This window comes from Ictidomys tridecemlineatus, chromosome 9, assembly GCF_052094955.1.
Source record: "Ictidomys tridecemlineatus isolate mIctTri1 chromosome 9, mIctTri1.hap1, whole genome shotgun sequence".
In the NCBI taxonomy this organism is placed as follows: domain Eukaryota; kingdom Metazoa; phylum Chordata; class Mammalia; order Rodentia; family Sciuridae; genus Ictidomys; species Ictidomys tridecemlineatus.
The window spans coordinates 73,126,519-73,198,607 of NC_135485.1; the positions used below are offsets into that span (position 1 = coordinate 73,126,519).

Genomic DNA, 72,089 nt, shown 5'->3' on the forward strand with positions numbered 1-72,089 from the left:
GAGTCTAGCCCCTGAAGAGGGGAGTGCACTCCACCCTGGCTGGGGCAGCATAATAACCTCCCTCAGGCACCCAGGGTGAAGGGTTCTAGCCCCTGTATGAGGGAATCCCCTCGTGCCTGGCTGCAGCAGCATGTGGAGCTCTCCCTGGCACCCAGGTTGGAGGGTTATCTCACCTGGAGGGGGGAGTCCCCTTGACCCTGGCTACTGCAGCATGTGGAGCTCCTTCCTGCACCTAGGGTGGAGGGGACCCCCCGTGAAGAGAGGAGTACCCTGGATCCTGGCTTCTGTGGCTTGTGGACCTCCTCCTGGGACCCAGGTTGAGGGGGTCTCGCCCCTGGAGAAGGGAGTGCCCTCCACTTGACCCTGGCTTCAGCAGAGTCCTGAACTCTCTCTGTCACCCAGGTAGAGGAGCCCCGCCCCTGGAGAAGGGCGTCCCCTGGAGTCTGGCTGCAGCAGCATGTAGAGCTTCCCCCAGAACCCAAGATCAAGAGGTTTCACCCATGGAGGGGGGAGTCCAGTGGAACCTGGGTGCAGCGGCTTGCAGAGATCCCCCTGGCACCCAGGGTGAAGGGTTCTGGCTCCTGGAGTGGGAAGTGCCCTCAAGACTGGCTGCTGTGGCGTGCAGGGCTCCCCCACCACCTAGGGTAGAGGGGTCTCGCCCCTGGAGGGGGGAGTCCTCTGGATCCTGGCTGAGCTGAGTGCAGATCACCCCCTACACCCAGTGTGGGGGTGTCTCCCCCTAGAGGGGAAAGTGCATTCAACCAGGACTGCAGTGGCGTGTGGAGATCCCCTGTCACCTAGGCTTTAGGGGTCTCCCCCCCGCCCCGGGTGGGGGAATGCCCTAGATCCTGGCTGCAGGAGCGTGTTGTAGAGCTCCTTCTGGCAGAGTGGCAGGATCCCACCCCTTGAGAAGGGAGTCCCCTGGTGTCTGGCTGCTGCAGCAGCATACAGAGCTCCTCCCTGCACCTAGGGTGGAGGGGTCCCACCCCTTGATGGAGAAGTTCCCTAGACCAGGACTGCAGCAGCATGTAGAGGTCTGCCCCTGGAGGAAAAAGTCCCCTGGAGCCTGTCTGCAGCAGCATGCGGAGCTCACCCTGGCATCCAGGGTATAGGGGCCTCACCCCTGGAGTAGGGAAGTCTCCTGGAGGCTGGGTGCAGTGTCCTAGGAAGCTCCCCCACTTACCCAGGGTGGAAGAGTTCTGCCCCTGGAGAAGGGAGTCTCCTCCAGTCTGGCTAGGGCATCATGCACAGATTCCCTGGACACTTAGGTTGAAGGGGTACCACGCTTGGAGGGTGAAGTCCCCTCACCCGTGGCTGCAGTGGCATGTGGAGCTCCCCCTGGCACCCAGGTTGGAGGGGTCTCGCCTCTGGAGGCAGGAGTCCACTCAACCCTGGATGCACAGGAGTTTGGAGCTTCCCCTGACACCCAGGGTGAAGGGATCTCACCCCTTGAGGGAGGTATCTCCTAGAGCCTGTGTGCCATGGCCTGAGGAGCTCCCCCTGGCACCCAGGGTGGAGAAGTCCCGCCCCTGTAGAAGGGAATCTCCTGGAGTCTGGCTGCAGCAGCATTCAGAGCTCCCGCTGGCATCTAGGATGAAAGGATCCCGCCCCTTGAGGGGGAAGTTCCTTTGGCCCTGGCTGCAGCAGAGTGCTGAGCTACCCCTGGCACCCAGGGTCGAGGGGTCTCGCCCCTTGAGGTGGGGAGTGCCCTCGACCCTGGGTGTAGCAGCCTGCAGTCCTCACCTGGTATTCAGGGTGGAGGGGTCTTGCCCCTTGAGGGAGGAAGTGCCATCCACCCTGGTTACAACATGCAGAGCTCCCAGGGTGAAGGGGTCTTGCCCCTGGAGGGGAGAGTGCACTCCACCCTGGCGGGGCAGTTTAAGAAGCTCCCTCAGGCACACAGGGTGGAGGGGTCTAGCCCCTGGAAGAGGGAGTCCCCTTGAGCCTGGGGGCAGTGGCATGTGGAGCTCTCCCAGACACCCAGGTTGGAGGGGTATCTCACCTGGAGTGGGGAGTCCCTTGACCCTGGATGCTGCAGCCAGTGGAGCTCTTCGCTGCACCCAGGCTGGAGGGGACGCCCCTGGAGAGAGGAGTACCCTGGAACCTGGCTTCTGTGGCTTGTGGATCTCCCCCTGGGACCCAGGTTGGAGGGGTCTTGCCCCTGGAGAAGGGAGTGCCCTCGACTCTGGCTTCAGCAGCATGCAGAGCTCCCCCCAGCACCCAGGAAGGAGAGGTTTGGCCCATGGAGGGGGGGAGTCCCCTCGAGCCTGGGTGCAGCGGAGTGCAGAGCTCCCCCTGGCACCCAGGGTTAAGGGGTCTTGGCCTTGGAGAAGGAAGTCTTGTGGAGTCTGGCTAAAGCAGCATATATTGCTCCCTCCTTCACCTAGGGTGGAGGGGTCCCACCCTTGGATGGAAGAGTACCCTAAACTCTGGTTGCAGCAGAGTTCAGAGCTCTGCCTGGCACTCAGGGTGAAGGGGTCTCACCCCTGGAGTGAGGAATGTCCTAGACACTGGGTGCAGCGGTTTAGGAGCTCCCCCAGGCACCCAGGTTAGAGGGGTCTCTTCCCTGGAGGGCAAAGTGCACTCAACGCTGACTGCAGCAGAGTGTGCAGCTCCTTCTGGCACCCAGGGTGGAAGGGTCCTGCCCCTGGAAAAGGGAGTCTTCTGGAGACTGGCTGCAGCAGCATGCTGAGCTCCCCCCTGCCCCTAGGGTGTAGGGATTCTGCCCCTGGCTGGGGATGGAGTGCTGTTGACCCTGGCTGCAGCATGCAGAGCTCCCACAGCAGAGGGATCTCATCCTTGGAGAGGTAAGTACCCTCTACCCTGGCTGCAGTGTCATGCTAAGCTACCCCAGGCACCTAGGGTGGAAAGGTCTCGCCCCTGGAGCAAGGCGTGCCCTTGACCCTGGCTAAAGCAGTGTGTTGAGCTCCCCCTGGCTCCCAGGGTAGAGGTGTTTGGCCCCTAAAGTGGGGATTGCCCTCGACCCTGGCTGCAGCAGCATGCAGAGCTCCTGCAGGCTCCCAGCGAGAAGGGTCTAGTCCCTAGAGGGGTAGTGCCCTCGGTCCTGTCTGGGGCGGCATATGGAGCTCCCCCTGGCACCCAGGGTGCAGGGTTCTTGCCCCTGGAGGAAGGAGTCAGCTGGACTCTGGCTACAGCGGCATGAGGGGCTCTCCTGGGACCCAGAGTGGAGAAGTCTCACCTCTGGAGGGGTGGTCCTCTGAAGCCTGGGTGCATTGTCCTGTGGAGCACCCCCCCATCCAGGTTGAAGGGGTCTCCTACTTGGAGTGGGGAATGCCCTCAAGCCTGGCTGCTGCAGCGTTTGGAGCTCTCTCTGGCACCCAGGTTGAAGGGGTCTCGCTTCTGGAGGGGGATGTGCCCTCGACCCTGGCTTGGGAGCTTGTGGAGCTGCTTCTGTCACCTAGATTGGAGGGGTCTTGCCCATGGAGAAGGGAGTGCACTGGACCCTTGCTGCCTTAGTGTGCATAGCTCCCTCAGGCACAAAAAGGGAGGAGTCTTGCCCCTGGAGGGGGGAGTCCCCTCCAGCCTGGCTGCAGCAGCATGGAGATCTCTCCCCACCCGGGCTTCCAGGTTAGACAGGTCTCCCTTCTGGAAAGGGGACTGCTCTGGACCCTGGCTGCAGTGGCTTGTAGAGCTTTCCCAGCACCCATAGTGGAGGGGTCTCCAGCCTGGAGGTGAAAGTCTCCTCAACCCTGGCTGTGGCTGCTTGCTGAGCTCCCTCAGACACCAAGGGTGGAGGGGTCTTGCCCCTTGAGGGCTGAGTCCAGTATACCCTGGCTGCAGTGGTTTGTGGAGCTCCCACAGGAAACCAGGTTGGAGTTCTCTCTCCTCTGGAGGAGGGGAGTACCCTCAACCCTGGTTGCAGCAGCAGGGTTGAGCTCCTCCTGGCTCCCATGATGGAGGGGTCTCGTCCTTGGAGGAGGTAGTGCCCTTGACCTTGCCTGCAGCAGCGTGTTGAGCTCCTCCTGTCTCCCTGGGTGGAGGGGTCTCGCCCCTGGAGAGGGGAGTGCTGTCCAACCTGGCTGGGGCGGCATATGGAGCTCCCTCTGGAACCCAGGGTTGAAGTGTCATGCTCCTAGAATGTGGAGTACCCTTGGCCCTGGCTGTAATGGCGTGTGGAGCTCCCCCTGGCACCAAGGGTGGAGGGGTCCCGCCCCTGGAGAAGGGAGTTCCCTGGAGTCTGGCTGCAGCAGCCTGCAGAGCTTTCCCAGGCACCTAGTGTGGAGGGGTCCTGTCATTGGTGGGAGAATCCCCACGGCCCTGGCTGCAGCAGTATGAGGAGCTCCCTCTGGCAAGCAGGGTGGAGGAGTCTTGCCCCTGGAGAGGGGAGTGCCCTCGACCCTGGCTAGGGCAGAATAAGGAGCCCCTCCTGGCACCCAGGGTGGAGAGGTATCACCCCTGGAGGCCGGAGTCCCCTCGACCCTGGCTTCAGGGTTGTGCGGAGTTACTCACAGAACCCAGGGTGGAGGGATCTTGCCCATGGAGGGGGAAGTCCCATGGACCCTGGCTGTGAAGGCTTGCGGAGTTCCCCTCCCTCCTGCACCCAGGGTGAAGAGGTCCCGCCCCTGGAGATGGGAATCCCCTCAAGTCTGGCTGAAACTTCCTGAAGAGCTCCCCCCTCCCCCTGTGCACCTAGGGTGGAGGGGTCTTGCACCTGGATGGGGGAGTCCCCTCGAAACTGGCTGCAGCCGGGATGCAGCTCCCCTGGACCTAGGGTGGAGGGGTCTTGTCCCTGTAGGGAGGAGTCTCTTCAAGCCTGCCTGCAGCAGCATGCGGAGCTCGCCCTAGCACCCAAGGTATAGGGGCCTCATCCTGGAGTGAGGAAGTCTCCTGGAGCATGGGTATTGCATCCTGAGGAGCTTCCCCAGTCACCCAGTGTGGAGGGGTCACGTTCCTGGAGGGTGGAGTCCACTTGAGCCTGGGTGCAGCATCTTGAGTAGCTCCTCCCTGCAGCCAGGGTGGAGGGGTCCTGCCCGTGGAGAAAGGATTCTCCTCCAGTCTGGCTGTAGCAGCATGCAGAGCTCCCTTGGGCACCTAGGGTTGAAGGGTCTTGCCCCTGGAGGGGGAGTACCCTCCACCCTGACTGCAGTAGCGTGCTGACCTCCCCCTGGCACCCAGGTTGGAGGGATCCTGCCATTGAAGGATAGAGACCCCTAGATCCTGGCTGTGTCTGCGTGTAGAGCTTACCTCGCCGCCAGCACCCAGGGTGGAGGGATTTCGCACCTTGAGAGGGGAGTCTCATAGAGCCTGGGTGCTGCAGCCTGCGGAGCACACCCCCCCCTCACCACTCAAGGTGAAGTGGTCCCGCCCCTTGAGATGGGAGTGCCCTTGAACCTGGCTTCAGCATTGTGCAGAGCTTCCCTCCACACCTAGGGTGAAGGGGTCCCGCCCTGGAGGGAGCTATCCCTAAAACCCAGGGTGGAGGGGTCTCGCACCTGGAGGAGAAAGTGCCTTCCATTCTGGCTGGGGCGGCATAAGGAGCTACCCCTGGCACTCAGGGTCGAGGGGTCTCACCTCTGGAGGCAGGAGTTTCCTAAAGCCTGGCTGCAGTGTCATGCGGAGATCACCCTGACACCCAAGATGGAGGGGACTCGGCCCTTGAGGGGGGAGTCTCCTCAAGCCTGGGAGCAGCAGCCTGTGGATCTCCCCTCTGGCACCCAGGGTGGAGGGGTCCCGCACCTGTAAAAGGGAGTCTGGCTGCAGCAGCATACAGAGCTCCCCAGGGCACCTAGGGTGAAGGGATCCCACCCCTGGCTGAAGCGATGGCAGAGCTACCCCAGGCACTCAGGGTTAAGGGGATCCCACCCCAGGAGAAGGGAGTCCCCTGGAGTCTGAATGCAGCAGGTTGAAGAGCTTCCCCCTGCACCTAGGGTGTTGGGGTCCCGCTGCTGGGGGGAGGAGTCCCATCAACCCTGGATGCTGCAGTGTGCAGAGCTTCCCCTGGCACACAGGGTATAGGAGCCTCGCCCCTGGAATAGGGAAGTCTCCTGGAGCCTGGGTGTGGTTGTCTGCAGAGCTACCCCAGTCACCCAGGGTGCAGAGGTCTCGTCCTTGGAGGGGTAGTCCACTTGAGCCTGGGTGCAGAATCGTGCAGAGCTCCCCACTGGCACCCAGGGCGGAGGGGTCCCGCCCCTGAAGAAGGGAGTCTTCTACAGTATGGCTGCGGCAGCATGCAGAGCTCCCTCAGGACCTAGGTGGCATGGGTCTTGCCCCTGTATGAGCAGCATGGAGAGATTCCCCAGGCACCTAGGGTGGAGGGGTTCTGCCCCTGGAGGGAGGATTCCCCTGGACTCTGGCTGCAGCTCCCCGGGGCATTAAGGGTGGAGCGATCAACACCCTGGAGGGTAAAATGCCCTCAACCCTGGCTGAAGTGGCATGCAGAGCTCCCCCTGGGACGCAAGTTGGAAGCGTTTCCCCGGAGTGCCCTAGATCCTGGCTGCAGAAGCCAGCGGAGCTCCTTCTGGCACCCAGGGTGGAAGAGTCCCGCTCCTGGAGAAGGGAGTCCCCGTGAGTCTGGCTGCACCAATGTGAAAAGCTCGCCCCTGCACCTAGGGTGGAGGGGTCCCACCCCTGGAGGGAGGAGTCCCCTGGACTCTGGCTGCATGTGGAGCTACCCCAAGCAACCAGGGTGGAGGAGTCTCGCATCTGAAGCGGGGAATCCGATTGACCCTGGCTGCTGTGGCGTTCGGGCTCCCCGGAACCCAGGGTGGAAGGGTCTTGCCCCGAAGGGAGGAGTCCCCTCAACTCTGGCTGCAGCTGGGGGAGTCTCTTCCAGCCTGGGTGCCACCATGGCCTGCTGAGCTCCACCCTGGCATCCAGAGTGGAGAAGTCCTGCCCCTGTAGAAGGGAATCCCCTCAAGTCTGACTGCGGCATCATGCAGAACTCTCCCAGGCACCCAGGGTGGAGGGGTCTTGTCCCTGGAGGGGGGGATTCTCCTTAAACCTCGATGCAGTGGCATAGGGAGCTCCCCACAGAACCCAGGGTGGAGGCATATCGTGCCTGAGGGGGGCTTCCCCTCTAGCCTGGGTGCAGAGGCGAGCAGAGCTGGCCCCTGGAGGAAGTAGTGACCTGGACCCTGGACCTCTGCAGCAGCATGCAGAGCTCTCCCTGGCACCCATTGTGGAGTGCTCTCGCCCCTGGAGGGGGAGTGCCCTCCATCTGGTTGAAGGTGTTCTGAGCTCCCAAGGAACCCAGGTTGGAGTAGTCTCACTCCTGGAGGGAGGAATCCCCTTCAGCCTGGCTGCCTTGGTGTGCGGAGCTCCCCCAGGCACCCAAATTGTAGGGGTCATGCCCCAGGATTTGGGAGTCCAGCAGCTTGTGGCGCTCCCACTGGTCCCCAGGGTGGAGGAGTCAGGCCCCTTTGGGGCAGGAGTCTCCTGGAGCCTGGGTGCAGTGGCCTGAGGAGTTCACCCCAGCACCCAGGGTGGAGGGGTCTCGCCCCTGGAGGGAGGAGTCCACTGGAGTCTAGCTGCAGGGGCATGCTGAGCTCCCCTCTCCCTGGTGCCCAAGGTGGAGGGGTCTCGCACCTGGAGGGGGTAGTTTCCTTGAGCCTGGGTGCTGCATCATGCGGAGCTCCCCCTGACACCCAGGATGACAGAGTCCCCTTACCGGAGAAAGGAGTCTCCTGGAGTCAGGCTGAAGCGCCATGCAGAGCTCCCCCTGGTATCAAGGGTGGAGGGGTCATGCCCCTGGAGAGGGGAGTCCTCTGTAATTTGGGTGAAGCATCCTGAGGGGCTCCCTCTGGTACCCAGGGTGGCAGGGTTCCTTTCTTGGAGAAAGGAGTCCCCTGGAACCTGGATATACCATCCTGAGACCCCTCCACAGTGGTAGCTCTCCCTAGCACACAGGGTGATGGGATCTCCCCCATATAAGGGGGATTGCCCTGGACCCTGGCTTGGTCGGAGTAAGGAGCTCCTCCCTGCACCCAGGGTGGAGGAGTCTCGCACCCGGAGGAGGGAGTCCCCTGGACCCTGGTTGGTGTGAAGTATGGAGCTCCTCCTGGCACCCAGTGTGGAGGCGTCTCGCCCCTAGAGGGGGCAGTCCCTTTGACCCTGGCTTCAGTGATGTGTGGAGCTCCCCCAAGCACCCAGGGTGGAGGGGTCTTGCCGCTGGAGGGGGGAGTGCCCTCGACTTTGGCTGTGGAGATGTGTGGAGCTCCCCCCTCCACCCAGGGTGGAGGGGTTTCCTTCTTGGAGGAGAAAGTGCCCTTAATCCTGGCAGGGCAGTGTAGGAAGCTCCCCCTGGCACCCAGGGTGAAGGGGCCTTGCCCCAGGAGAGGGAATGCCCTCAACCCTGGCTGGGGCAGCATGCGGAGGTCCCCCTGACACCCAGGGTGGAGGGATCTCGCCCGTTGAGGGGGAATCTCCTGGAGCCTGGGATCTGCAGCCTGCGGAGCTCCCACCCTGCACCCAGGGTGGAGGGGTCCCGCACTTGTAGAGGGAGTCCCCTTGAGTCTGGCTGTAGCACTATGCAGAGCTCTCCAAGGTGCCTAGGGTGAAGAGGTTTCGCCCCCAGATGGGGGAGTCCACTGGATCCTGCTGAAGCGGCTGTGGAGCGACCCCAGGTATCCAGGATGGAGGGGTCTCGCCCTAGTAAGAGAGAGTCCCCTGAAGCCTTGGTGAAGCGGCCTGTGGAGCTCCCCACTTCACCCAGGGTGAAGGGGGTCTCTAACCTGGAGCGGGGAGTCCCCTGGAGCCTGGTTGCAGCTGCGTGGGGAGCTCTTCCAGGCACCTAGGGTAGAGAGGTCCCTCCCTGGAAGGGGGATTCCCCTGGACCCTGGGTGCAGAGGCACCCAGGGTGGAGGGGTCTACCCTCTGGAGGGGAAAGTGCCCTCAACCCTGGCTGCAGTGATTTGTGGAGCTCCCCCTTGCACCCAGATTGGAGGGGTCTTCCCCCTGGAAGGGGAGTGCCCTGGATCTTTACTGCAGCAGTGTGCTAAGCTCCTTCAGGCACTCAGGGTGGAAGGGTGCAGCCACTGGAGAAGAGAGTCCCCTGGAATTTTGCTGCAGCAGTGTGCAGAGCTCCCCCTGTCCTTAGAGTGGAGGGGTACCACCCTTGGAGGAGAAAGTGTCCTGTACCCTGGATGGGGCAGCAAACGGGTGGAGGGGTTTTGCACCTTGAGGGGGGAGTCTCAGAGCCTGGGTACCTGGACCCCCACACCCAGGGTGGAGGTGTCTCTCCTTTGGAAGAGGGAGTCCCCTTGAGCCTGGGTGCAACTTCATTCGGAGCTCTCCCCAGCACCCAGGTTGGAGGGGTATCTCACCTAGATGGAGGATTCCTTGACCCTGGCTGCTGCAGCATGTGGAGCTCCTTCCTGCATCCAGGGTGGAGGGGCCCCGCCCCTGGATGGAGGAGTACCCTCAATCCTGGCTTCTGTGGCATGTGGACCTCCACCTGGGACCCAGGTTGGAAGGGTGTCATCCCTGGAGAAGGGAGTGCCCTTGACCCTGTCTTCAGCAGCATGCAAAGCACCCCCTGGTCCCCAAGGGTGGAGGAGTCCTGCCCCTGGAGAAGGGCATCCCCTGGATTCTGTCTGCAGCAGCATGCAGAGCTCCCCCCAGCAACCAGGGTGGAGAGGTTTCACCTGTGGAGGGGGGAGTTTCCTCAAAACTGGATGCAGCGGCATGCAGAGCTTGCTCTGGCACCCAGGGTGAAGGGGTCTCGCCCCTGGAGGGGGGAGTCCCCTTGACCCTGGCTGCAGTGGCCTGCGGAGGGAGCACAGGCACCCTGGGTGGAGAGGTCTCACTACTGGAGAAGGGAGTCCACTCAACCCTGGCTGCAGCTGGCTGTGGAGCACCCCCAGACACCCAGGGTGGGGGTGTCTTCCCTTGGAGGGGAAAGTGCCCTCAACCCTGCCTGCAGTGGCATGTCGAGCTCTCCCTGGCACCCAGGTTTGAGGGGTCTCCCCTCTGGATGGGGGAATGTCCTAGATCCTAGTTACAGCATCATGGTACAGAACTCTTTCTGGCACCCAAGGTGGCGGGGTCCCGCCCCTGGAGAAGGAAATGCCCTGGAGTCTGGCTGCACCTAGGGTGGAGGGGTTCCACCCCTGGACGGAGGAGTCCCCTAGTCACTAGCTGCAGCATTGAGCAGAGCTCCACCTGGCACCCAGGGTTTAGAAGCCTCACCCCTGAAGTGAAGAAGTTTCCTAGAGGCTGGGTGCAGTGGCCTGCGGAGCTCCCTCAGTCACCCAGGGTCAAGAGTTCTCGTCCTTGGAGGGGGGAGTCCCCTGAGCCTGGTGCAGAATCAAGCGGAACTGGCACTCAGGATGGAGGGGTCCCGCCCCTGGAGAAGGGAGTCTCCCCCAACCTGGCCAGGGCATCATGAATAGATTCCCTGGGCACCTAGGTTGGAGGGGTCCCGCTCCTGGAGGGTCAAATCCCCTCGACCCTGGCTTCAGAGGCCTCCAGATCTTCCCCCTATCACCCAAGTTGGAGGAGTCTCGCCCCTGGAGGAAGACGTCCCCTCTACCCTGGCTGCAGAGGCATTTGGAGCTTCCCCTGACATCCAGGGTGAAGGGATCTCGCCCCTTGAGGGAGGAGTCTCTTTGAGCCTGTGTGCCACAGCCTGCAGAGCCTCCCACCCACCCCTGGCACCCAAGGTGGAGGAATCCTGCCCCTGGAGATGGAAGTCTCCTGGAGTCTGGCTGCAGCAGCAAGCAGAGCTCCCCCAGGTACCTAGGGTGAAGAGGTCCTGCCCCTGGAGGGGGAAGTCCTTTGACCCTGGCTGTGGCAGCATGCTGAGTTCCCCTTGCACCCTGGAAGTGGAAGTGCCATGGACCCTGGCTGCAGCGTGCAGAGCTCCCCTGTCTCCCCTGGCTCCTGGATGGGGAAGTGCACTCCACCCTGGCTGGGGCTGCATAAGAAGCTCCCTCAGGCACCCAGGGTGGAGGGGTCTCGCCCCTGGAAGAGGGAGTCCCCTGGAACCTGGGTGCAGCAGCATGTGGAGCTCTCCTCAGCACCCAGGATGGAGGGGTGTCTCACCTGGAGGGGGAATTCCCCTTGTTCCTGGCTTCTACAGTGTGTGGCACTCCCTCCTACACCCAGGGTGGAATGGACACACCCCTGGTGAAAGGAGTACCCTGGACCCTGGCTTCTGTGACTTGTGGCCTCCTATGGGGACCCAGGTTGGAGTGGTCTAGCTCCTGGAGAAGGGAGTGCTCTTGACCCTGGCTGTAGCAGCCTCTCGAGCTCCCCCTGGCACCCAGGGTGAAGGGATATCGCCTCTTGAGAGAGAAGTCTCCTTGAGCCTGTGTGCCACAGCTTGCGGAGCTCCCCCTGGCACCCAGAGTAGAAGGATCCCACCCCTGTAGAAGGGAGTCTCCTGGAGTCTGACTCCAACAGCAGATCTCCCCAGGCACATAGGGTGAAGGGGTACTACCCCTGGAGGGGGAAGTCCCTTCAACCCTGGCTGCTGCAGCATGCTGAGCTCCCCTTGGAACCCAGAGTGAAGGAATCTTGCCCTTGGAGTGGGGAGTGCCCGTGACCCTGGGTGCAGCAACCTGCAGACCTCACCAGACTTTCAGGGTGGAGGGGTCTCCCCCCTGGAGGGGGAAGTGCCATAGACCTTGGCTGCAGCATATAGAGCTCCCCTGCTTCCCAGTGTGAAGAGCTCTTGCTCTTGGACTGGGCTGTAAACTCCACCATTGCTGGGATAACATAATAAGCTCCCTCAGGCAACCAGGGTGGAGGGGTCTCGCCCATGGGACAAAGATGAGCACAGAGTAGCTTTTCTGCCAGCGCCTTAGATGCTTGATGGGTCTTTCCAACTTGAATTGATGTACCAACCAGAAATTCTTTTCACTGGGGTGACCTGAAAAGTCATTAGCAATGCAGTCCTTTATCTACTTAGCTGGGTTTAGTAGTCAGATACCAGGTTGTATTTTTTTCTCAAATAGAAAGAGCTGTGAGTTGTGCACAATTGCTTAATCTCCTCTTTGAAATTACCCTCGTTTCCTGTCTTAAATTTTTACTAAAATATTTGCTAATGGTCTTGGGAGTTGAGAAGATGATTGGATTGTTGCCTCATGTTTTGCACATTCAGGGGAACAGGAGAGCATGTGAAATAAAAGCTACTCCTGCTTTTATTAACCCCAGCTTCCTAATCACATTCAGAGATTGCTAAAGTGTTCATATTTATAAATGAGAACCCCCCGTACAGATTATACTATTTATTTCATGTTTTTCCCTTTTGTCATTCATAACATTTCTTAAATAAAATGACATCTTCTTTTTTCCATTATTATTTTAAAGGTCTCTGGGGAACAAGACTCATGGAGGAAAGCAACATTAACCGAGAGAAATACCTTAAAAGTGTTTTAAGGGAACTGGTCACATACTTCCTTTTTCTCATAGTCTTGTGTATCTGTAAGTAGTCTCTTAGCTTCCACTAATGGAAAAGTTTTGAAAATGTTTGACCTGTGAAAATTAATTAAAAAGAAGTATGTAGGCACTGGAAGCAAGTTGGCTCAAGCCAAGAGTTCTCATTTGCTTTGTTTTCAATACTGATTTAGAATTGGGTAAACTCTTTTCTATCCTCTAGAAAGCACAGATTAAAAATCAGCATATCTGACTGGCCAGTTCATTGTCAGTTGTGGTCTTTCTTTTTTTTTTTTTTTAATGAGAAGCATGGAGTCACTTGCCAAACCTGAAGAACCTAAGTTAAATGGTTTTAACATTAGATTTCATAGAAATGAATATAGTATCATCAGTATTAGGAGATCAGTGAATATGAAGTCTTCTGTTTCAGAAGAATGACTTTCCAAGTTTAACTTTCAGGAAACGCAAATAATGTTACCTGGTATTATTTTGATATACATTTAAAAGTCCCTTCTTTTGGATTTGGATATGCCGTGTCAGTGTTTCATACCAATTCTTTATTTTTTCTAAATCTTCAATAATTGTTCCACTTTACCTCAAGGAAACTTGTGCAGGCCCCTCCCACTCTCCCTACTACCATAATTCTGTTTCCATGATTTCAGCTATGTTAGATTTCTCATGTAAGAAATATGAGATTATTGTATAAAACATCCTAGAAATAAAAGCTAAAAACTCGAATAATCTATATATTACATTAAAAATTGCAAAGCAAGAGATGACATCTTAAACTTTTATGTCCCAAGCTGCTAGAAACTTTTATGTTCCAAGCTGTTTTTTACTAGGTCTAGTAAGCTTCTAACAAGTTTTACCAGGGAATGTCTTCTTTTTATATTTCCTAAGACTTTGCCTACCCAAGTGGAAATTTAAGAAAGAAATGAAGTTTTTTTAAGCTAAAACCTCTGTATGTATGAAAAACATCATCTTCTTGTTTTTTTTCACACTAAGTTTCTGAAGTTTAGTTTTAAAATATTTATTTAGGAAGAAATGTCTCATGCTTTTAAAAATGATTTTAGTCCTTTTTTTGTTTTTAAAGAAACTCATGATACTTTATTTTTTAAGAAAAAAGCTTTATTGAAGTATAATTTACAAAGCTTTATTGAAGTATAATTTAACTCATCCATTTAAATATCAAATACATGTATTTCTTTTTATAAATGTACAGAGTTGTAAAACCCTCAAATTCAATTTTAGAACATTTTCATCATCTCAAAAATATCCCCCAAACTTCCCTCTGTTGGTTGCATTTGGCAGAAAGCCCCTTTATCCTTCAAATGCTTCTGCTAACCATTACTTAGCTTTTGGTTTGCAGCATTCTACTGACTTTATTTCTTAATTTTTTGAGGGGGTTTTGTAAGGACCTGTTTGGTTTTTATGTCTTTGACTCATTACTCTACCCCCTTAATTCTGTTGCATGAATTTGGCCATGTTAGATTCCTCATGTAAGTGATATGAGATTATTTTATAAAACATGTTATCTAAGAAAGAAATGCTAAGATGCTAGAATAATCTATATATTACATTAAACATTGCAAAATAAGAGAAGACATCTTTTAAACTCTTGTGTTCTAAGCCAATAGAGCTTAGAGTACTGAGGTTGAATTTGTTTCCTGCATAGAAATGATGTTTAAATACTAAACTGCAAATAGCCTAAAATATTAACAGGTTGATTAGAACTATTAAACTTTTTCAAGCATTACCTATGCACACATATTTCTTAAGCAAAATAGGCCTTCCCTTTAAGTATATCTAGAATTATAGAAACTGCCTAAACATCAGAACTTCCAAGAAAATTAAAAAAGAAAGAAAGAAAGAAAGAAAGAAAGAAAGAAAGAAAGAAAGAAAGAAAGAAAGAAAGAAAGAAAGAAAGAAAGAAAGGATGAAATAAATTACAGTTGGCCAAGATCCACTATCCCACCTTCCAAGATATGAGTTTTCAGATGCATTAGTAAGTTTGGGAAATAGGTCAGATAAGTAAACAGAAGAGTTTAGAAAACCTGCCTGCAGTCACATAACAAATTAGTGTTTCTTACTTATTTTAGAATTTTTATATTCTTAGTTTGTTCTTTTTTACCCTAAATATACTTTTCCTTAGTTCAAAATCTACATATTTTAATACGCATAGTTTTATTTTTAGAATATTTTATCATCTCTGGTTAAGATCAGATCTTAATAGCCATATGGTCAAACTTCCATTGAATGTTAAAATTTTCCCTGCACCATCCCTTCTGAATGGCCATCATCCTGCCTCTGATTGAGGAAGAGGTCAGGTTAAAAGACCCACATTTTGGAACTAGTTTATTTCTTTGTGGCTAAGTTACAGAGTTCTTCCTTCTATCAAGCCAAAGACTTTCCTCTGTGACTCCTTCTCCTAGTTCTACCCTCCAAACTTACTGATGCCAAATACCTTTTCTATGTCTCTTCCAATCTAGCCCTTTGGATGTCTGCAGACATCCAATCTCTCTAAAGTCTTCTTCAGGATTAAGCTTTCTGGTTTGTTCAACTATTGATCCTGTGATTGTATACATGCTTTTGAGGAACTCACACCATGGTAACTCCTAGTAGCATGTGTTCTGTTTTTCAGAGTCCCTCACTATGGATATTGGGGCAGTGAGCTTCTTTCTCCAGATACTGCACTGCCTTCATGCACCCTACCATCCTATTTAGAAGGTTGCTTCATCAATGATTTTCTAGTCTCTTCACCCAAAATCATAAAGTTCTATGTCTTCTGATTAGTATTTGAGGTTTTCCCTTTCAGATTGTTTTTTTTTAATCTCATTAGATTCTGCTCATCATTCCAGTTTTTTGAAATTATTTAGATTTATTCATGTCACATATCAGCTTTATTTCAGCTTCACAGTATTAGCCGAGTTATCCTTCATGTTCTTATACTTGTAGTTGAGAAGTCAAAAAAGATTGACCTATGAACATCAGTCCATTAATCAACACCCTTTAGATGAAGTTCACTCATTGCATTATCATCCAGCTCCGTATTCATGGAAGGTTAGTGGTTTATGACTTCTTAATGCCTATCTGAATAACTCTACCATTCCTCTGATAGATCAGCTATTGACTAAATTGAAAAATGAGGATTACCAGGCATGATTCAGTCCTAATAAAGCCTTCTGTCTTCTAATGATGGAATTCTTCAGAAACCATCTTTTCAATCACTAATCTTAAAATTTCGCCATCAATATCAAATGATTATAAATTTTCAAAATCATTACTCTGTGTGAAAATGAGATCATATGCTTAACCCTATGTATGTCTGCATATTTGCATGATCAGAGTTCTTTTGTTTCATAAAGATCTGAGTTCCAGTTCTACCACTGAGATGCTAGGTAAACTTGAGTGAATTATTTAATCTTTCTGAACATTTGTTTTTTTCATCTGTAAAATACTTGTTTTGAAGATTAGAAGTAATACATGAAAAGTTACCAGGATACTATCTCTCATACAACAGCAATGATAAGTAAACCTCTAAATCATTAAAAACATCAGAATGACCAAATTAGTGAGTTCTAAGAACTATAAGGTGTTATTATTTGAACCCAGATTCCCAATTCCTTTGGAGTAGCTAAATGCCCATTAAGAGCTTATTTTTCACCTTAACATTGTTAGTTCTGTTTCCTGTTTTAAAAAAGCAGCCTACTTTGTTTGCCAAGAGGATAGAAATAACAAGTAAATTAAGTACGCCTATTTCCTATTTTAGGATTTATTCTTAGTTGAAACCTGAGGTTGATATTAATTCACTATCAAAGTACTTATCAATATATATGGATTAGTATTTTAAATAATAATGGTATCTCACTTATTTGAGTTAGATGCTGGCTGAAATTATAGGAAGGAATAAGGAGTATTTCCACAGATTTTTGCAAAAATCTTTTTTCTTTTCAGCCTCTATGATAAAAATACATCTGTCTTTTCCTTTTTCTATTCTCTTTACTCATCTACAAAGTTGTTCAACCTCTTAACTGTGGATATAATGAAAATTAAAAATCTAGTTGAATCAGTACCATAGAAATACAGTATTTCTAAAAGTCAAAGAAATTAAAATGCAGAAAAATTGCAAAGACCAAGTACAAGAAATATAACAAACTATTAATATTTTAATAAATTTTAAAGTCAGAAACCACTGGGGTGGTTCTGTAAATATTTGCAGGAGAGAAAACATAACTTTTTTCACAGAGTGGAATATGTAATCTATTTATGTGGGAAGTCTTTGACTTTAAACCCACTGGTATGCAAAGAAGTAATAAAAATGAAAGAATGAGCAACAAAAGTCACAGTAAAATCTGATAGGTCCTAGGAAAGGAGGAGCTCTTTTAAGAAGAAATATGTCTCTCCATTTTTTTATATTAGAAGGTGACTTTCCTTTCCTTCTTAAAAGAAAAAAAAAGGCATATTTCATTTTACTTGTAAAGGACTGCAAGGATGCTATAGATAGTTTGCCTGATTAGCAGCAAGTCCACACAGATTGAATTGCTGATAACTATGTTCATTGAAGTCCAGGTCAGTGGTTTATGGCCATACCAGTGGGACACCACTTCCATATCTGGTGACAAACATTCTAATAGCTTTCCATGTAGTTTTCCAAAATGGAAACATCACAGGTCACAGTCCCTAGGAAGTAACTGTTAAAGCCTTTGATGGTGGCTGGAAAACTTCTTGTCCTTTCTGGTAAATGACTAGACAAAAATTCAACTTTACAATGACAAGAAAGCAAAGATGTATAGAAATGACTTTAATCATGACCTTTTTTTCCACTTGGCATACTTTTTCATCTTTCTGGTGATGCACATTGTAAATTTTCCTCTTGTTTTGAAACAGAACAAGCAAAATGCTAGTCTAGCACTGATGTTCGCAAAAGCTTCTGCGTCAACATCTTCTATCCCTTAAATATTTCCATTAGAACTTTTTATTTACCATTTTCTTTGAAATTTTAGCCTAAACTGGATTAAACATGGGAATTTGAATAACTTTATTTCATGAACTCTCTTGTTGATTCCACAGTCTCTCTTCCATCTCTTAAAAGCCCTGCGCCAAGGTTACTGGGGATCTATTTATTGCCAAATTCCATGGGATCTTTTCAGCCTTTCTGGGATTTGGTCCTTTGACATTTAGCATTCTGGAATCTTCCTTCCCTTTTTGACTTTTATAACTTCCTCTCTTCCAGTACTCCTCCTTGTCTTATTTACTTTCTTAGTTTTCTTTGTTCTGAAACCTGTAGGCAGAGTATTCTCTGTGACTATTTTTTTCTTAGATGAATTTTCCCAAAGCAAAGCTTCAACTAGTACTGTTATATGGTGACTCTCAAGTCCTTCTATCCAGCTCCAGACCTCTCTAATGAGCTACTCATCTTGTGCCATATTCTACTAGACATCCCAATGGCAATTCTCACAGGCATCTTATCCCTAATAGTCCTCAACCTGTCTCATCACACTGCCCTTTCAAGCATGTTTCCGTCACGTCGTCTACCCAGGTGAACATTACTATCCTCTGTGAACACCTTAGCCAAAGCTCAAGAGGCATCTGAGACTCCTGCCCTTACCTCTTCAGTATCTTTCAAATATATCTTCTTTTAAACATCAATCTTGTTCCTCTTTTAACCCTCTCTCCTGAATTATTCATGTTTCATTCATATGACTGTTTACTAAATTACAAACAGATTTAGGTTCTGCCTTTAAGTGTTGAGAGCCATCCATGGTTTGGAAGTGTGTCACTGTTCATGGAGCCTTCCTCATGGATAGAGACATCTGGTATCTGGGAATGATGCTCTAAAAATGCACTTTATCTGGTCAATTGCCCAGGGAAAATGAGAATCTCTTCCCTGCTCTGCCATGGTCCACACAGTACCAGAGACAGGTGTGGCCTGCCAACATGTCAATCAACCTGCTGACTGCAAGACATCTGGAAGCAAGACTCCACCCTTTAAACATACGCCTGCCTTTCATGTACACTTTAAATAAACCACCAGAGCCATTTTCCCTTTTTCTAGTTCCAGAACCCATGTGGACTAGATCTGGCCATAGACTCTCCAATACTTAAGTTTAGTGATACGAAAGTTTAAAACTGGGAAAGAGGGTTCTCCTACAGGGAAGGCCTTCCTGAAGATTGAAGCAAGAGTGTGAGCCACCCAGATAAAGAGAGAACTTCATGAAGGTTCTGAAGCAGGAAAAGACTCAGAGCATTCCAGAAGTTGAATAAAGCCAGTTACTGGACAATGCCATCTAATGAAGATGGAAAAGTGATCATGGCCCAGACTCTATAAATTTTGTGGGCTTTCATTAGGGGCTAACAGTTTGAAGCCAGGACTTTAAAAGAGTTATACAGTTCATTTAAGTTTTAAGAAGATGACTGGATGCCAGGTAGAAGACAGTTTGGATGCATACCACTCTCCCTCTGACTTGACTTTTAGGATTACCATGCCCTGCCTCCAGGCATTAGAGCTTCTAAAACAGATTAATGCAGTTGGATTTCCCAAGGGACAAGGTGTAATCACCTCTTCTTTAAGATACAATTTTAAATATTTAGATAATGGACCAGCATTTTACTCTATGGTCTTTACTTACTTTTTTAGAACTTCCATTTCCTATAAATAATGGCACTTCAACCTCCTCAAGATTTGAGAGTCAAGTCAAAGGGGTCTGCAGCTGTAAGTTTCCCTTCCTTTCAATCTAATTGCTGCTGTTAAAGAAAAACGATGCAGTATTTATCAAGACATAGTAAGGTAGACAGGACCATCATGGTGGGTATAGGAAAGGATGCTCTAAATGCAGCATGGGCACGTGGAATTTATAGCCAAGGTTCAGGGTGGGGAGTGAGGGAATAAAAAGTTCCTAAGAGGAAATAGCAGCTTAAGGAGGATTCTGGCAAATGATGGGCCAGAGTGACCAACTGGGGGAGCTGTAGGATGAGGAACCTGATCAGATACGGGGGATGAAAGTCTTGATAAACAAATTTAGCAAATTTCTTTGCTGAAGCTGGACTTAACAAGGAAGTACGTAGATGAGCCTAAGAGAAGGGTCAGGATCTTGACAGTAGTTTGACCAAGCAAAAAGTTTTTGTCAATCCTTACTCTTCAAGATCAGCTCAGGAGCCAGATCCAGAGAGAAGCCCTGGGCCACCTCTGTCATGCATCCTCAAATGGATTGGCAGACTGGCTCATGGTCCCTCACCCTCACAGGGAGGGAGGAAGCACACAGCAGTGCTGGCATGAAGTCTTCTCACTTACTGTTGACAGCTTTCCCATTTCCATTCTCCCTTTTGTTCACTAGTGCTTCTCATTCACTAATGCACAGAATATTTCCTACAAGTTGATGACAACTAAATCAGTTCAAGCCTAATAATTCTTTGATTTATGTACAGTGCTTGGCATTTCTTTATGATGGATTTAGTTTCTAGAGTGCCTTCAAATATATGTTTTTATTATATCTTCAACATATCCCTATAAGAAGATGGTACAATATGCAGTTAGCGAAAAAGTTAAGCTTCCTGTGCAAAGTGGCCCCTTCACTTTGTGGCACATGGCCTGGAATCCAGGACCAATATGTCTTAGTTCTACCATCTTTATATCTGGGACAGTTACATTTTTATGGTATTTTGATTTCCTCTTTGGCCCACAACTAATTAAGGGAAAGAAACTTTTAAAATTGTTTCGTGACATAATATTATATGTTCATGCTATATGCATCCTTTTGTTCATTTTCATAATTTATGGTTTAAAAAATGTTGGCTTATTATGTTTTTCTGTTTGTTGTGAGGAGTTCATTTGTCTTGTGTTTTTCCTTAAAACTATAGAAATTTATTGCCTCAAGAGTTCTGAGGCAAAAAGTCTGGAATCAAAGTGTGGACAGGGCTCCCTCTGAACTGTGGGGGTCTTTGCTTGTCTCTTGTAGCGTTTGTGGTTGCTGCAGCTCTTAGCCTCCTAGGTATAGCTGCATTGCTCCAACCCTCCATCTCCATGTGGCATTCTCCCTTTCTCTCTGTCTAAACACATCAGTGTCTTCAGAAGTGTGCCCTGTTGATTTTTAATTTGGGAGATTTACTGATGTTCTTTTTGTGGCCTAGCATATTACCAAGTTTGTAAATGTTTCACAAATACTTGAGGAACAATGGGAGTGATTTCTTTTGGTTATACTTGGGTAATTCTTATCCAAAATACTTAGGACTAGAAGTGTTTGAGATTTGGGAGTAGATGTTGGTATATTTGCCTATATGTAATGAGTCATTTTGAGGATGGTACCCATGTTTATATATACCTTATACACATACCCTGAAGATAATTTTATACAATATTTGTAATAATTCTGTTCATGAAATAAAGGTTCATAGCATGGAATTTTCCACTTGTAACATCATATCAAGCCCTCAAAAACTTACAGATTTTGGAACAAATTTAGATTTCAAATTTTTGAGTTACAGTTACTGTATGAAGTTTTATATTTGTATAGTGAGTCATGTGTTCAGTTCAGACACTCCATATGCCTAGATAATTTTCATCTACTTTCTCTGTCAAAGATGGAAAGATGTAAGGTTAAGTTTCTATGATCTTTGCTAATTCTTACACTACTTGCAAGTATTAGTTTGTATTTGTTGATGATTTGTTATTCAATACACATGAATTCATGATACTTAAATTATTGTGTATGGTACCATTTTCAATATACAATAACTTTATATAACTCAGTGTTTTCCTTATAATCTTTTTTGTCATATTCTTAATCCACTTAATAACTTTAATAATATTTTGTCCCTATTTTCTTTTCAACTCTACATTGAATGTTTCTTATAAAAATACTAAATATGCTTTTTTTTTTCCTTTTTTAACCAATTATTTAAAACCTTGTTGTCTAGTAGGGGTTTAACCTATTTCAAAATTATTAGTTGTGCAAGATTCTAAGACACCAAGACCCATAGTCATGATCCCTAGAGCCATATATTTAGAATGGAACATAGCTAAAATCCGGATCCAAATCATCTGAATCCAAATTCAAGGGTTGTTGAGCAGCCACCAACATGGACTCAAGGCTGTGGCTCACTCCTGGAGTGTGTAAAACTGCCACTCAAAGACATCACATGACAGCTGAGTGTGGTGGTGCATGCCTGCAATCCCAGCTACTCAGGAGGCTGAGGCAGGAGCATTGTAAGTTAGAGATTGGGCTCAGCAACATAGAAATACCCTGTATCAAAAAGTAAAGAGAGCTGTGAGTGTAGCTCAGTGGTAGAGCAACCCTAGCTCCAATCTTCAGGACAGGGAGTTTTTTTTTTTGTTTTTTTTTTTTTATAAAAAAAAAGGAATATGTAGTAGTTCATTCTAGGGCCTGGTGCAAAAAAGGGGCTGACCTGATGAAAGGTCTGTTAAAATACTCATCCTTCAAATTGAGAATGTGTTGTTTTCCTGGCTGTCCAGCAGTTGGTGCTACACAAGCAGGAGAAGCTTTCTTCCCTTTGAGTGAAGGTGTGGATGCCAATATAAATCCTGAGAATTTAAAAGGCAAAACTCAATATTGGGTCTTATATACATGAGGAAAATGAAAGATAGGCATATTTAAAATCACTGGCTAAAATACTTAAATTTACACATAAAACAGGATCATATTTAGAATTCAGAAGGTTTAAGCTATCAAAATTCATTTTTAAAAGCAACGACAAACCCATAGTCTAAAAAAAAAAAACTCTTTCACAATATTCTTTATTCACTCATCCAAAGGAATTATAATTTCATGTTAACTAAAAACAATCAAATTAATCATTTAGTTGGCTTTAGGAGCCTTCATTACTTACTCTTTCATGTTATCTTTGCCCCATTAATTGGTTCTGGATCCATATAAGGCTTCTGCAGAGTGTATTGTACCTGTGTCTACCTCTTGGTGGTATCTGGGCAGACAGCACATCCCCTGAAATGCTATAAACTCCTATCCTGAAGGAAGAGGTCACCTGTTTGTCTTCATGTTTAGTACCTGTTCTGTCAATGTTAATAGATTAGAATTATAAACCTTTAACGAGGATCCAGTACATTTTGAAAGGTAGCAACTCGGACAACACTCAGAGAAGACTGTTCTTGTCCTTAGTACTTCAGGTCATAGGATGACAGGTGAGGGAGCCTGACCAAGGGTCAGGAAATTATTCATACTTCTTTTATGTATTATTTAATTGTCCATATGTGTATATTTCTTGCTGATTGCTTGGGATGAGCTTGATTGTACTGAATCACTATTATCAATTCCTCTTGTTTAATAATCTGCATTTTTATATGCTGAAAAGGTGAAGAGGGCTATAGGAGAGATTGATTAAATAACACTGAATCCCAACATAATGTAAGTTTAATATACATTTTGTGAAGCCTGAAGATTATTATAAAGTCAGGTAAGTGTTAATCATCTGCTGGGTGTTCAGAGCTGTGTTCAAAAGAAATATAACACATATTTTGTCCCCTTGAGGCTTTTTGTGAGTAAATTATGGGAAGTGTACCATATTGCACTTATAATAATTAGAACCCAGTGTGAAACAATACTTCTTAAATTGCTGAAATTTGCAATAGATAGAGTGTAGCAACCCAGCAGGGAGGAAGAATCACCATGATTGGACATTTGTTAAGTGTCAGGCATGTAGTGCTAGATAAAACTTATTTTTGTGTAATTATCAGAAACTCTCATGGAATAGCTAATTATCCCATCATACAGAAGAGAAACCTGAAGCTCATGAAGTTTAAGCCACCTGCTCAGTGTGGGTAGTAAGGAGCATGGCCAAGAGTCAAACCCTGATTTACATTGATCTCACAAGTTTATAAATTATTTTCCCACCTTTTCTAGACCATTCAGTGTGATGAGTGAGTGTTCATGGGTTAGGATAGGTCTGTAACAGTGGGCCTCCAGGGAGAGAGATGGTGAAACAAGGTGATAATTCAATTTGAATGAAGAGGCTCTTTGAAGAGTTGTGGCAGCAGTAAGGGAATTAGCACTGGAGATGAGGCACTCCGGGGAAGGTTACCACCTCCAGGATGGAAGAGACTCTGGGAGGGAATGGCCTGGCAAAAAACGCAGTGTATCTGTGGGAGAAGATTCCACCAGAAGCTGTGGCCAAGATACAGGATCCTTTGCTAAACTATATCAGATGGTCAGAATGGAGCATATGAGTAGAGGGAAAAACCCAGACCTCTGTCTCCTCTGAGCTACCCGGTCAGATGCAAAGCCTCACAGGTGATCCAGTTCACAGTGGTCACTCTCAGGAAATGAGCAGGGAAATAGAAATGGAAAGTTCATCTGAGGGAGCCAGAGAAGGGCCTTTCCATGTTATCCCCATAGCATGGACACAGACATAGCTTGAGGAGCTTGGCACTGGTCCTTTTGAACCTGTGCACATCAGACTCACCAGTGGTCTGACATAGGACCACTCTATGGGAGATGACAAACTGGCACATTGGAAACCATCAAGTAAAATGATCTGATCTTAACGTGATGCTCAATGATGAACCAATTTTGTTTCACAGTGGTCAATGTTAATGTTAAATGTGTTTTATAAGCCAAAGATGTAGACATGTCCTAGAAGAATGATGTAGAAAGGAAGGCAAGTGTAAAAAAGACCTAATATGGATGTTTGTCCATTCAAAATGTTCATCAACCAGGCATAGTCCACCTGTGGAAGCTGTAAGCTTTGCAAATGTGTGTGCAGGTTGCCTTGTGGAGCTCATTTGGCTCTTTCTGTGTTCCAGTGACCTATGGCATGATGAGCTCCAATGTATACTACTATATCCGGATAATGTCTCAGCTCTTCCTAGACACCCCATTGTCTAAAACAGAGAAAATGAACTTTAAAACTCTTTCTTCAATGGAGGACTTCTGGAAGATATTTTCAAATAACTTTGAAAGTACATATTTATGCCTTAACTTTGTTTATTTGGCCTCAGAATTTCACTGCATGTATTTCTTCAGGGCCTGCTGAGTGTTTACTACTTTGTGAGATGTTGTAAGTCATGGTGAGTTCTTCAAATCTACTGCTGCTACCTTCAAAGAAGGATAAAGTTAAGATTTATTGAGATCTTTGCAGATGCCTTATGCCACACTGGGTATTTCATACCTTCCCCATTTAATCCCCATGGTAATTTACAAGGTCAATACTGCTACTGTCTCCAGTTTGCAAATGAGATTCAGGTGTTTAAATGTGCAAGGTCACTTGGCTGGGGAATAAGAGACTTGTTCCTACTATGACAGCCACTTTTCTGTGCCAGTTTATTATTCATTCAGCCATTCATGGTTCAGTAAACATTGAGAATCAGGAGAGCATTTTGGTTGCTCTGTGTTGCTTGGATTTTGTGTTTTGTCTTTGTTGGTGATGACATGTATCCCCAGCTCATGGGATGATGTTTAATACAAGGGAAGCATATTCTTTCAAAGGTTTGCCAATGTAAAATTCAACCCAGTCCCTTTCCCAGTGTCACAAATTCAACCATAGTAGCAGAGCATAAGCAAAAAGTTATATAGAACAAATTTTAAGCCAATCTGGGCAATACGGTGCTCAGTGTCTAAGAAAATCTGATGGAAATGGAAAGAAAATGATTGATTCTCCATGGTGAGATTGAGATACTTTGTAAAATTCTGACTAACCTCTGGGTAAAAACTGTTGATTTTAAGCATAAAAAAATTGAGTCATGGGAATCTATTAATAAATAACAGTACTTGGCATCAAAAGCACATTTGTATAATATTAACATTTGCCCCCTCAGTGGAACTGGTTGCTGTCTCTGCTGATCATCTGATAAAGATTATATGCTGAGAAGTGGCTAGATCTCTCTTCCCTTGGGGTGTAGCTCCTTGTACAAACTAACAAGAGATTTCTCACATATATGCAATTCTGTGATAATAAATTCTAAGCTCTAAAGAGGAGGAGATATGTTGAAAGGCTCCCTTAGAGCAGGAGTCCAGACATTTAAAAAAAAATCCACCAGATGATAGGCTGACAATTGACACTCTTACCTTTTAGCTCAGAGCAATGATTATGTGGAATGCTGTTTTCATAAGGAAGAGTAGAATTGATTGTGGCTGTGGACTCACACAACACTCTCACCTGACTGCCTTTAGTCCCAGAACAGAAATCAGAGTGGCCACTTATTAAGCACCCATCCTGTGCCAAGTGTACTGACAACAGAACCCCCTCTTACTGCTCTACCTTGTTCAGAGTAGCCAAAGCCCTGGTAATGCAAATATTTCAGGCAGAGGCAAGACAGTGACTTGGAGATTTTTTTAAAAAAAAATCATGCCATTGTGCTAGGGATGTGGCTTAGTGGAAGGGTGCTTGGCTGGCATTTGTGAAGTTCTGGGTGTGATCTAGCACCAAATAATTATAAAAATAAATAAATAAATAATGATGAAAAAAAGGCGAAAGAAGAAAAAAAAAAGTTGTCTTTACTTTAAGTTTGCAGAAGGCCCCTTACTTGATGGGCTGTACTGGAAGGTGAAGCCCAGCAACCAAAAAGAAGTGACAACCGAAGTTTCATTTTCTACGAGAATCTGCTGTTAGGGGTTCCACGCATATGACAAGTCAAAGTCAGAAATGGATCCTGTTCCATCTCCCAAGACTGGAGAGAGGAAATTAAAGAGTGCTATGATGTTTACTCTGTCAGTAGCAAAGACAGGGCTATTTGGGCCATGAAATGGAACTGCATAAGAATCTGGGACTGTGGCCACTAAGTGACATTGACTCATTGACTCATTCTCTGACCTCCCACTGACATTCCATCATTTATTCTCTGATGGTTTTAGCAATTAGAAGATGCCTTCAGTGAGTCCTCAAAGCTTGTTTTAAAGCTTGGGCCAAACTGACATCTGGTGTCTTTTAAGTTTTCTCTGCTTTTTAATTCCCTTCTAGTTTCTCTATGCATATTTCCAAAAGGTTAAATTGTTGATTATATGATCCACAAAAAACAAATTACCTGAGTCTTTAAAGTTTTATTTAAGATGTTTTGATCCTTTTTTAAATCAGTGCATTATAGTTATATGTAATATTGGGGTTTATTTTGATAAAATTATACAAGCATGGAATATAATTTAATTCAGTACCCAGTACTTCCCCCTTTACCTTCCTACTCCCTCCTCCCTTTTCCCTTTCTTTGACCCTACTAGCCTTTCTTCTGTTTACTTTTTTTTTAAATCACTATGTAATGGATATATATATATATATATATATATATATATATATATATATATATATATATATATATAATGGTGAATTCACTTGTCATATTCATGTATGTACATAGCATAGTTTGGTTAGTTCCATTCCACTGCTTCTCCCTTTTCCCAGCCCTCCTTCTTCCTATCTGACCAGGGTTTTGCGCCCTGGATATGGCATCTTTTGTCCCCACTCCATGCTCTCTCCTAAACTCTAGTGACTACTATTCTGTGCTTCTATTTTATGAGATTGATTTTAAAACTTTCACATATGGACATAAACATGTAATATTTACCTTGTTCCTGTCTTCTTTCACCTACATCACATCATGTCCTCCAGGTCCATTCACTTTTACACAAATGGCAGGATTGCATGCATTGTTTGTTCTTTCTTTCTCTTTCTTGCTTCCTTTTTTCTTTCTTTCTTTCTTTCTCTCTCTCTCTCTTTCTCTCTCTCTCTTTCTTTCTTTCTTATTTCTGAACAATATTCCTCTGTGCGTGTGTGTGTGTGTGTGATTTTTTAATCCATTCTTCAGTTGATAGACATTTCTTTTGATTCTGTATCTTAGCTAAAGTGAATAGTACTGCCATACAAATGGGGATGCAAAGGTCCTTTTGAAATACTGATTTAATTTCCTTTGGATGAATACCCACTAGTGAGATTGCTGGCTTATATGTTACTTCTACTTTTAGTTTTTCAGGGAATCTCCATGAAAAGTGTAATTTTTTTAAAGTGTGAGCTGGTAAGGCAGCATTTTCTTTCTTTCTTTCTTTTTGTCTGACTTAAAGCCCCTGGTTTAAAATGTATGTTTATAATCCTAAGTATACATTTGTACATGTGCACCTTTGCAGGAGTTTTAGTATACTTTAGCACCCATGCTTCAAATATTTCTGCATTCTAAACTTCCTAGGCTTAGAATTATTGTAGTTATGCCAGATAAATGGGCAAACCTCTCAGGCTGTCTCAGGGTGGGCCTCCTGAGGTGGCTGCCCCAGGGTAAGTCACTATGGCAGAGCCACCTTCTAAGCAATGCTGAATGACTAATGTCTGGTCATCTGCATAATTTTCTTGAGAACTGAGTCACCCAGAATCCAAATTTGTTATGTTCAATGGGACAAATACCTTTTTCAATGACAAGATAATTTACCTAAAATTCAGTGTACACTGTATTTAGTACCAAGGCTCAAAAGTCACAAATTTAGTAGAAATTGGGAGATTAGACCAAAGGTACTAAATAATCTGAAAAGATTTTTTTCCAGGTTATGAAAGTGATTATACTTTCTAATGCTCCTTTTTCTAAGTCCTGCAGAATAATATATTTAATCAGTGGCACCTTTTCAAATATTTTACTGTATCTCACATCATTAATAAGAAATTTTTCCAGCCCCTACTCTGTGTGAGATTCTTTTTATAGATGTATTATTTTATCTCTCACAAAATATATGCATCTCTATATAGGCATCATGTGTATTTTATATGGAAAAAATGGAGACCACATAGCAAGACACAGGATGGACTTGTCCCCTTTTATCTGTGATTTTCACTGGGGACTTGGGGTCATGTAGTCCTTGAGTATAGACAATCATCACGGAAAGTAGCAATGGGAACTCGGGACTGATGGCAGAGGCTCTGTGGACAGAGCCCCGTGTGTATTCTCAACTCTACCATCAAAAACTTTGGGACTAAATTGATCTCAGTAATCCTTAGGACCCTCAATGCCTTACTGGGGCTAAAAACTGTATGACAATTCAGTAAGAAAACACTAATGAAGTACCACATCAAGTGTATTACTCAGTATGATAAGACTTATTTCTTTTTTTAAAAAAATTTACGTGTTCTACTTAGTTGCACATGATAACAGAATGCATTTCCAATTCATTGTACACAAATGGAGTGCAATATTTCAATTCTGTGGTTGTGCACAGTGTAGAGACGCACCATTCGTGCAATCATACATGTACCTAGGGTAATGATGTCCATCTCATTACACCATCTTTCCTATCCTTATCTTACCAGGAACCTTGTAACTGCCACTGATTTTACCTGTTTGTATTTGTTTTTTAAATTAGTTGGATCTACACAAGTGAAAAAGACTTGAATGGGAGTAGCCACTGGGGAATAATCGCATCTTACAGTGGAGCTGGCTATTACCTGGATTTGTCAAGAACCAGAGAGGAAACAGCTGCCCAGATTACTAGCCTCAGGAAAAATGTCTTGTTGGACCGAGGAATCCAGGGCAACTTTTATTGATTTCTCAGTGTACAATGCCAACATTAACCTGTTCTGCGTGGTCAGGTGTGTACTGAAGGCATGTACTGCTCCCAAATCTGGGGAGTGCCTGTATATCCTATTCTGGAGATAGGCCAAACAACTCTTGCCTGTGGCCTTATAAATAAGAATCCAGGTCAATAACAAGGCAGGGGTGAAAGCTGAAGTCTTAGTGGGACAGGGAGATTTCAGGAAGGGATTTATGATCCTAGAATATTATGATTTGGAAAGAACCTTAAATCTAGTCCAAGTTCATCCCAGTTCAGACCCTTTTCAGAAAAAGCATTTGATTTTCTAACACCTGTCATCAGAGGTTATGAGGATGATCAGAGCTACATGCTCCATTACATGTTCCAAGGCTGTCAAACATAGACTCCCTTCCCTGACCTTCCCACTCTCAGATGATGCCCAAGCTATTAGTACATAGTCAGTGTCAGGGGCTATACCTTATGGATTCCTGCTCATGCTTAAGACTCACCAAAGGCATCTGAGGTGAACTTTCCCTAATGATTCCAACAGAATTAGAAGAGGATTAAAAACAGGCAAGCAGCCAACATTTAAATCAATGTCTATCTATAAAAATTCTAGCTTTAACACTCACTTAGTCTTAGTATATCCTTCCCAGACAATAAGGATGATGGCCATCAAGGCAGTTACTCTGTTTTCCTATATGGTTTTCTAGTTTTCTGGAAGCGGTTGCCAAGTACAGGGCCAGAATGGGTCAGAGAGAGATGACTTGACACAGAGCCTCTTCCTTCCCCTTACAGTTGACTCTGAGGCTGTCACCAGGTATTGCTCTCTCTGGAAATTGTGGTCCTCATTGCTACTCTCTAGTCCTACCTGTACCAGAGGAGATAGTGATGCCTAGTAGCTTCCCAAGGGCTTTTAAATGTCTGAAATCATGGAGTTAAAGATTCTGTTTCTAATATGCTAGGAAAATGGTACTATTAAGTGAATCATTTAACTTACTTAATGTGACAACTGTAAAATTGGAATTTTAGTTCCATCATAGGAAAGCACTGATGATCAGTGCCATTAGTATGAATGAAAACATGTTACTTCTTCAGACAATAGGCCCTGATTGAGAGCTTGTGAACCCCAAAGCACTGGGGAGGGGAAAGAAAGTACCCCGGAGGAAAGTATCTGGTGCTAATTAGGCATTACCTAGTAAATAAATGAATGAATGTGATGCTCAGGCCTATCTTCATAGATTGCAAAATATATATCCTACTTTTCAGCCCAATCATGTTTCAGTGCATATTTTGTATTTGGGTTTTTTCATGCTACCTAATAAAATGACTTGCATCTAACAATAGCATTAGAAAGACTTCTTTGTTAATTAACTATCAATTTTAAAAAATTATACAGTATTTTAAACAGTACAAATGCCAGAAAAAAATAAAGGGAAGCCTGAAGAGAAAGGAATCTTTTGGATGCAGGTCTTGGGAATTCTGGTTCCTTTTTTAGTACAAGATTCTACAAGTGTGTTGGTATTGGCCATAATAAAAATGATTTGCCACTAGCTTGGGTGAGCTATGGTAGCAGATTTATTACCTTGTAATTCAGAGAAGGAAGAAACACCCTTCTGGCTATAACCCTGTGCTGTAGTTGTTTTAATTGTTCTTATTGCCATGCAGGTTATTGGTTGAATTCCCAGCAACAGGCTGTGTGGTTCCCTCTTGGCAATTTCAACCTGTAAAGCTGATTCGCTATGTCACCACTTTTGATTTCTTCCTGGCAGCCTGTGAGATTATCTTTTGTTTCTTTATCCTTTATTATGTCGTAGAAGAGATATTGGAAATTCGAATTCACAAACTACAATATTTCAGGAGTTTCTGAAATTGTCTGGATGTTGTGATCATTGTGGTAGGTAGAAAAGCAATACCAACTTCCCTACCTTATCCCAAAAGCATATTAATTACAGTCTTTGATCTCCTCAGAACTGTGGATCTTGATATTTCCAGAAGAAAATCTAAAATTCCCTTTCTCTATTACATCCACTTCTGCATTACAAATTATTTTGCATATGAGACCATTTACAGAAAGCTCTCAAATAACCACACTAATCATGAGAATAACTCAGTAATTACTATTTGACTGTGGCCAGCCATATGAGATATAGGAGATAAAATTATTTATTTGGGGTTCAACTTCTATTAAAAATTATTTACATTTTTCTGCATATATGTCAAGTTGTGGCAAGAAGGAACATCCTGAAAATATTTTGAGTGACAGAGTAAACCTTCTTAGGTTAAGAATTTCCTGCGAATAGTCCACAGAGAACAAAATTTAAGTTACGCCCATCAAAGTTCTCTGTATAAGGTACAAGAAATCATGAAGCACAGTTACATAGTCAAGACTAAAACAACTTTTAGATGTTGTGCCTGCCCTTGACTGTATTTTAACTTCTAACAGTTGTTCAATTTGTTTTCCCTTCATTAATCACTTCCTTGCAGAGGCCTCAGTGTAAAAATGAATTGTCAAACTTTTGTCTTCCTTCAGCAATAATAGTCAACCTTTGCCTAAGTTTTGTTACACATTTAGCCATGTAACAATGCACCTAATTATTACGTGCTTAAAATTTTGAATAGCATAGTGATGTCATATCTTTATGTTATATATTGTACTATGCCCACTGCCTAGCATAGAAATGAACCTCAGAAATCTCAGTAAATGATTCATTTATCCTGTTGGCACTCAATCTTGTCTTAGCCTTCCTGGTGATAATTATTCTTTCCTTTGCTCCTATCCCAAAAATTTATTTGGCTTTTGTGAAGCATTTACATCAAGTCAGTATTAAATCATTTCTTATTAGTATAAGTTAAGAAAACATGTCACTCAGTGAAAGGACACTTTAGGCATAAGTAAAACTGTCCAGGCATGTGTTTCATGGTAATGAACAGTATTAGTACCAATCATTATAATAACAACAGTCTGCTCGTTAGAAGCTACTGTGTTATGAGCATTTCCAAGTGCTTTCATACACAAAAGCTTAGTTAACTTTTCCACTAATCCTCTTAACCACTCTGCACCTGCTTCTGGAGCCATGTACATTTGTGCTACAGAAAAAGGACATACTTAGAAAAAAATTAATGCGGAATAGCTACAGTCTGGAACCTAGTGCAGTCAAAACCGCCTCCTTCTTTCATGATGGCTGTGTGACATCACACAGCCCACACAAATCAAGGTAACAGGAGTTGTCCCCCACATTTCCAATGTATTAATAATGAGCAGAGTTACAAAAGAATTTCAGTACTTAAGGAAGTAGGAGAAGCAACAATTCTGGAAATAATTTTTCAAAATATTTTCTACTAAGGGAGGGCAGAGTACATACCCTATACAGTAAGAATTATTTTGGAACACAGTTATTGTTTGTAACCCTTAAGGATGGAAACTCTCTTTTTGGACTTATATAAATTTATTTGTTATTGAGAATAATGGCAAAAAGGTAAGTGTGCTATTATACTAACATAACATATTTCTTTTAACCAGATGACTTCAATATTGACAAAAGACTATTTGGTAGGATTCATTGTTTTTTAACTTGTATTTCTATCAGTGAAAACTTTGAATACTATAGTATATTGTGTGTGTGTGTGTGTGTGTGTGTGTGTGTGTGCGCGCACGCATGCTCTGGAGCGTATTGGGAGAATTTAGAAGAGTAATATAAAAATTAATACAAAGAGAATTTGATCACTTTCTTCTTACATACCTACAAATTTTTATGCCACACTCCAGTGAGTTGCCTTGTACCTAATATGGACACCCGGGGAAAATAGATGGGGAGATATGTGGGTCAAAGATTATTTCTGTATCTTAGCAGTCACAGCATTTTGCAAGTAACTTTTCAAAACTTTTTTTCTGTTTTCCTTTGTTTTGGTTTAACTCTGAGTAGTGCCATGACACAGTTGAGACTGTACTTCATATACAACAGGGAAGGACAATTGCAATTCACCTTCTTATTGAAAATTTTTTTCACCAACTAGAAGTAAGGACATGCTTCCTACTCATCCCCAAATGTACCCTGAGCCAAGGATTTCTGTCATCTAGCCTAAATTTGTTTGAGTTCACCTTAAAACCTAAAAAAAAAAAATACATTTTAAGGATCACATCTCGCTGTTACTTTGAAATTGTTTCCACTCTTTTCTCATTCTGTTTCTGCAGCAAATACTCTGAAGTCTACAGGTTTATGTCAGTCAGTCAATTGTCCTAGGCTACAGTATTTTGAAGCTAGCAGAAATATTGAAAAAAGACAATTTATAGGACTAAATTAAAATAATGTTGATTGCTGTGTCTCAGAGCAAAGATGTTTAGTTATTCAACAGATATTTTCCAAGCATCTACTATGTATAGCACTTTTCCAGGCACTGGAGATACAGAGTCAAATAAAATAACCAAATCCTCTGCCCTTATAATGCTGACATTCTAATATGGAGAGAAAGTCTTTTTTAGATGTGGATGAGAATCCCAGAGATAATCAGGAGTAACCTAACAACGCACATGCTCACAAACCTCTTTCCTCATCTCTCTTCTTTTATTCACTATTTTGGAAGAAGTGTTCCAAGGAAAATTAATATAACATGATATTGATGTTGTATAAACAACCACTAGTTTCATGTGTTTATGAACATTTCTCCTGTGTGGAGTAAAAACATCTGGACTAGGTAGCAAATTGTACTATGTGAGAATTATAGAGGATTATTGTTGGATTTGTTCAACCAACCCCAGCATCTTTATCCCTCTCAGATGAGTCAATGTACAAGAACATTTTCAGAGAGCACTAAGAAAATGTTCCTACCATCAGCACAAAACTTCAGAAGATTGTATCTGGAAATCCTTCGCTGATAAGAAAAGAAAAGAAAGTGAGGTTGGCTTTTTAGCTGTGATTGTCAGCCAGGTGGGTCTTTCCTATGAAAATCACCTGGTCTGGATTGTTCTCTCATGAAGGTCTAATGAAGTGATCTTTGGCAATCATTCAAAAGTAGAGGGAAAGAACAAAGAAGGTCAAAGAACCTGTCACAGCCCACGTAGTGTAGACTCAGATCCCACAGAAAGGCACAGATACTACAGTGAACTGTTCACATAATACACATTAATCCAGTGGTGGTGGGTGGCAAAAAGGGGCCATTGTTCCCTCCGATCTTGTATAGCTCAGACCCAAGAAACATGTGAAAAGTTGTATGTTATAAATGCAGAGATAGCCATGATTAAGAAGGAACCAGTTTGTTCACATACTTCACTGCAAGTTTCCTTTAGCCTCTCTGACCTTCATTCCCACCATATTCTAAGACCAAGCACAATCTGTCCTCTTTTGTGTACTCCTTTTCAGTGTGTCTGGTTTCAGCTTCACCTCATGTTGTGTGATGCCAACTCTTTAGGAACTTTTTGTATTATTTAGCTTTGTGTGTTTATCTTGTCTTGAATTAAGAGTGTGAGTTTTTGGGGAGTGAAGCTTACCACAAGTTCACTTCCATGTGTTCTTCCTGGCCCAGACACTGTTGTATATGTGCATATCTGAAGAGAAAGAATGGATGGCTAGAAACTGGAGAATGAAGAGGCACACAAGAAAATTTTTAAAAAATTAAAAAAAAAATAAAACCAGAAAAATCAGGGAAAGAGAGGAGAGGGATAGAAAATGATTTATATATGGGTGGCAAAATGATCAGAAGGCCTTACTTCTCGAGTTTGGGTTTGTTATAGTGACATCTCGGGTGCATCTGTGGGTACTCATTGTATGCACAGGCCCATGGACACATGCACTTACTGGATTTCTGTTCCTAAGTAAGGAAATGCAAGGAATATATATTGTGTATGTCTTTTATGGCAGTGCCAAGCATTGCCATTTGAGTGTGTGACTTTTATAAATGCCATTGGGTGTGCATATTGGCCAGATGTGGCATCTATACGTGGTGAAGAAAAATGACCTACTCATTATAAGGTAAGCTTCTTTTAAAGCAGTATAATAAAATATAAGCCTTTTGTTTTCCAGCTCTCCGTGATGGCTATAGGAATTAGCTTATATCGAACATCAAATGTGGAGGGTCTACTCCACTTTCTGGAAGACCAGAATACTTTCCCCAACTTTGAGCATCTGGCATATTGGCAAATACAATTCAACAATATAGCTGCTGTCACAGTATTTTTTGTGTGGATTAAGGTAATTGATTCCAAACGTGTTTTGGGTTTTTAGTACTATTTTTTCTTCCTTTAATTAATACGAGTCACACAAAATTTTAAAGGACTTGAACTTGCCTTTTTTTGGGCAAATTCTGTGGCAAGCTGCTCCATAATTTATATCAAGAAAAACTAGTGGGACTCATGGGATGGTTCCTCTCATTATGGATGATGCTACTTCTGCTGCCAGAATTCTTTCAAGATCAGATCCTGTAGATGTCATTTAACACAAACAAAAGAGGCCTTTTCAGTGTTAGTTGGGCCTGGGGGACCAGGTTACCCTAACACTGGGGAAGATCTGAGTTTTAACTTAATGTAATGTGACCAGGGGAGGAAAAGGATCTGAGAGAGGGGATCATTTGCAGGAAATGGAGAGATGCTGGACCTGGAAACGCTTGTTAGAACAACCTGCTCTGTTCCAGGAGGCCAGAGGGAAGCTTTACCCAGAACGTCAGCTGGGACAGACCTTTCCTCCAAGGAGAACCTAATTTACTCATTTCCCTCTTTCACAAAACGTAATGTGTATTTTCAGGTGTGTGAAAGGTTAGGACATTTTTATGTACAGTGAGCCTCATTTTTGGCGATGCAGGAAATTTCATTAATTTTGAAGCAGCCACCAACTTGTGTGACCAGCTCAAGTTCTGATTGTGCTGTACATATAATAACTGCTGGCTACAGGTGGCTATTTACATTTCACTTTCAATTAATTAAGGTTAAATGTAATAAAAATTTCAGTTCCTCAGTCCCACTAACTACATTTTAAATGCTTAATGTCTCTATGTTAATAGTGTATACTGTTTTAGGAAATGGAACTAGTAGAACATTTCTACCATCACAGAAGTTTCTCTTGAATAGCTGTTGAGGAAGGTGCTTACCAGGAGCTGTGTGCTTTCCTGAATTTATATTTATCCCTAGAAGCACTGAGGTTTAACAGAGAGCATAGACCTCACCTTGTGTTTCTCAGGCTGCTTACTCAGCTATATGAGAAAACCATTGCCACATAATTGATGCCCAAATAAAAGATAGTTACTGATACACAAATAGTATTTCCTGAAATGTTTTGTGGTGTTTATTTGTTAGAGATTTTTCTTTTACAGTTTAATCCTTTTTTGAGGAAAAATATCACTAGTCATTGAAACTGTGAGGAAGCCCTTTTCCATGATATGTTAATCATCCTGGAAAATGTGACCACATGAGGCTGCAGCTGTGTTCTGTTCCCTGCTTCCAACTCCAAGAACAGATCCTGTCATGGGTTAGGGACTTAGCAGACCCTTTTTGAATAAAAGAATAGAAGAGCTGGTTTTGGAAAACAATAAAACCAAGTCCTTTCAGTCCTCTCTCTTTTGGTCTTACTGTGGTTAAAACACATAAAACAAAACTTGCCATTGTCACATTTTAAAACGTGGAGAGCTGTGGCATGAAGGACATGCACAGTGTGGGGCCACCATCACCGCTGTGCATTACCAGAGCCTTAGCACCCTAAGGTGCACATCAGCACTAACTTCTCATCTCCCCCTCACCTTAGCCCCTGGTAACATACTTTCTGCTTTCTATTTATTTTACCAATCTAAGTGCCTCATATATGTGCAATGGTACAGTTTTGGCCTTTCATGACACATAGTTTCCCTGGGAATGATGTTTTCAAGGTCTGCATGGTAATATGTACCCAAATCCCATTTTTTTGTGCCAGAATAATATTCTATTGTATATATGTGCCACATTGTGTTTATCTATTCACCTGTCACTGTCTTTCCTCTTTTACAGCTCTTCAAATTCATCAATTTTAACAGGACGATGAGCCAACTGTCTACAACTATGTCTCGGTGTGCCAAAGACCTCTTTGGCTTTGCCATTATGTTCTTCATTATATTCTTAGCATATGCTCAGTTGGCGTACCTCGGCTTTGGTGCTCAGGTTGATGACTTCAGTTCTTTTCAAGAATGTATGTAAGTATATATGAAATTATAAGAAATTATAAGAAGAAAAATATAATCAGAGATGTTACTGCCTTCTCAAGCATTAAGAAATCTTCACAGTTGCTATTTGAGCACTATGGAAGAGTTAAAAATGTTTATTCAAAATAAAAAGGAGTCACTTTTTCCAGAAACATTTACCTACCAATGCAAAGTTGTTAATACCTTCTGAAATACTGATGCTTAAGATAGCTGCTCTCAGGTACTGAGATAAAGTGGATCAGCAACAGAAAACCACTATTCCAGTCTTCCTGGCTCCCAAAGTATATGGGAGTCTTTTAAAAGGCCATTTTTGTATATTTTCATTCTTGGTAAATAGGTTGCCATACATTTTGAACTTCCAGTTATTTTATAAGTAGAATAATAGATATTTCTAATATTCTAGGAGAATATTCAGAGTGCAGAAATTTTCAGTCTATTTCCAGAGTTCCCAGATACAGGAAAAACAAAACCAACAAAAGAGTCAGCATAAGATTCCTGTGCCATTTACAAAGGGATTAGTAGTTAGGAAAGGAGAGGAATAACACAACATTGAAGTCAATAGGGCTTTGTGCATGGGGAGTCCTAATTCACCTGGCTGTTTGATAAAAGTCAGTGAAGGAAATGATTTTACTAAAACCTAGCACCCAAAATGTCCAGTCACTTTCCCTTCATTTTGAATTAATTTGAGATTGTTGAATCTTTGAACACATGTAATCTAGCCATCCTTTAAAAAAATCTTTTCTTTTTTTCTCTTAGGAGATATTGTCTTCAGGTTCAGAATGACCATTGTGGAGATATAGAAAGGCCATAATTTAGCCAGATTATGTTTTAGATTGTTAAATCCAGTTGCTATACAAGTTACCTAATAATAATTACATTTAATATTAACCAGATGGAAATAATATGTAGCACGAAAGCATATTATTATTCCAGAACACTTCCATTGCTGACATAGCAGCAAGATTTTTCTAAAGGACTTGAATTTTTAATTATTTGGAAGCTATCCACACTTCCACAATAATCCTAAAATGTGAAATCATCTTTAATAAATGTTGCATCAGTTGCGGGACATTCTTTGTTTCTGTATTGTGGTGTTGTGTTTTGTTTTGTTTTGTTTTTATAATGTCACTGAATTCCATATCATTTTGGGTAATATCAACTTTGCAGAGATTGAGGAAGCTAATCAAGTTTTGGGACCACTATATTTCACTACCTTAGTGTTCTTTATGTTCTTCATTCTTTTGGTATGTACACTTTTGTTTATACTGAGGGGATTTAGATTTAATGTTCAAGAATCACCATCTTCTCTTTTTTTTCATGCTCTATCCTTCATTATTTTAAATAGAGACCAGGAAGTAGAACAAAATGTTGATTTGGCAAAATTTTTTATATTTCATTCATTCAAAGTTTTAAGTCTTAACAAAACATTTATTTTCATTGCCTTTCATTTATTCATATGTGTTTCTACTCAAAGAAAAAAAAGTTAAAACTTAAGTGCAAATTTATTATATTACTTAAGACAGTACTTTTCCTCTAAAGTAGAATATGCTGACTCACACTTTTTTTTTAACACAAATGTCAACACTTCATAGTTACTTGCTACCATACTTTTCATTTTACTCATCTTTAAAAAAAGTAAAATAAAAGGAAGGGGCAAAGAAAGCTAGATCCAGGATATCATGAGTAGTATTTGAGTGAATTATTGCATTCCAAGATTAAGATTTTCTTTTTTAACTTATTCAAATTTAACACTTTGTAGACACCTAGTGACTAATATGAGGAATATTACCTGTAAAACTCAATCCAACAATGAGTGTAAATTGCTTTAAATTTATTTTTAGGTCACATTTGGAGTCTTTTTATTTGCTACAAATTAAATTTTACCACTTTCAATCTAATAAGGTAGTTTTAAAGGTTTTTTTTGTGTGTTTTGTCTTAACATTTATATATTCACTTAGTCTACTGAAAAATTTTATTAAAGTAACTCAGCTTAACTTAGGCACTGGGTATTTTTCATATATCACTCAGATTTAATGATTGCCTTAAGAGTCATCTTAAGAAAAGAAATCATTTCCATTTTCAGTAAATTTTATAAAGATCCTTTGTAGAAGGTTCAATGATGACATTTGCAGTAATTGAGGGTAGCATTCTGAAGGTGGGCCCAGGTATTCCTGGTTAGGAGATGACATTCACTGATGGAGTCATGATGCTCTTGAACAGGCCCTGAAGGTGCAGCAGTTTCAAGCAAGTCCATTTGTATCTTGCTGTGTGCAAGCATCCTGGCTAGGTTGTGAACTGAATCCTCCTAAGTGTCTTCTTCTTGTTATAAATAAATTAGCAGAAGCTTAAGCCTTTGTCACCCTCTCACATTGGTGGTGCTTTGGATTCTGGGGTACCTGAATGTCTCCTCTGATAACAGACCAGGAATTTAGAGTCCTGCAGTAGATCCTTCAGTTGATCTCAGGCCACCTAGTCTTCTCAGTGTTCAGTCTGCCAAATGAGGGACAAAACTATGATGATATGAGCTGCTCAGATGAGGACTTATTTCAATATTGTACTTCAAAAGGCAGCACCTTGAGATCAGTCAGTCATTTTATTGGATCAATCTGCAGAGCAGGAAAACAAGCTCTTAGTTTTTGTATTTGTATTGAAATATAACTTTTTCAGTGCTACATTAGCAGGAACTGTTTTCCCTGTATCTCATAGACATACATAGATGGGTAAATGGATAGGTGATAGACAGGAGTCTACTTTTAATACAAACTTATCTGCTGAGCAAATAACAAGCTAACTGTAGTATTGGCTCTCTTTGCAAGCTGACTGCCTGGTATTAATTCATTGCCTCTGTTTAAAAATAATTCACATTGGTGTGAAAAGGCTTATTTGAGTCAGAACCAGAATCATTCTCCCACATCCCCCTACTCACAGGGAATGATCTCCTAGTACAGAGGCCCATCTGACAGCTAGGTGACCCTGATAAGAATGGAAGGGGAGAAGAAAGTGAACTTCATCTCCCACCCTTTCAGAAACCTTACTCTGCCACTGTACTTTTCAAAATGTCTTTGGAGGAACCCCTGCCCCTTGAACCAATTTTAAATAAGACATTTGCAAGAATCATGTAGCCACTGGAAAGCCAGAATACAATGGTAGATGCCTGGGTTGGAAAGAAGGATGTGGAGGACATTCTGACTGAAATTATCCTCCCTTCAAATGGAGCCTTTAGCAAGAAATTTATTTGTATTCTATATTCTGTTCTCACAGCTTTAGAACACTAGTATTCTTTCTGATGGAGAATCAGTAGCCTTCTAAAATGAGAGCCCTGTTTTGTTCATGTATCAATGAGTCAATAAATATTGACTCCATCACTTTATCCCTATAATATTACATATAGTGTATAGAATATATAATGTATATTGCACAGTAGAAGGCATATGGGTGATACCAAGGATGTTGTGGAAAGGCAAGCAGAGCCTGACTCTGTTCTGATGAAGAGCTCATGGACTTTTATGTGGGGAAACAGAAAAAATTACACATACCACTCTATCCTTGCAAACCGAAGTTAGGTACAAAGAGGAAGAACGTATGAAAGACCTATGGTTTGCAGTGCTTGGAGATAGTTAATTGCAATCAGATGCTGTGACTAGAAAGCATTACCACTGGGAAAGGAAAATTCAGGAGAGTGGACAAAGTAGCAGCCACTGAATAATAATAATAGGTGCAAATAATTTAGCCCTTGCCTTGCAGTAGGACACATCCTAAGCATTTTGCATAGTGTTGCATTGTCCCATACTACTAATCTGTAAAGGGAAAAACTGTAACTTGCCATTACATAAATGCAAAACATATCCTAAAAATGAGACTTAAAAAAGTTGAACCATATAGTCTTGGCAGTTGCAAAACTGAAAACCAATTTTACTTGACTACAAAGTCTATATCTTTTTGCAAAATTTTCTTCTTTATTTTTCTTAACACTTTGTCTACTGAGTCTATTATATTCCTATTTGCAGAGATTTTTTTCCATATTTTTATTGGTGCATTATTGTTGTGCATAATGTTGGAATTTGTTATTACATATTTATACATGCACATAATATAATAATTAATTTGGCCTATTATTTGCCATGATCTTTTTAACTCTTTAAAATATATTATATAAATCTCAAATATGATTATGCAAAAAATTTGATACAAGAATAGAATTCTACTTGTTTGTATTGACTTCTGATATTTGAAGAGCTTTTTACAGATCCACACCTATAATAGTTTATGTGACTTTTTTACATGTATGGAACAAAACAAGCAATTTAAAATAATCCACTCTTCCTAGGTAAAGATATTAATATTTTTTTCTGCCATTTTCCTGTCTCTTTTTGTAAAACATATCAAAATACATGGTTTTATAACTAATAAAATATAGTGTATTTTCCTTTGCCATGACTTAATGGGGAAATTTTTTGAAGAAGAAGAGGGTAGCGAAACTACTTATTACTTCATAAAGCCTTCTAATTGAGGGAAAAAATGTGAACAAAAAAGCATGTGTCATATTGAATAAATGTTTACAAAATATGTTTAGGCTTTGTCTCTTAACCTCTACCTTTCTTTGATTTACAAACAGAACATGTTTGTGGCCATCATCAATGATACCTACTCTGAAGTGAAATCTGATTTTGCCCAGCAGAAAGCTGAAATGGAGCTCTCAGACCTCATCAGAAAGGTAAGATATTCCCAAATTCTCTGAATTTTAAAATTTACTACTTAAAATAATAATTGTCTCAAATTTTTCTAATCAATAATGATCTATTGAAATTATTTCAAATAAGGAGTATATTAGTATATCTTAGAACTAATTTAAATATTCTCTATCATGGAGGCTTGAAAGCTGTGCTGCTGGCTTGAAAATCAGGGAGTCTTTTTATGTCCTGAATTCAACTCTTTTTTTTAAGAGAGAGAGAGAGAGAGAGAGAGAGAGAGAGAGAGAGAGAGAGAGAGAGAGAGAGAATTTTTTAATATTTATTTTTTAGTTTTTGGTGGACACAACATTTTTATTTGTATGTGGTGCTGAGGATTGAACCCAGGCCACACACATGCCAGGCGAGCACGCTACCCCTTGAGCCACATCCCCAGCCCCTGAATTCAACTCTTTATTACCTTGTTGACTCTTAGGGTCTGAGCTCCTTTGTATGTTCAGACATTTCTTCTAGTCCACTGTCACTTCCAGATTCTGAGCTCAGAATAAACTGGAAGGCAAGATTATATAAACCCATTTCCAGCTTTTCTATATCAATTGTCATATTAAAAAAGAAAAGGTTTTAGATGTCAGTATTTAGTGCCTTTTCCTTTACCCTTGACCTTCTAAGAACAGTTGTAAAATGGTCAAAGGAAAAGGTCCTTGGATATAGGCCACAGCCTGGTGCCTGAGGACTTCCACTTCCTTAGCTTCTCAGGCAGGGTTAGATGTTGAAGAGAGGGCAGGACAAGGAGTGGGGCAGCTTCATTCTTCTACAGGTGACTTCTTTATTTGGTGGAAAATAAAGTTTCACAATAACAAAGACTTTTGTAGTATAAAAGCGTGTTGTCCAACATCATGCTGGTAAATACAAGGGCTCCTTGACCCTGTTTTCTGTTGGGTCAAGCCCTGGGACCATATTAACTGTGGATCATGGTGTAAGGGAAAATTCCAGCTTCTTACAAGTCCCTTACATGAAACCTAAAATCCCTGTTATCTTAAATTTAGCATCATGGTTGCCTACACTTTAGCATACCTCCATCATGTACAGAAACTCTCCACATTGTGCACAGTTTTGATAACACACAATGTTCGGGTACTACACTTTTGTTACATAACACCAAATCCTTAAAAATCTGGTTCAAGTTTGCATTATCACTGCTCATTAACAGTGAGTAAGAGCACAAAATATGAACTCCACTGCTGCCTCTTTAATCCCCACATTAATTCCTAAATAGCAGATGTTCCTCATGCTTGGAGACCTTTGGTGACACTGCTTCCTGTCTGCTGCTGATTGGTCACTGGAAATCTGCTGTTGGGTTCATGCAGTGACAAAGTGTGTAGTGTTGCTTTCTTGTCCTCGGTGATGAATCTATGCGACATTTACAGACTTGATAATAGAAAAAAGTGAATAGGCCAGAAAGATAAAACGCAAGAAAGAAAGGAAATACACAAACCTGAAAGTGAAATCTAAACAAATGCTATGGTTTTCCAAGAAGTAGCTGAGCATGGGAATGTTGACACTGCCAACACTGGAGAGATCCAGGTGGACACCCAGTAGAACAGTTTTTCAACATCAATAAGAAAAGAATGAAGCTGTCTTCGAGGAGGGGACGCCAGCAGAAATCTTCAAGTAAAAAGAAGAGTTTGTAGAGATATTTCATAACAGTGGGAGGGCAAAGAACATTGTCAGAAGGTGATCCATAATTAGAAAGCAATATGACAATCCACTGATGTACAGAAAACACATTCAGTTCACAATTGTAGGGGATAATATTATAAAATACATGAGAAGGTGACGACAAGCACAGTTTAAACTGCCCTGAATCCTTTTTTTTTTTTACAAAGAATTATAACAATTTACTTTTCAATATTTCTAGTGTTTTAAATTTCAATGCACTAATATTCTATTTTTTTAATGAATTTATAGCTGACACTAAGAGAGTTTGAATGTTTCATCAAAATGTCTTAAAGTTCTCAGAACAATTAAAATTCCTGCTGTTAATTATTTGGTTCACTTTTCACAATTTCAGTCTTCAAGGTCACTTTTACAGACCTGCATTACCAGGCAAAGCAACCTCTGACTATAATTTATTGTTTGTTTGTTTGACTCTTTGGTGTTGGGGATCAACCTGGGGTCTCACACATGCTAGGCCAGCATGCTACCATTCACTACACCCTAGCCTCAACTCTATATGTTAGTGAAAAATCCTTATCCATATTTCACTGGGATTTTTTTGTATATCTAACATATATTAAGAAATTACTTACTGTGAGACAAGGAAAAGATAATTAATCCATGACTCAGATTTCTTGGTATTATTTTTTAATTAATTTTTTAATTTGTATATAATAGCAGAATACATTTCAATTCTTTTTTTTTTGAGAGAGAGAGAGAGAAAATTTTAATATTTATTTTTTAGTTTTCGGCAGACACAACATCTTTGTTTGTATGTGGTGCTGAGGATTGAACCCAGGCCGCACGCATGCCAAGAGAGCTTGCTACCACTTGAGCCAGCCACAACATTTCAATTCTTATTACACATATAGAGCACAATTTTTCATATCTCTGGTTGTATACAAAATATACTCACACCAATTCATGTCTTCATACATGTAGTTTGGATAATAATGACCGTCACATTTCACCATCATTTCTAACTGCATGCCCCCTCCATTCCCCTCCAACCCTTCTGCCCTATCTAGAGTTCATCTATTCCTCCCATGCTCCTTCTCCCTACCCCACTATGAATCAGCCTTCTTATATCAGAGAAAACATTTGGCATTTGTTTTTTGGGGGATTGACTAACTTCACTTAGCATTATCTTCTCTAACTCTATCCATTTACCTGTAAATGCCATGACTTTATTCTCTTTTATTGCTGAATAATATTTTATTGTGTATATATGCCACATTTTTTTATCCATTCATCTACTGAAGGGCATCTAGGTTGGTTCCACAATTTAGCTATTGTGAATTGTGCTGCTGTAAACATTGATGTGGCTGTGTCCCTGTAGTATGCTCTTTTGAAGTCCTTTGGGTATAGACCAAGGAGAGGGATAGCTGGGTCAAATGGTGGTTCTATTCCCAATTTTCCAAGAAGTCTCCATACTGCTTTCCATATTGGCTGCACCAATTTGCAGGCTGACCACCAGTGTATGAGTATACCTTTTCCCCCTACATCCTCGCCAATACTTATAGTTGTTTGTCTTCATAATAGCTGTCATTCTGACTGGAGTGAGATGAAATCTTAGAGTGGTTTTGATTTGCATTTCTCTAATTGCTAGCAATGATGAATATTTTTTCATATATTTGTTGATTGATTGTATATCATCTTCTGAGAAGTGTCTGTTCAGGTCCTTGGCCCATTTATTGATTGGGTTTTTTGTTTTTTTGGTGTTTAGCTTTTTGAGTTCTTTATATACCCTAGAGATTAGTGCTCTGTCTGATGCGTGAGTAAAGATTTGCTCCCAAGAGGTATGCTCTCTATTCACCTCACAGATTGTTTCTTTAAGAATTGTTGCATGTACCTATATATTTGGGAGCTGATAGCTATAGAATATGTAGTGATTTTTATTTGTCAACCAATCCAAAAACACATGTGAAGGAAAGGACCTCAGTCCTTGGTTTATTAAAAACTTCTTACCTTTTCCATATGTCTTCTACAGGACTTTTATATTATTCATTCATTATTCACTCATTTAGCACACACTTCAGTGACCAAGTTCCACCAGGCAATAGTTTATGTTTGTTGATGCTACCAATCAGAGTTAAAGCAAATGCAAAAGCACACAAAAAACTAAACAGTTGTTCTGCTTTGTTTCCCCAATAGGGATACCATAAAGCTTTGGTCAAACTAACACTGAAAAAAAATTCTGTGGATGACATTTCAGAGAGTGTGCGGCAAGGAGGAGGCAAGTTAAACTTTGACGAACTTCGACAAGATCTCAAAGGGTAAGAGTGACACATCCTGGGTCACTAGGAAGTTCCTGCTGCTAAAAATCAATTCTTGGCAAGAATGCTTATGGCCCAAATTTTCATAGAGAAGCACAGTTATTTCATAGGCAGCTGTCTTTCTGGAATATGCTCTGAGAAGAGGCTAGGCCCCCATTAGGTGATTTCTCTTTCCTCTTGCATTTTGATTTTTTGGTTTTGGGGTTGGACCATGTACAAGAATGAATTCATCTGTATCCTCTCAATTTCAGGAATGGCCATACTGATGCAGAGATTGAGGCAATATTCACCAAGTATGACCAAGATGGAGACCAGGAGCTCACTGAACATGAACATCAGCAGATGAGAGATGACTTGGAAAAAGAGAGGGTGGGTCTAGGTTAAGAGACCATGATCTGTTTCAGCACCCACCACCAGTCAAACACTGCACTAAGTGGTGGGTGACTGGGAATCTGTCTTTCTCTCTCTCTCTCTCAACATATGTATTAGTGCTATGTTTATCCCAAAAGGAGTATATAAACAGTAATATATAAGGTGCAATAAAATAGATGAATGCCAGAAAACTAGAAACAAAGGTGCAAAATTACATTATGGATAAAGCTAATAAAAATTGTATTGTATAACTAGGCATATGCTTATAAACATTGGAAAATGGTCTTGGCCTTTTGGGCCCTAAGCTTTCTGGTAGTCAACTTGAAAGAGGAGCTTGATTACTTGAATAGTTCTTTATGTCCAAGAGAGTGAGGAAAAAAAAAAAGTTACCAGAAGATAAAAATTTCTCTGGTTAATTAGTTGCTCTTTAAATTATTAACTTTTATAGCAAAATAAAATTATCATGTGTCTTTCATTTGAATATTTACTACAGAGTAATAGAAAGTAAAATTAACTGTTGGGCATGGTGGTACCCACATAATCCCAGCTACTCAGGAGACTGATGTGGAGGGTACTTTGAATCCAAGTGTTAGAGACCAGCCTGGGCAACATAGAACCCATCTCAAGTAACAAGTAATAAATAATAATCAAATAAAATTGTAAATGAGCTTATGTAACTTAAGAAGAATTAACAGTTTTACCATTAACTTTCAAATATAAATGTTTTAACAACAACAACAAGAAATTAAGGTACAGAGAACACAGATAAAATGCTAATATGCAAAACCACTTTCCTCCAAGGAAAAGTCTAGAATAATTGTTACTAAACAGTGCTCCAGACAAGTTTGTCCAAAGGTTACAAACTTCAACATTCATTGTGAAATGTAAGCACAAAGACAGTAAATGAAATTTTCTTGTGTCAGTATTTAGTCAAAAATCTGAGATTATATCCTTCCTGCTTTAGAGTTATTGAATTTGTTCTTTTATGAAAAGAAGGTGATAAGGGTATTCTTTTATTTACTTTTTTTCTTTCTTATGTTTTTAATGTTCTTTCTTGTCCAAACACAAGCTTAGCAACTCCTCGTTAATGGTTAAAATCTGTCTTAAAATGTGTGCATTCCACAATATAGAAAAATGTGGCCATCCTGGTCTGGCTGACACCCATTTCCTACTTGCCCAAGACATTGCTAAATTCTGTGTGAGGTCTTGGTGCCTCTCTTCACTGGGCGACCCCTTGTCCTGCAGGAGGACCTGGACTTGGACCATAGCTCTTTGCCGCGTCCCATGAGCAGCCGCAGTTTCCCAAGAAGCCTGGATGACTCTGAGGAGGATGACAACGAAGACAGTGGACACAGCTCCAGAAGGAGGGGAAGAATCTCCAGTGGGGTTTCTTATGAAGAGTTTCAAGTGTGAGTATAAAGGAATTGGCTGAATTTTGGTGCACCAGAGTCTAAACGAGATGTGGCTGTTTCCCATTTTTTCTTTCTTTTCTTTCTTTGGTTTTTGTAATTAGTAAAGATACTGAATCTTTATTTTTTTAAATCTTCACCATGTACTTTATTTTTGTTTGTTTGTTTCTTTTTAGTTACACATGGCAACAGTATTTATTTTGACATAATTACGAAAGCATAAAATATGATTTGTTCTAATTGAGTCCCTGGTACTTCCCCTCCCCTCTCCTTTCTGAAATAGTTGCACCAATTTGAAGTCCCACCAACAATGAATGCATGTACCCTTTTCCCCACATCCTTTCCAATATCCTTTCCCCTGTTCTCATCCCTCTACTCTACTGTTTTTTCTGCTGTTCACTTAGAGTTATTATTTTTTTAAATTAGTGTCCTGTTGATGTACATAGTAGTGAGATTCACTGTGGTGTGTATATATATATATTATATAGAATTAATTCCACTGTCTTTCTTGTTCCCATCCCTCCTCCTTTTCCTTCACTTGCCTTTGTGTACTCCACTAATCTTTCTTCTGTTCTCTCTCTCTCTCTCTCTCTCTCTCTCTCTCTCTCTCTCTCTCTCTCTCTTTCTTTCTTTCTTAACTTCCCCCCTTATTTTTGATAGTTTCTTCATATCAGAGAAACCATTCAACCTTTGGCTTTTAGAGATGGGCTTATTTCACTTAGCATGATGGTCTCCAGACTCATCCATTTACTGGCACATGCCATAAAGTTATTCTTCTTAATGGCTCCTCCATGTGTATACATACCACATTTTCTTTATCCATTCATCAGTTAAAGGGCACCTAGGTAGGCTCCACAGCTTAGCTATTGTGAATTGTGCTGCCATAAACATTGATGTGACTGTGTCACTATAGTATGCTAATTTTAAATCCTTTGGATATATTCCAAGGAGTGGGATAACAGGGTCAAATGATGCTTCCATTTCTAAATTTTTGGGGAACCGTTATACTGCTTTCTGGAATAGTTGCACCAATTTGCAGTCCCACCAACAATGAATTCGTGTACCCTTTCCCCGCATCCTTTCCAACATTTATTGTTAACTTGTATTCTTGATAATTGCCACTCTGACTGGAGTGAGATGAAATCTCATTATAGTTTTAATTTGCATTTATCTGATTGCTAGAGATATTGAATATTTTTTTTCATGTATTTGTTGATCGTTCATATTTCTTCTTTTGAGTAGTGTCTTTTTAGTTCCTTTGCCCATTTATTGATTGGGTTATTTGCTTTTTGGTGTTAAGTTTTCTGAGTTCTTTGAATATCCTGGATATTAATGCCCTGAAGAGCAGGTATCAAAGATTGTATCCCATTCTCTATGCTCTCTCTTCATGTTCTTGATTGTTTCCTTTGCTCTTAAGAAGCTTTTTAAATTTGATTCCATCCCATTTATTGATCTTTTATTTTAATTCTTGCACTTTAGGAGTCTTGTTAAGGAAGTCAGTTTCTGAGCCAGCATGTTAGAATGCTGGGCCCTCATTTTTGTGTAGCAGGTGCAGGATTTCTGTCTAATTCCTAGGTCTTTGATACACATTGAGTTGAGTTTTATACAGGGAGATAGGGTTAAATTTCATTCTACTTCATTTGGATTTCCAGTTTCCCCAGCACTATTTGTTGAAGAGGCTATCTTTTCTTCAATGTGTTTTTGGCACACTTATCTAGTATGAGATAACTGTATTTATGTGGGTTTGTCTCTGTGTCTTCTATTGTATTCTGTTGGTTTTTGTGCCTGTTGTGGTGCCAGTATCATGCTGTTTTTGTTACTGCTCTGTAGTATAATTTGAGTTCTGATACTGTGATGTCTTTTGCTTTGTGTTTTTTTTTTTCACTGAGGAGTGGTTTGGCTATTCTTCCAGCTTTTTCTATTACTGTGAATGCTATATACAAAAACCCAAGGCCAACATTATTCTGAATAGAGAAAAACTGAAAGGATTTCCTTTAAAATCTGGGACAAGAAAAGGATATCTATTTTCACCACTCCTATTTAATATATTGTTAGAAATTCTAGCCAGAACAATATAGGCAAGCAAAAGATATGAAATGGACACAAATAGGAAACAAAGAGCTCAAATTATCTCTGTTTGCTGACCTAAATGTTCCATAAAGACTTCTAGAACTCACAAATGAATTAAGCAAAGTACCAAGAATCAACATCTAAAAACTGCCCCACTGCCCCTGGAAAATAAAATACTTGAGAATCAATCTAACAAAAGAGGTGAAAGACCTCTGTAACAAAAATGACTGAACACTAAAGAAAGGAATTGAAGAAGTCCTTAGAATATGGAAAGACCTCCTGTATTCTTAAGCAGAACTAACATTTCTAAATGGCCGTACTACCAAAAGTGCTCTACAGATTCAATGCAATTTCCATCAAAAATTCCCTGCATTTCTTAATCCATTCTTTTCCATTGTTAACCATCAATTTTTTTTGTGACTTTTATTCATGCATTTTGTCTTTAGAAAGCTAAAATATTTATTATAGGAAAAAATGGATAATATAGAAAAAAGAAAAAAACATAAGTATCTCCTATATTTCTACCAATGAAAATTTCTATTAATATTTTATTATCTGTGGTTCCATTTACATGCATTTAACGATATTTTTACAAATTTTCTTAGACTAACATATACTTTATTGTGGAGGTTTCCAAGTGCACTTAAAAAGAATGTATATTATGCTACTTTTTTTAACTAGAGTCATATATAATAGTTGGGCTCATTTTGACAAATTCATACATATATGGAATTTGATTTACTCCCATTTCAGTCCCCTGTGCCTCCCCATTTCCCTTCTCTCTCCACAGTCCCCATTCTCTGCTCATCTTCCTTTCACTCATTTATTTATTTTTGATTGGTGTTTTATACATGTACGTAAAAGTGGAATTCACTGTGTTATATTTATACATGCACACAATGTGATTTTGTTAAATTTATTTTGCATTTTCTCCCCTTTCCCATCCCTCCTCCCTCCCTATCTCCTTCTCCCTCTACTTTGCTGATCTTCCCTATATCTTAATGAGTCCCCTCGATCCCCATTTATTCTGCTTTATTTTGCTCTAGCTTCCACATATGAAAGAAGAAAACTTCAGCCTTTGTTTTTAACAGTCTGTTTTATTTATTACGCCATTTTGAGTGGAATGATTTCCAGAGGTCTGATATGTCTAGTGGCTTTATGGTGTTATTTGAGTCTCCTATTTCTCTATTGTTCTTCTGTGTAGTTGTTCTAATTGTGAAAGTGTGCTATTAAAGTCTCCAACTGTTTTATTCAATTGTCTATTTATCACTTTAATTCTGTAAGATTTAGTTTCGTTTATTTTGAGGCAGTGTTGTTAGGTGCACATTTGTAATTAGTATATGTTCCTAATTGATGACCCTCCTTTCATTATAAGATGTCTCACTCCATCTTAGTAAATTTTTTTTCATGGAAATAACTGTTGCCACTCTAGCTTTCTTATAGTTGCCCTTTGCATGACATATTTTTGAATCTTTGAATCTAAAATATGTCTCATGTAGACAGCATACGTTTAGATCTTGCCTTTTTTTTTTATTTGTCAATCTCTGCCTTTTGTTTGGATTGTTTGAGCCATTTACATTTAAGGTTATCATTGACATAGTTGGATTTTATTTCTAACATTTTACATTGTATTTTCTAATGTCTCTTTTGTTCCTCCATTCCTTCCATATTTTTTTTTCTTTTCCACTAAGTGAATATGTTATAGTGTAATAATTTGGTTCTTTTACTAATTTTTTTCACTATTTTTAGGACTTTTTTGTGTGTGGTTGCTTTAGGATATAACATATATAAATCAGTTAGTGAGAAACTACTTAGGTTTTAAATTAAATTAGTCCAGCAAGCTAAGGAAATGTTATTTCTAAATAGCTCTTTTTCTTCTTTTCACTTTCTGTGGACACTCTATGTGTGTGTATACGTGTATCTGTGTGTGTGTGTGTGTGTATGTGTGTATTATCTCCACATGATACTGATCTATATAAAGTGTACAAACTCAATATTACATTGAAGTTGTTATCCCAATATATAATTTTATGTCTCTTAACAAAGCTGAAAGAAGAATTAGAAGTATATATTTATAGCATTTGCTAAATTAACCTTCTCATCTTATTAACCTTACCACATCTGATTCTCTTCTGTTCTCTATATTCATGGTGCCATCTGATATTATTTTCTTGCTCCAATAAAACTTTGCTCCTACCTATACTGTAAACATTATTTAATTAAATATTCTGTCATAGTATAACTTCTATTGTCACCTGGTCATTGTTAAGTGTATTCTATTTATATATGTTTATAGGACCAATAATCCAATTATGTACAGATCTCACACAGTTGATTTTAAATTAGTTAAGAAAAATAGGAGGAAATGTGAATTCCTACTGTATTTTATATTTACATAATGACTTCTACCAATGTACTGTTTTTTCATGAGGATTATAATTGCTGTGATTTTATTTCAACCTGAAAAAGTTCTGTTAGTATTTATTGTAAAGCAGGTCTTCTAGCAAAAACTCTGCTCTTGTTTATCTGAGTATGTTTTGTTTTGTCTTCATTTTTTCTGGCCTCCAATGTTTCTGATAAGACAGATGTTAATCTTACTAAAGTTCCCTGCTACATGTCTCTAAATATTTGTTCTTAGTATGTCTGGGTGTGTGTCTCCAAGACTATCCAAGACTATCCCCAAAAACTTGGAGGTTTTTTGTGTGTGTGTGTGCTTCCTTGATAGGTAATGTTTTTCAAAATATTTGGGAGGCATTCAAGCATTATTTCTTCAAATATTTTTTAAAATGCTTCAGACTCTCATTCTTATAGAAAAATAGCAGATTTCTTTGAATAAATGTCTTTTCAGTTGTTGTATGACCTTAAGAAAATTTCTCATGCATTTGAATGTTGGAGTTTTAAAAAACAATTTTCAACATTTAAAGTCATTTCACTGAGGAGAGAATCTACAGAACCTCATGTGCCATCATTCTAGAAGTTGTCTCAAGTTACCCTATTTTAAGATATTTACATAATATTTTAAAATTGAGACCCCCAGGGATGATGAGTGAGCTTAGGGTTTTCTCCACTGGTTTATTTACTCAACATACTGTGAACATTATTTAATTAAATATTTTGTCACAGTATAACTTCTGATGTCACCTAAGAGTTCCATTATATAGATAGACAGTGATGTATTTAAACAATCTCTGATTGGCTAATGTAGCTATTTCAATGTTATGCTAATAAGAAGCAGCATTGTAGTAAAAAATTATAACAAAACATTTCTTTAGAAAAAGTTCTAAAACTAGAACATCCAAAAGAAGTATTAGGCATCATTCTAAGATTTAAAATACAATGGCAATTCTCTGGAGATGTGAGCCAGCTAGGAATCCCACCGGCAGCCTTTGAAAGTTTGTCCCTAGTTAGAGCTTGAGACCACTAGAAAAGGGTTCAGGGCTGGAGATGTGGCTCAGTGATAGAACACCTGCCTAAGGACCTGGGTTCCATCCCCAGCCTTGCCAAAATAATTTAAAAATAGAAAGTATTTCAGGTTATGATTGTTTAAAAAAATCTTAGCATTTCTGTTTGAAAAGCCAATGGAGCTGAAAAGATAATGCAGCTTTTCCCTCTTAACTGTGGTTACCTGCAGCCTGGTGAGGCACATGGACCACATGGAGCACTCCATGGGCAGCATTGTGTCCAAGATCAATTCTGTGATCATCAAGTTAGAGACCATGGAGCGGACCAAAGTGAAGAGACGGGAGGTGCTAGGGAGGCTGCTGGATGGGGTGGCGAGGTAAGAAGTAATGGGCTGGAGAATGATGAACAAAGGATTCATTTCCATGTACAAGAACATGCATCGCCTCACCAGTAACACCTTGGTTTCTTTTCTCTTGTTAGGATGAGAGACTGGGTCATGACAGTGAAATCCACAGGGAACAGATGGAGCAGTTAGTGCAGGAAGAGCTGGAGCGCTGGGAATCTGATGACGCAGCTTCCCAGATAAGTCACCGGCTAGGCACACCTGTGGGACTCAATGGTAAGCCTCACCCCAGAGGATCCCGTCCTTCCTCCTCCCAGTCCACAGAGGGCGCAGAAGGTGGAGGTGGAAATGGGAGTGCCAATATGCACGTGTGAGGAGTGTTGTTGTGTATGTTCCTGATAGGCGAGAAGGCGCTGTCCCAATCGCCATAACAAGTATACTATTTGTATGCCCTGATTACCATATGATGCTGGCCTATGTGACTGATTGTTAATCTTCTGCACTTTAACTTATTTTATATAAATGTTACCCGTGGATCCAAGTGTTTTTTGTTGTTGTTGTTGTTGTTGTTGTTTGTTTGTTTGTTTTGATTTGGTTTTGTTTGTTTGTTTGTTTGTTTTTTGGTTTTTGAGGGTTTTTTTCCCCCCTCATATGAGAAATCTAGATGTAAATAGTGAGTTCAGGGAAAATCTTTGAAAAGTATGTGGAGTGTATGGTCAGTTGCCACCATGCCTGCATCTTCCCAGTTGACAGTGAAGTAGCCTTTATAGCTAGAAGAGAACAGTCAAAGGTCTTCTGAGTTTACTTCCATTCACAAAAATCAGTATTGCCACTTTTGTCCAGTGTATGAAAGCAACTAGGACATTCCTCTCCACTTGGGGAGTAACTCATAAGCTCAATGCATGTCTTTCTTTTTAAAAAGGATTCTTTTTTTTTTTCCAACTACCTTACTGGAGTGAACTTTTCTAAAAGACTAGGTAGAAAAGAACTCCAGACCACAGAATGGGTATGTAGTCACTATGCTAGAATTTGTATGAGTGGTTAAGATAAATGTTAAATAATGTGCTTTTATTGTTTGTTTATATCTAAAATCTGTGAGACTATAATTTCATTTTTATATTATTTTAGCTTTGAATTTGAAATAGTCAAGAAAACCACCAAAGACCAATTTGAAGAGGAAATGGTAATTTCAAACTTTAGTTTTGAAATTCATTAAACCACCAACAAAACAAAAGTTTTAGTTTAATACTCTCTCAAGAATATAGTTCTCAAATATTCTTGATTCAGTATTTATAATGTAAATGATGCTCAATTTAATAAAAAGGAGGCATTGGTATTCAAAGTTCATCCTTTTTCAGAAAGTACCAGCCACATTTTGAGTGCAGCAGTTGTTTTCAATAGGAAAGGGTCTTGCAAAATTTATGGGAGAAAAAACTATTTCTCAAAAACAAAAGCAAATTATTTTTGAAAAGTATTGGGAAATGTGGCCTTTTGATAGTTAATAGGACCAGCAAGGGCAATGTAATATTGGTGAGCATCTCTCAGTTGGATAACAGAAGGGAGTCCTGATTTTAAATGTCGCATCTTAAGTATTCATTCCATTGGTGGAGTATGTCAGTCAAATCTCTAATGAAAAGAGAAGACAAGCCTTTCTGCCTTAGTGTCTATAGAAATAAAACATATTGAGTGTCTTTAACAGTCATTCCCCATGGATTCATCTCTATCTGTCTTTACTTTAACATGCTACACCAATTCTTTATTCCTAAGTACTGAAGTTTGCATTCCAGGGTTATGGAGTGTACATATTTATGTTTGTGTACCTTGTTGTTACATGTAAACAAACTTCAATTTGAAGTGCAACTATTATGTGGTATCCATGTATATTGACCCGGTGCCATAGGTTAATTATGGTCACTAGAAACTCTTTTAATGGTACTTATCATTGTACTCTTTTTCATTTCACTTGTAAAACGTGGTGAAATTCTTTTCTTATTATCCATAAGTTCCATAGATTTTATTCTTTAGTCATGGAGCATTCAGTCCCAGCCCTTTCCTTATCACCTTCCCACCTCTGTATGACAGGAATAATTATGATGTTACATATGCCAGTCTCAACAATCAAGAATTTTATAATTGTGTAATACTGAGCACTTTACTTCTTAATAAAGACTTGATAAAATACCAGATGTAAGAACTGTGTGTTTCCTATGTAGAAAACAATTGGGTAATTTGCCTTTCATCAGGAGATAGTTAATAAGGGCTTAGACTTCAAAAAAGACACTTTTTCCATGTTCAAAAACAAGATATTTAATACATTTTCTTATTTATTACACCACATAAACATTTCCGGTAACCATTAAAACTTTAAATACAGGGCTGTCATGCATGGTGTCTAATTTTTAGTTCCCTGAGGATTATAGCCCAAGACAAGGATTCCAGGAGGTCAGGAAGGTAGCTTTATTTGGGAAATGGAAGTCATAGAGTGGGGAGAACAGGAGAGGGAAGATGTTAGGAAAGGGCAGGCTATCACGCTGACCCACACCACAGGCTACTGAAGCCCCAACTCTGGGAAACAGTAAGATACAAACAATTCAGACTCATCTAATCTTCAGATGTAGGACTTTGGATGAAAAGCTATTCGAGGAGAATGAGTAATTCTTTAGTTCTTCCTGTAGACACAGCAGTCCTTACTGGCTTCTGAGTCAGGACAAACCTACAGGCACAGGTAACTGGGAATGGGTAGGCACACACTGAAGTGCTATGACACAAAGGACGTGGGCAAGGTGCCTGCAGTACCCACTAGATGGATTCACCCAAAATTCAACTCCAAGGAATTCCATTCACTTATGACACAGGTAGATAAAACCCTGTGGAGATATGTCCCAAGCTTTCTTTGTAGACCACCCCATGACACAGGGAGAAGCTGTAAATATAGCACTAGGTTAAGATTCTGGTCCTCACTGTATAAATACTAGACATGTGATCCTATGAAGACTCCTAGTGGCTGAGTCTACTTTTCTGAAGACTTCCAATTTCTCATTTATAAATTAAGAAATTGAATTCCTATCTTGTGTCCCTTAGAATATTCTCTTACAGTGGAGAAAATAAGGATGTGTAAGTACAAAAGCACATTAAAGTTGAAATTTCCCTTTGAAATGAAAAGAGGCTGTGTGATACCTAGCACAGGGACTTGTTCAACAAATAATGATTGGTGGAATCAGCAAAAGTGAAAGCATTTCTAAAAAATTTAAAATTGGAAATCTAAAATAGAGTGACTGATGGTGACAAATGATAATTGGAAACTCTTAAAAGTCTTCTATAAGCTTTCACTGTAAATATACTTAAAACTATTTGTCAATTACAAAATTTAATAGCTTTCCTGTATACCAATAAAGAAATTATGAAAACCATGTCATTCACATTAACACAGGGAGAAAACAGAAAGAAGAAAAAGAAAACCCTAGGAATAAATCTAACCAAGGAGTTGAAAGACCTCTACAATGAAAAAAAATTGAATATTGAAAAAGATAGAAGATGAAAAGACCTCTCATGTTCATGGATAAGCAGAATTAACATGGATAAAATTGCCATACTATTAAAAGTAATTACAAATTCAATACAATCCCCATCAAAATACCAATGACATTGTTTAAAGAATTGGAAGGAACAGTCCTAACATTCATTTGAGAGAATTAAAGATTGAGAATAGCCAAAGCAATTCTAAGTCAAAAAAGCCATGCTGGAAGCTTCACGATACCTTCAAATTACACAACAGAGCTGCAGTAATAACTTCATGGTACCAGCACAAAAACAGACACATAGACCAAAGGTACAGAATAGAAGACACAGAGACAAATCTACTTAAATGTAGTCATTTAACTTCTGACAGGTGCCAAACACAAACATTAGTGAAAAGACAGCCTTTTTCATTTACATGGTGTTGGAAAACTTCTTATCCATATGTAGAAGAATGATACTAGACTCTATAATCTCTTACCCTAAATAAAAAAAGAACTCAAAATGAATCAAATACCTAGGAATTAGATTAGACACTATGCAACTTCTAGAAGAAAACGTAAGGTCAACACTTCAAAGTACATGCACAGGAAATAAATTTCTCAATAGGACTCTTTATTTTTAAATGATTTTATTTTTTAAATACATGGCAGCAGAATGCATTACAATTCTTATTATACATACAGAGCACAATTTTTCATATCTTTGTATAAAGTATATTCATGCCAATTCATGTCTTTAAACATGTACTTTGTTTTTTTTTTGCATTACAATTCTTATTACACATATATACAACAATTTTTCATGTCTCTGTTTGTATATAAAGTATGTTGACACCCAATTCGAATCTTCATACATGTACTTTGGATAATGATGTCCAACACATTCCACCATCCTTGCTAATCCCCTGCCCCCTCCCTTTCCCTCCCACCCCTCTTCCCTATCTAGAATTCATCTATTCCTCCCATGCTCCCCCTCCCTACCACACTATGAGTCAGCCTCCTTATATCAGAGAAAACATTTGGCATTTGTTTTTTGGGGGATTGGCTAACTTCGATTAGCATTATCTTCTCCAATGCCATCCATTTACCTGCAAATGCCATGACTCTTAAAGCTCAGGAAATAATGCCAAGAGTTAAGAAATAGGATGGGATAGAATTAAAAGCATCTGCACAGCAAAAGAAACAAGAATGTGAAGAGAGAAGCTAGAGAAAAGAAGAAAAATCTTTGCTAGCTGCTCTTATGATAGAGTATTAATGTCCATGATATTTAAAGCATTCAAAATCAACACCAGAAAAACAAATAACCTAATTAATAAATGGAGTAATGAATTGAATAGATCTCAAAAGAAGAAATAAAAATGTTAAGCAAATATATGGGAAAAATGTCCAGCATCATTAGCAATTAGAGAAATTAAAATAAAAAAGTTATACTGAGATGTCATCTGCAGTTAGAATGTCAATCATCAAAATTACAAACCATTGTAACTGTTTAGGAGAATGGGGAGAAAAGGATCACTTTTACACTACTTGTAGGATTGTCAACTAGTACAACCACTGTGGAAAACAGTGTGGAGTTTCCTCAAAAATCTAAGCATAGAATTGCCATCTAAGCCAGCTTTACCATGCCCTTAATATTTATCCTAAAGGATTAAAGTCATCATATTATAGTGATACCTGCATACCCATGTTTATGGCAGCACAATTCACAATAGCCAGACTGAAGAAGAAGCCTAGGTGTCCATTCACAGATGAATGTATAAAGAAAATGTGACATATATACACAATGGAGTTTTATTCAGCCATAAAGAAAAAATAAACTATGTTATTTACAGGAAAATGGATGGAACTTGAGACCATTATTTTTAGTAAAATAAGCCAAACTCAGAAGATCAAGGGTCATATATTTTCTCTCACCTGTGGAAGCTAGAAAGGGAAAAGGAAAAGTAAGGTGGGAAGAATCTCAAAAAAATAAAAGGGAGATCTGTAAAGGAAAGTGACTAGGGGGAGAGGAAAGGGGTAAAAAGGGGACATACTGGGGAATGATATTAATCAAGCTATATTGTTATATATGCATGCCCAAATATGTAACAACAGATCCCACCCTATGTACATTTAAAATGTACATAAAAATAGTGATGGAAAAAGTACTATTTCTACATTTTACTGCTTTTTCACCTCATATTAAACATGTCCTGAAATCCTGATTTTGTTATGGTGACAGAGTATGTTACTATAAATTATTTTACATATTGCATGGATATATATGTATATCTCTATATAAAATAATGTTATGAATTAATAATTTATACCAAATAACCAAAACATATTAACCTCATTCCTGCTATTGATGAACATTTATATTTTTTCCATTTTTTAATGATTTTCTATGAGACTATAACTAATATAACCTCTTTTTTATTATTTCTTTATAGAATTTTCACAAAAATTATGAGAATATAGTCTTGATGCAATTTTCCAAGCAATTCTTTAAGATGTTTGTACCAATTTATACAAAAGCCAAAACAATATGAGCCCATTTGCCTAATTGAAAACACATTTTTTTAACAAATTATTTATTTTTAGTTGAATTGAAACAAAAATTTATTCATGAAATGGAATAAATTATTGAACCTCAAAGGTTGCCTCCAAAAGACAGGATTTCCTAAAACTTCCTCCAGAGATTAAAAGAAACACATTCAAAACTTTAAGATAAAGATTTCTCAGCAGGTGTAGGTTTGTTTCAAGAAAGTAAAACACACCCAAGATTTTTAATTGAAATCACAAGCCATCACTGATCTTGAAAAGAAAAAAAAAACCTTGACTGAAAAAAATATTAATTTTTGCTAACTGAATAAGTCAAAATGGCATCAATTTTACAATTTCTTAAGGTTTTATTTTTTCATTTTAATCATTTATGTTTTCATTGTATGAACTACGGATTCTTTTATTAGCTACAGGAAATATTTACTACTGTGGAGGAAAGGGTATGCCCAAGACATAATTAAAATGACTAATGGGCTCTTCCTATTTGACAAACTTCAGGCTGCATTACAAAAGCAAAGGCATCTCATTGAAAGGGTGGGATGAAGAAGAGGGGTGGAGAAATTGAATATTCAGCATATTTCAAAATGAACCTGTCAAATGGAAGAAATATTGGGTATATACAATCTCCCAAGAAAACAGAAGGATTATGGTAAGAGCTGTGTTGAAAAAATGAACTTTTTTATTTACCAGTGAAGGTTAAAAACTATCAAGTAGCCTGGAAAACAAAATGGCTTTGAAAAATGCAACATATATTAAACACTGGAGGCAGCCAGTGTTCCCCCAAAACCAAATGCACATGAACTTTACCTCTGAAAAGATTATAGGATGATTATGAAATAAATGCTATTAACACAAATTTTATTATTTATCCAGATCAATCTCTTAGTTTACCAAACAAATCTGAGCATATCATGAAATCCAATGTGCAGTTGCAAATATAGGAAAATTCTTAGGTTGTCTGTTTATCTGTGAGTCCAGACTTTGAACTCAAAATAAATAAATAAATGGCAGTAGAAGAGGAGACAGGAAAGGGGGAAAGGCCAATACACAATTATGCTGTTAAAGTTGCCTCAGTAGGCAAAAGGCTGGATTTTTCCTCTGATAGCACAAAGGAATGCATCCCAAAATTTCCTGTCTGAAAAGCATCGTGCTGGGACATTTCTCTTTAGCCCTGTCCCTGTTTGTTACAGGTGCTCATGGGATATTAGCCTTGGTCTTGCCCACCACACTTGCACACAATCTGACTTTCTTGTAACTTAGAAACAGGCCTAAGTGCAGTCCTAAGTGGAGAGAGGTGTGGTGCAGGCTGGAGGAGGGACATTGTTGGAATGAGCTCAACTCACAAGAAATTGTCCACCACAGCAGCAACCAAAAGTGGAGGTGCACAGAGAAGGTGTGATAGCACCAACAGCAAAAAATTCAGCCCACCCCTCCCACCATACAGATCCACTCGTAAACATCTCAAGTTCACTCTGGACAGCTTGAGGGAGAGGCTAGTAGCAATATCTAGAAAACAGAATACTAGAGGGTCAATGGAACTAGCTGGTCCCCATTGCTGCTATTTCCCACAGGCCACAAGCACCATTTTTTATTTCTGTCTTCTAGCATCCTTTCTAGAACTTCCTTATTCTTGGCCATTACTTCACCTGTACTATGCTGCTTGCCAGGTGAAATCCTAGCTCTTATGAGATCCATTGACAGCCTCCATCTCTGTCCCCTTGACAATTCTTTTCTAAAGCCCACTGGATATGCACCGGAGTAGGAAAAAGACATCTTACAAATCAGTATTGTTACTGTTCAAATATATTTACGTGCAATAGATGTTAATGAAATTCAAATCTAAGGTTCAAGAGGATGGCTTCAAAGACAGAGTAGAGATATGTACACTTCCTCTTTAATCTTTCTCTCCAAATTACCTGCTTTTTCTCCCCTTTCTTATTCCATCCCCAACATATCAGCCTTCTGTAGCAGCATTCTTGCAGTTTTTGCCATCCCAAGAAGAGCAACTGGAGTATAATTATCAGATGATGTTTCATTTGCTCTTTGCTTTCTTTTATTTTAAACCAAATCAACCAGTCCCCTCCGTTATAGATTAGTTCTGACATCCAAGAAAATAACAACAAATTACATGAGAGTACATACATGTTCTTAAATAAATTTCTGCAAACAAATATTTTTCCAACTTACTTTTTAAAATGTTCCTCAAAAGGGGATTGTTGAAAGCCATCTCTGGGCTGTGTGTAGACTATATCATACATCACAGCCAGTGAATAGAAGAATCTGGTTTCTTGGAACTTCCAGTAGACATTTCCTCTGGGAGACTTCCCATACACACTGTGAGCCCTATTCAATATCTGCCAAAGGTCCCACACAGTACTGGAGTTGGAGTGACCTGCTGTAGCTGCATAGCCCCCCTGAGATGGGTGTGACCTGCCAAGACACGAATCAACCTGCTGACTGCAAGACATCAGGAAGAAAGACTCCTCCCCTCAAAGCTTATCCCTGCCTTTGATGTACCCCCTGAAATAAACCACAGGAGTTATTTTATAATTCTCTAGTTCCAGCTCCTGTGTAGACTAGACCTATCAGGGGCTCCATATTTTGAAAATATCTTTCTGACTTTGTCTTTTGTTCTTCATTAATTATTGTAGACTTTAATTTCATAGGTGGCTTAAACCTTCCTGAGCAGGAAAAAGAACCCCCCTAACAAGGCACAGTATTTACCAGTACTGGCAAATACTTCCCTATTAGAGGTAAAGTTAGAATAAAGAGAGTATATAAAAATAAATGAGGTATACAAATGATGGGGCATCCTGTGAGGGGAAAGATAGAACAGCTATTAGACCATAAGTCTAAAATTTTTAGAGCTGAAAGGACCTTAGAAATGATGAAATACAGCCCTGGCAAATTTCTTCTTGGAGGTGTCTCTATAGGTACTGCTGTGGTGGGACAGGAGGGCCAGACAATTATGTCTCCCCATAGTGGATAAGTTGATAAATTTTATTATGTGTTTCTTACCACAATAAAATATATAAAAAAGTGATTAAAATACAAAAAGATAAACAAACTAGTGTTTAGTTAAATTAGGAATAATCTAAAAAGAAGATATTTATAATTTTAGCTGTTTTTTAATATTTTTGGTCTATATTGTACATAAAGTATGGATAAATATTTTCATATGTGTAATGAAATGTACATGTAGGGAACTGTAAAGCACAGTTACAGAAAAAGCAGAATACTTCCAAAAATGAGAAAAATTCTTTGACTTTGATATTTACATAATAACCAGGTAAAGCAGATGTTAGGATATGATGTATTAATGAACTGTTGTAAAAAGAAATAAATGTTAAAGTTTAAAGATAAAAATTTAAAGTCATGTCTCTACTCTGATATTGCAGGAATATGGCAGGGCACCCACTGGTGGGTAAATGACATTCCAAGATGACCACATCAGGTCTACACCTGGTCATCCCCTGGACCCTTTAATTCCTGTAAGTATTTCTGTCTAAACAAGAGGAGCTATATGTGATATGATGTCTTGAAACAGACCCCAAAACAATAAAAGAACTAGTCAAAAAGTGGTGGAATCGGAACTGGAGATTGGTATGTAAAATGTGAATATTAAGGAAAGCTGGGCACAGGGAACATGGGAAATTTCCACACTACCTTTGTAGCTTTTTTTGTAAATATAAATTGTTTAAGTACTAAAAGCTTATTAAAAGTGGAAGAGGTACTTAAGCATGTACTTGTACACATAACCCCACAAACCTGAGCTGCAGTGATGATCTGATAAACAGGAACTGAGAGAAATACACATGTATCATTTCAAAAGCAACCCATGGAGAGAGGAAGAAGTAGTGATTGCAGAGGGCCTATGGGGCACCTGTGTGCTGGTCACATTCTACTTCTTGACCTGGAATGGTGGCTGCAATATGTCTTCAATATATGATACTTCGCTTTACTGTGCTTTTTGTTACATTGCCAAAAGAGAAGTTTTGAAACACAGCACAGTACTGGTAAATACTTCCCTATTAGAGGTAAAGTTAGAATGAAGAGAGTATATAGAAATGAATGAGGTATACAAATGATGGGCATCCTGTGAGAGGAAAAATAGAACAGCTATTAGACCGTGAGTCTGAATTTTTTAGAGCTGAAAGGACCTTAGAAATGATGAAATCCAGCCCTGGCAAATTTCTTCTTGGAGGTGGCTCTATAGGTACTGCTGAGGTGGGACAGGAGGGGTAGACAACTATGTCTTAGCAAAGCTCTCAGGAGAATCTGTTGCAACCAGATTATATACTACTGAGGCATCTGAGGAAGTGAAGTTACTTTGCAGAGCCAGAATGTCCCAGATATGACACAAGAGCTTCATTCCTAGAACCCAGGCCCTCAACTCTACATATAGCTCAAAGCTCCCAGCCAAGAATCTTGAGATATTACAAATCCTTTAAAGAACTATCAGTAAGTTCCACCAACCTCAATTAGCTTATCAAAGACATGAATTTCTATCTGAATGTTTTTTTTTACTGTAGAAATGGCACTATGTTTCCAATATATTTTAGGTTTATTACTTCTAGTAGAACATTAATACATTTGTTATTTATTGAAGAATGGCAGATCAAGGATACAAAGGCTGTTAAAACTGTCCAGCTACTAATCTGCTTACTCATTTTGAGCATGAGAAATCTGATAGCACAAATATTAGCAGCTTGTCAAGAGTTTCTATAGTTAAATTCTCCTTTGTTATATCAAGAAATTAGCTGGCATTTCTTCCTAATTCTGACTGTCCAATGAAATAAGTTAACATGCAATATGTAATAGAATTAGGTTTTAATGTGGATTATTTGATGAATAATTCAGTTATTTCTGTAATTTTTTATTAAAAATAATTATTGCTTACCTATGGTATAATGAAACTTAACAGAAGACAACAAATAATTTTCATTAGATATTTTTTAATGTGAGGGTAATTCATAGAAAATTAAAGCAGAATTTAAGAATGTTTTTGAAGAAATCAAATTCTTAGAGGTAGGCAATTATGAGTAAGATAATCATCAAAATAGCCAAAGTCACATGATTCTTCCACAAACCCCAAAGTGAGAGATCAATGTTCTGCAGTTCCAAGAATTCTTCACCAGAACATCTGAAATTGAACACAGAAAGAATGTAACTTCATTCCTAGAATCTATGAAATTTTAGTCAATACAGTTGCTGTTCCTTAAAGACATCTCTATGCACACAAAATCTTCAATAATTATCCCTTCATATATAATACCTATGAATCATTAAATAAATAAAAGGGGTATACATATCCTATATATTTAAAAGAGGAAGGGAAGTAGGCTTAATGAACTTGGCCAAGTTTATAGTCACATTAAGAACCAAACTTCTAGCTTGATCAAATTCATATGTTTTTAAGTCTCTAATGCTGCCCTCTTTAAAGGGTGGAAATGATTATCAAGTGACCTTTCACTTACTCCTGATGGGGAAAACTGTGGCCTAAGTTATGACACCTAAGATGATCAAAGTTGTTTGCAGTTCTGCTTATCCTCAAGACAACCTTCCTAAAAACATAGGCTAAGAATTCTAAAATCAGGACCAGAGAAGAGCAAGGGCTTCCAGCCAGAGTTGTTTGTCAGCTGTCACTCCAATATTATGAAGAGCATCACAGATGCTAGGGTACAGGATATTACCTGCAGGCCCAGAAAACAGACTCAGACCTGAAGTACCAGCTGGAACAGAGCAGAATGGAGCATTCCTGCTGCAGGTAGAAAAGCACCTAATACTAGGACAGTATCAACTGTGCAGCCACAGTTATGGCCTGTTGTCTTGTGCATCTTGGCATTTAGAAGTTCCTAAAATAGCCATGACCTCCCTCTGCTAAGAGGAGCTTCTTCCTTCCTCTTGTGAATATGAGCCCTATGTAAGTGTGAAGCCTGTGGTGGCTCCTCCTTATCTGGTCCCACATTTCCAACCACTGCATCCTCCCTTGAAGCCTGGGGGTGACTCTATGTTACAAAGACGTCACACCCAAATCAAACCAAGGAGAGTGGACAAAAATAGAAAATCTCTTTTCCTAGAGGTTTTTCCCATTAGTAATTCAAAAAACAAAATTGTCTTTTTACTAAGAATTATTTCTAAGTTATTTGAACATCCAAAAGGGATTTAAAATACCAGTATTCTCTTTTCTTTCATTAATTTTATATTAATATCAAATGATTAAAAACAGTAATAGAAAAGTAAAATATAAAAAGTACAAAACAAGATCTTCTCATTTCACTAAAACCAGCATTTCTATTTTAAGAACTTGATGCAAAAATGAGAATTCCTTCTTGACTTGTTGAAATATGTGTTTATTCACTAAAGGACATAACCATTGATAGGGAGAATTCCAAGTCAGTCAGTGTCAGTCTCTCTCTCTCTCTCTCTCTCTCTCTCTCTCTCTCTCTCTCTCTTTCTCTCTCTCTTTCTCTCTCTCTCTTTCTCCCTCTCTTTCTCTCTCTCTGTCACACACACACACACACACAAACACACACACACACACACACACACACACACACACACACACACAAACATAATGTGAGCAGAGGAAAGGACTAGATCCAGATCTTAATGTTACCCCCTTTATGTTACTGCAGCCCTTTTAGTGCCTACTGTGGTCCATGGGCTGGGCACACAATCCATACATCCAGAGACTATAAGCTTTGCTAAACTATCAAACAGCCTGTTTCAAACTCAAATGCTCTAAAAACTAAAAATCACTCAAAAACTGAAACATTAATTTTTCCAACATGCCCCCAGTGAACATTTCTATACAAAAACAATTTGGACTGTAGTATAATACAAGTACAACATGTTCACATGCATTAGTGCACAATGACTCACTTTATGAGGGAGAAAATGTAGGCTCAGAAAGGTTTGTTGACCCTGAAAATTCTTGTTCCATCTCTAATCCCAGGGGACTCTCTATATCTCATATAGAGATATCTTCTAAGATATCTTTATATATCTTCTAAGATATATAAAGCCTCTTAAGACATTGGACACAAACTTACATTATGTAGTTTGGACAGTTATTGCCATGTGTTATATTGAGGGCTTGACAGAAGTATCATCCCAAAAACTTATTATGCTGCAAAGCCTATGTGACACAAAGGACAATGCAAGGTGGTTTTACATTTCAAAACATTTCCAAAGAATCATAACAATTAAATCTTCAAGTTCAATCTTTATTGTTTTTTCCAAATATATACAAAGTTGCATATTCACAATATATCACAAATTAACTAATTTCCCTGGAAATTAAGAGGCCTTAGATTGGGATATTCCTTCCAATTGGCCAAGAAGGGAGATCTCTTGGTAGATCACCCCAAAGCCCCTTCTTTCTTCTCTCTTTAACTGTGTAACCCTATAATCTTTATAACTAAAATGATGTAGTATTGCTCAATGAATATTGCTGACTTATGGTAATGATCTTTTCTTGTTTTCATCAAAATCACTTGTAGAAGTTAAAATCTTGGTTACACTGTATTAAGACACGGTTTTCTTTGGAGTTGATTTCTTTGCTAGAGCCATAGGGCTAGGAGTGTTATTTAGCCTCTTTGTTTCTCATAATTTCTCTAATCATAAGCTAAGTATCCCAGTCTCCCATCATCTCATTTATTTCCTTATTTAATGGAAACACAATGTTTTTCATCTGTCATTCTTTCCACTTTACTATAAGATTTATTCTCCTCACCTTTCCTCATCTGAAACAACAGGGTGACTGAGGAAAACCCCAGATGACTCCCTGACCTTGTGCTAAGGGATAATAGGAAGTACTCCTCCATTGCTCCTGGAAGGTGTCCACAGGTCATGGCAGGGGAAGTGAGACGCATAGTCTTTATTTTCATTGTTCCCACCTTGGGCACCTATTCACAATGATAGTCAAGGACAACTTACTGTAAAGCCATAATAAGGAATGCTGAAGTACTGAAGCCACAAGATCTGAGGAGCCATGCTTCTAAGATATAATGGCAGAACCAAAATCATCTACAAAAAGCAAAAATCATGAATTAGAACTGGTCCAGGAATTTCATGAGGAATTCTAGAGAAGAGCATCTTCAAGAATGCTATAACCTTCTAAACATTTCTGGTAGGAACAACTCTTGAAATTCTTTGACCTTGCTCTAAATATTAATCTTCCTTTGTATGTGTAAACCTCATATTGCCAAGACTGTTTAGGGTTTTAATTAATGAAAATATGCTCTATTTTTATTTATTTGGAAGATTTCATTTATTTTGAAGATCGTTAATTGTTAATACTATATTTTCATGTTTTTCTGTACTTGCAAACAATGGAAGATTAAGAAATATATTCATCTCTTGGTATCCAAGGGAGACCAGCTCTAGTACTCACATAAATAGATACTCAAATCTGCAGATCTCAAATTCGATTATTTTAAAAGAGTATAGTATTTGCATGTAATCCCAAGCAAATGCTTTATACTTTAAATATATGTATCCTTTGCATTTTAAATCATCTTCATATTTCTTTTACCTACTATAATGTAAATGTTGTATATCTAGTTCATACTATATATATATATAACCATATAAACTATCTAGTTTAGGCAATAATAACTAAAAAAGAAAATGTACATATTCAGTACATACCTAATTCTTGTTCTGTGTGTTTTCCATCTGTGGTTGTTTGAATTTTCTAATGCAGAACTCACTGACACAAAGAGCTGACTACTGACTATCCTAAGTATAACACCAAGGTGTGTTGCCCCTAATGATTCTGAAAATCTAGGAACATATACAAGAATGTTCCTGAGCTTCACATACACCTCTCCATTTCCATACAACTGTAAGATTTGTTATTTACAAAGATTTGCTTTTTGCATCCATGACATTAATAATAATTTGGGGTTCAGAATTGTAGGCTTCAGGATTCCCAATGCCTAGTACTTATAAACTGTATAGCATGGTATAGTACAGCAGAAAACATGGATAATCCCTCTGTTTAAAGCTATGAAAAAGTGATATTGCAATGCAGATTCAGGAAGGAGCGCTGGAGATGAACGAGAGGCCCACATAACACTGGCCCCAACTGGGGTGAGGTGAGCTGGGATTTGCACAATGGTGGCAGTGCTGTGGTGAGCCTGTGTATATCAGACTTGACCTACCAGAAGTGCCTGGTGTATAACATGACATCTCTGAGTGAAATAAAATTTTACAACTGGCTTTTAAAATTCTACATGAAAACTTCCAAATCACAATCAATGTATCAAATAAATCAAACAAAAAATCTTTATTTACTGAAGGATTTTTTTATAGTAGATGAAATACAAATTAGACATCACATTGTTGATGGTATATATTGGCAGTTGACAAATTCAGAAATTGACAAGAGTATGTGTAAGCCATGCTTTTATGTTTGCCTCAAAATGAATCCCCAAATTATGGATAACTATACCACATTAATAAAAAGAACTTTTTTAAGTGTTGTATATGTGTCATTCAAGGGCATCTCTTTCTACTGTACCAGAAAGGATGTCCATACCAATTGGCTGAGCATCCCCGTTTAGCTGATATTGTGTAGGGATATGTGGTAATAGGCTCTATTTATCTGTTGATTCATCTATGTGAGTGCAAATTTTAGGACCATGAAAGATTAAGTCTTTGTAATCATTTTCTTAAAAGATGAAACAGAAACATATTGATATTGGCGATTCTCAGGAATCCAGACAACAAGTGACCTAATACTATGGACTTCAGAAATTTCCAGTAATTTAAAAACATTTTCAAAATGCAAGAGGCATCCAAGCTAGACCCCCTGTTACACTTCTCATGGAGCTTCACTTTCACTTGGGGAATAGTGAATCCAACCAAACCAGCTCTGCTGCTTACACAGCTGGCAGTTCTCTAACACCAGCAAGAAAGGCAGGTGGACAGCCTGTGGTTTTTGCGAGGGAATCAATCATTATTCTTGTTTTTGAAGTCCTAATTTATAAACGTTCATAATCACCAAAAAGTCTATTTTTAAAAGCTCATTAATAAGGACATGGCTAAGATAAGTAACTACATGAGAACACTAGCAGAAAAGCCTATATAAGAGCGAGGAAGAAAGTGGTACATTCTTTAATATAAACTACAGTTCAGTCTATGGCTTCCTGAAACCATCAATTCCCACATCCAGAATCCTCAAAACAGACTTTTTATGACAGGAAAGTGTCAGAGAAACAGGGGGAAAAAATTCTGTCCCCAGAGAAGCCCAATTCACACTCACCAACATAAAATAGATGTCCATGACCCATCTTGTTATAGTTAGATCACTATGACTTATTCCTATGGCCAGTGACATGGAAATGGATGAAAAAGCCACCATCATGAGGGTAAAGATCATGATGAAGAAAGTCTCCACTGCTGGATTTGATATTTAAAGAAAACAAGGGATCGGTTTAGCTGTGTAGCTCCCTGTGTATCTGGAACAGTTTATAGTGCCAATAACACTACAATATCCTGAGAAAGTAAGATCAGAACAACAAAAAACACATGCAACTATCCTGTGTCACTAATTTCATTATTTCTCTTCATTCGACTGAAGGGTAGCCATCTTCATAAAGTAAATCCCCTTAGTATAATCACCATGTGGCTTTGTGATTGGGAATAGGGCTGCCAAGCTTCTTAAATTACTTTATAATTATCATGAGCTAATGTTCTGTATTAGTATGGTCTGAAGATTTTGGAACATCTGTAAGAACACTGATAAGAAGTCTACAGCTCTAAGATTCCATGCCTAATTCTCATAGCACACTTCTTATTTATAAAATTGAAGTTTCCAGCTCTATTAGTGGTTATAATCCTGTGGTGAGTTGTCATAGAAAATTCTAGAGTGTGAGTGTGTGTGTGTATGTGGGTGTGCACGTGCGCACATACACCCACATATTAGTGAAACTTATAGAAATGATAATTCAGTGAGCCTGGTGTGAAGCCAGAGCATAATGCACAACTGATTCTGTTCTACATAAACATAAAATAGATGTAATCTAACAAACAAGTAATTTTATTAAATCAATAAATCCCAAAGTCACCGTCTTCCTCTCATTAGAGTAGGAGAAGGGAAAAAAGATATTCATACATTGTTTTTTTCAATCTCTCTCTACATATCTCTGCAAACAGAGATATTATCTGCCTGTGTATATTTTTTTCTACATAGAGATGCATGTAGTAAGATATAGAGAAAAAAATACAGATAGGCAATAAATATCCCAGCTTCTCTAGCACAATCTAGTGTTTTAGTATGATGCATGGCATCCTTCAGAAAAATATAGTTCCGTAAGTACATTTTAAAGTTCAGTTGGGAAAAAGTCTAGAAAAAGTGTCCACATTAACCAGCTAATTTAGAGACTATAACATCAGTGCATGATTCCTTATAGCTTGTTTTATAGTTTTGGGAACCAAAAGCGTGTTTGCAATGAGAAGTTAACATCTCCACATATTCAAGGCTAGAGATACATCCCCTTTGTCTTGTTACTTACCCACCATGAAGTATACTATAAAAGTAAATATAAAACTTGGCAAGAACCTCCTGGCTAGTAAGTCAGATAAAATATTTCCAAAGAAATAAGACGACACCCAGTAGTATCCACTGATGTGCTCGTGTCTGCAGAACAAAAACACACACCATACACCCCAGATTAGTCCAAGAAGGTATAGCCCAGATGAGATGCTGCTGTGCAGACTCCTGCTGCCCCCAGGTCTGACACTGCAGCTGCCCACAAGCTCCAGGCTGACCCTCCCCCCATCCTTCTCCTTCTCAGATGCAGCCTCCCTGGGGCATTAGCCCCATGAGGCTCTTGCTGTGACCCTCTCATGACAGCACCCCTCCTGCTGCCACCCACTCTGTCCCTGCCACCCTCCAGGGACAGAGTCTGCATCTCCTCACTCTCCTCAGAGCCTCTGCTTCTGCTGTCAGGCTGGCTCTGCCTGAGGAGCAGCACTTCAGGGCTAACTTCAGTGGTAATGGAGGCTTTTCTTCTCTCCACTTCTGAGTGTGAAAGTAACATGGTTAATTTCCAAGGCCCTCTAGCAGATTCAGATCACTAAATTTGTTTACTTCTCTTTTGTTAAAATAAAGAAAAAGACTTCCTCCTGCCTCCAAGTGCAGCACTATCAGCAATCAAATCCTCATCTTCCCTCTTCCTGACACCTTTATTCCCTAAATTCCAAACTCTTTCACTAGTGTCTTCATTCCTTTCCTCTCTGGTAATTCCTGTCCTGGGCATGAAGGCCTGGGTAAATTTTCTCCATCCTTGAAAAATACAGGGAAAAATCATCTTGCTCTTGCTCTTTCCTGTAAGGCTGCCCTCTGGGTCTCTTCACTTTTTCTTTGATCCACTCAGAGCTATGCTTGGCCACATACTTTGTCAACTTCATATCACATTTCTAATTTGCTGCTTACACCTCTACTTAATCTCTACCAAAGACTCTGAAAAATTTCCTTGGGAGGGTCATTATGACCTATTTTTTTTCCTAAAAACTAAAGATACTTATTAACCCCTTTATTCCTTACTTTCTCAGCAGAATTGGGATTTGATGACCATACCCTAACCTTAAAATTTCTTTTTTCTTTGTAGCAGGCCCCACACACTCTTGACTTTCTATCCCATTTGGGACTGCTTTTTCTCACTTACTACTGGTAATCCTTATATAGACTTTGTGTTTTACATGGTAAGTATGTATAATTTAAATATCAATTTGAAAACATAAAGAATACAAGGGAAAAGAAAAGAAAAATAAATACCA

At 40.3% G+C, this 72,089-nt stretch overlaps 1 pseudogene; it reads left to right on the top strand.

The window, feature by feature from the left end:
• Positions 1-8,591: 8,591 nt before the first annotated feature.
• LOC144366453 (polycystin-2-like) lies at positions 8,592-53,771 on the top strand (annotated as a pseudogene).
• Positions 53,772-72,089: the final 18,318 nt, after the last annotated feature.